Below are 72,089 nucleotides of genomic sequence, written 5' to 3'. Positions count from 1 at the left end.
GGAGGTTGCACTTGCTGCCTGGAGGAGCCGTCAACTCTGCAGACAGGGAGTGTTTCATGGCACCCCCTTTTCCACACCATCTGTCTGACCTGGACCCATTCCAAATACTTGGGCTCTGCCAGCGGAATGGCCTCTCTGCTACAGAAGCTTTGTAATCTGCTAATTGACAGGGTAAGGAAAATTTACATTTGGGTTACAGCTGAAAAGTTGGATGTTTCTTTGATGGGACTTTAAATGCCGACATATGCTGTGTTGGTGTTTGATTTTAGGCATCCCTGTTTGTGCACAATCCAGTGCCCTCCCCTGTGTTCTCTGCCTCATTGAGAACAGTGACATCCTCAGGAGAAGAGCACCAGTATGACCTACCAGGGAATTAGCCTCTACTTCGTTTACTCATTAGCAATGATTTTATTATTATAATCTCTCTGTAGCAGGAGACAGCTGGCAAAGACCTTTGCATTATTGAGCAAGATGCAGGATTGGGCATAGCCTGGCTCACTTAATGGCGAACATCCTCAGGACTCACGCAGCTTATAAGCATCTTTGCATCGATGCAGGGCTTGGTCCTACATTCAGCGCTCAATGCGTGTGCAAATCTGTTGACATTTCATTTTATTTTCCCAAAGGTGGCGGGCAGCGGAACCCTAAGGCAGCGTCGTTACGCTCATGCTGTTCGAGTTGACATGCGTGCTTGTTCTCGCTTTGAAATGCTGCTTGAGGACCCAGTGTGAACAACAGTGCGGTCACACCTACCGATCCAGACTCCTCCCGGAAGCCAGGAGCTCGAACGAGCACGGTACCATAGCGTGCCCCTGGACTCTGCAGGCGGCTCTCTCTGGCGCCCGCCTCCAGCAACCTGTACTTGAGCGGTGAAGGGAAGACGAGAATGGGAGACGATTTCTTCCCTACCTTTGAAAACTTCAAAGTTCTTCCCAATCTGGTTCTGATGATCCCTGTCTCAGCGCAAAGCACACATAAAGGTCTGAAATCCGCACACTGATCGGAAATAGTTTTTTTAGAAAGTCAGGTTTAATCCCATGAGCCAAATGATCACTACCAACGGCGATCAGGGAAAACCAAAGTCCACGGCAAACTCTAATTTGGCAAATGCATAAAAGGTTCAAAAGAGCAGAGGTCTCATTTACATTCCTCGCTCTTGTATGGGATTTTCTCCTGTATTAGTAATTAAAGGGTCCAGGCCACGGAGCGCAACTGTATCACATAATAGCCATCGGGAACACGCTAACAACTTCCTTGAAGTAACACACACTAGGGTGTTTATGGTTCGGTGTCTCATGGACTCTCTTTGATCTAAATTAGGATTCATTGGCAAACTCACAATAGGCTCCACATGTACCCCTCTCAACCTCTTTCTTTTAATCATGGAAATTAGAGATGGAAAATATCCATTAAGTCACTTAGTCCATTTCCCTGCCAGGGTGAAATTGTTGCCTGGGATTCGGGGGGTAATGCTCCGTCCAGCTTACGCGTACATGTCTCCTGGGACACGAGGGCTCTCCGTTTTATAATTTCTTCCCTTAAAATTCAGAGGGGAAAAAATATAAAATGGAGAAAAGCTTCCTCCGTCCTTACGGCTTGGAGGTAGTGATGCCATGGTGGGCGAGTGTGTTTGCATGGCGTGGGCTTTCTGAAGACCCTTCCTTTGCTGTCCCGGTTCCTCTACCCCATCACCTACACAGATGAGAGCAGCCTTCTCTCCAACTTGTTTTACTCTTCAGCCTGGTGGAATGGTCCAGGTTCCTGAACCTCCCTGTCAGCTTGAGCTAGCAAGTTCTCTACTCCAACAGCTGGAGCTAGCGAATTCTCTACTCTGTCAGCTGGAGCTAGCAAATTCTCTTCTCTGTCAGCTTGAGCTAGCAAGCCCTCTAGGGGCATGAGGCTGGGAGAGGAGAGGCTGCTTATTTTAAGCTCCACAGGGAACCTTTCAAGCTGCACAGCCCTAACCAAAGCACAAGGTCACTGACGCAGCGTGAGCTAATGACTGGACCGCTGCCTGGCTTGTGAGTGGCCTGTTGCAATATTTTTATACTTTGGACATTTGGCATCGGAATGATACGAAGTGTGTGTCATTGCACACTTCTCTGACTCAGGTTCAGCAAACGAAGGAAGAAGCTTGTCATTCAGCAGCTGCCTGCAGCATCTCCAGCTGCAGAGGTCAGCTTTATGGGGAAGCCACAGAACCCATTGACCACACCTGCAGTGGGCTTTCTGTAGTGCCTGAGATGAGATGACAGAAGAGGTAACACCCACTGTGAGATTTGCGTTTTGGGTTTGTTTGAGAGGTTCTATTAAAATTTGATAAGCTAGCATTTTAGATTCTGATCCAGATGTGTAGAGTGTGATCATTCGAATTATAAGATGGAAGTCTTCCCCCGCCCCAAATTCACCATGGGATTCAGTAAATAACTAATTTCCCACAAGCATTTGAAGAGGGATTCAGGATTGCAAAACCTGGTGTATTTATTACAGAAAGCCACAGCGTGTTTCCATTAGAGAATTATGTCTAAACACGTGGCTCCTGTAACATAGAATGTTTTCCTAAGATAATTCTTTTTTTTTTAAAGATTTATTTATTTCTTATGTATACAACATTCTGCCTCCATGTATGCCCACATGCCAGAAGAGGGCGCCAGATCTCATTACAGATGGTTGTGAGCCACCATGTGGTTGCTGGGAATTGAACTCAGGACCTCTGGAAGAGCAGCCAGTGCTCTTAACCACTGAGCCATCTCTCCAGCCCCCTAAGATAATTCTTATTGTAAGTACCCTAAAGGTGATGAGAAACAACGGGCCTTTGAATGTATTAAAAGCGACAACAACAATGAAGCAAGCAAGCAAATAAACAAAAAACAAAAAACAAACAAAACATCCAGAGCTGGGGAAGTGACTCAGTTGACAAGACCTGAATTTAGTCCCCAGCACCTATGTACAAAATAAATGCTGGGCTATACACTTGTAATCCCAGGGCTGGGAGCGGCGGAAGCAGGAGGATTCCTGGAGTTTGCTGGCCAGGTGAACTGGCTGTCTCCAGGCCCATGAGAGACTCTATCTCAGAAAGTAAAGTGGAGGGTTGACCAGATGCCCAGCACTTACTGCTATGCCTGCCTACCTCAGTTCCACCCATGGACCCCACATGATGGTAGGAGATTACTGACTCTCACAAACCCCCAGACCTCCACACGCATGTGGTGACATGCATCCCGCACTGGAACAGCTGTACTGGTTAGTTTTGTCAACTTGACTCAAATAGAGTCCACCTGGGAAGAACCTCGACCCAAGGATCGCCCAGCTCGCATTGACCTGTGGCCATGTCTGTGGGGCATTTTCTTGATGGCTAGTTGATGTGTGGGAACCCAGCCCATGGGGTGGTGCTCTTCCTAGGCAAGTAGGCCAGGATTGTCTAAGAGAGGGAACTGATTAAGTCAGGAAAAGGAAGCTAGCAAGCACCTCCATCCAGGGTCTGTGCTTCAGTTCCTGCCTCCAGGTTCCCGCTTGAATTCCTGCAGTGGCTTCCCTTTGTGATGGACTGTGAGGTGAAATAAAATAGCCCCACCCCAGGTTGCTCTTGGTCAGTGCTTATTATAGCAGTAGAGATGCTAACTGGAAGATCTCCCCTCAAAATGAATTAATAACTGCAATACATTTAAAAATATTGATGAGATGCTGAGCAGCTGAAGGAGACACCTGGCCTCAGTCTCCAGCCTCCACGTGCACATGAATTCGTGTGAACCCCACATGAACACATATGAACAGATACTGTGTGTGTGACACACACACACTCACACACACTCACACACTCTCACACACACACACACTCACACACTCTCACACACACTCACACACTCACACTCTCACACACACTCACACTCTCACACACACTCACACACTCTCACACACACTCACACACACTCACACACTCTCACACACACTCACACACACTCACACTCTCACACACACTCACACACTCACACACACTCACACACACACTCTCACACACACTCTCACACACACTCACACACACACTCACACACACACTCACACACACTCACACACACTCACACACACTCACACACCACACACACACACACACTCACACACACACTCTCACACACACTCACACTCTCACACACACCACACACACACTCACACACACACTCACACACTCTCACACACACTCACACACACTCACACACTCACACACACTCACACACTCACACACACTCACACACACACTCTCACACACACTCTCACACACACTCACACACACTCACGCACACACACACACACTCACACACGCCCACACACACACTCAGAATTGGTTAGACTTAGATTCTACTGACACGTTTCTGATTTGGGATCCACTCCTTGGCCAAAAAACTCAGTTGCAGAAGCTGAGTCGGCAGTGACCACTCCTTGTGTAGTTTAAATATCTGGGTTTTCCGTCTATCCAGTTGTGGAGCAGGACCACGCCTGTGGGATAGTGGTCTGGTGTGAGGTCATGAGGCTGAAGGTCACACGCATCCTAGGAGTGGCTTGAAAGATGCTTCTGTCCCAGGTAATTTCTTTGAGCTCCCAGACTAAGGCCAGAGGCCTTTCCTCCACATCTCATCTCTACACGATGTGAAGTCACTGTCGCGAGTCACCAAGACTAACCCTGATTTAGTAGATGCCTAATGTCTTGTTAAAGTCAAAGTATTTTGTTTTTGATTAATGCCCAGGGCTGGCTCACACTTATTCTTCTGGATGTGATCTTTAAATGTTGAGCAACGTGGTGCCTGGAAGGACGGCTAAGTCCCCAGATTACTAAGTTAGTGATTGGCTAACATCAGAAGACGGCTGGAGAAAGAAAGATGCCCTGCTTAGCTCCGCGGGCCCTGTTTGCAGCAGGTAGGAACTTGCACTTTCATCCTGGGCTTTCCTCAGCCAAAAGCTTATGATTAGTAGTCAGCAAAATAAACGCGAGGTGGGGGGGGGGGGGGAGCCATGAGTCAGAAGATTCAGGAAGAGAAGCACATAGACCCAGGTACCGGGAGCTGAATCCCAGAGCGGTGTGTTCAGCAAGAAATGAGGTGTATGAGAAAAACACAAGCATTTATATGAAACCTTCAGTCATGTTTACCTGAGCAGAGATAGCCTGTTGTCATACTTAGTCACATGGCTCTTGCTGCAGGCCCACATGCTTGTAGAAGCTACAGGGCCCCAGGCACACAGCACATGTGCTCTATAGCATGGAGAGCTGCAAGGCACCCAGCTGCTCAGCCTGCTTTTAAGGCATCTCCCGTTCCCTGTGGGTCCAGTTACAGGAACCCCTGGCTCCAATCCTTCAATCCATACCCTCAGGAAAGGAAGGTAGCAGCTGAGTGACATTCTTGCCAAAAGGTTGCTGCGTTTGCTTATCATAATATTAAGCCAATCCTACTCAGGGGGACTCTGTACCTATGTCTATACCTCTACCTGGACCTTCCGACTCATGGTTTTCCCCAGCCTTCGTGTTTATTTTGATAAAGTAACTGTTAACTTTTGGCTGTAGTCTCGGTAAGTAAAGGTCTATTTTGTGGCTCAGTGCTGGCCTGCTTGCCTGACACTTGTTAGTGAAGTCCTTGGTTGGATCTATAGCACTGAATAAAAAAAAAACAAAAACCAAAAAAACCAAAGAGTGCCAGCAAAAAATACCAAATAAAACAACAAAATTATGAGATAAATATGATAATCTAATACTGTCTAAATGTAGATATGAAAAATGACTAGGAGATACTTTGGAAACTGTACCCTTATGTGTTGAGGCAGAATCTTGGTCTCTGTGGGTGTTACACTTTAAAACAAGTGATAATTGAGAAACATAGATACAAGCAATAAATAAACCAATAAATCATTGTATGTCACTAGGGGATTGTTTTTAAAATGAAGAAATGATTTTTATTAAGTTTGCAGATCCCTGATAAGAGTATAAAGACGTATACTGTATTTAAATTCCAATTTTGATTTCAAGACTCCTAACAGGTTAAGTCTTAAAATTACATTAAAAAAATTTAGTGTCTGTATATGAGTATGTGTGTGTATTTGTCTGTGTGTGAGTGTGTGTCTCTATGTCTGTGTGTATGTGTGTGAGTTTGTATCTATCTGTATATGTGAGTGTACGTGTGTGTGTGTGTTGGAGTGGCGGGGATAGAATGTAGGGGTTAGGGAATGACATTCAGGAGCTGGTTCTTTGCTTCCATCATCTGGGTCATAGGGATTGAACTCAGGACTCAGGTCATCAGTTTTGGCAGCAAATATCCTTACTACTGAGCCATCTTCCCAACCCCTCCAAACAGTTTTTTAAAGATGAAATGGAGGAGAGCCTGGCGATGTTGGTACTCGCCTTTAATCCCAGCACTTGGGAGGCAGAAGCAGGTGGATCTCAGTGAGTTTGAGGCCAGGCTGGTCTACAAAGCGAGTTCCAGGACAGCCAGAGCTATTACACAGAGAAACGGCCGAAAAAAAAAAAAATTAAAGGGAGGGAGGGAAGAAGGGAGAAACGGATGCGAGACTTGACTCTCATGTTCAGAAATTACAAACACACTGTGCTTTCAAGGAAAGGGAAGCGTTTCTGTCTTATGGGATCTGTTCATGTGGACCAGGGCCTTGGGTGGGATCGTATCCCCTGGTTTCTCTCTGTAGTGTGTACTGCAGGAATGTGGTGTGGTTGCTTCACAAGGATTCTGGAGAACTGGCCAGTGTGGGCTGTCATTACTTTAAGTGCTTTGCCGATAATTAGCGTCTTTGCTTCTAGGTAAATTTAACATCCACATGGCTGAGTTTTCACTGTTACCCCATAATGGGGGACAGATGTGAGGTACTTGGCTTAAAATTCCAACCGGGGTCCCTTATCCTTTTGCCTGATACAGATGCTGTCACTGCAATCTACCCTTCCCCTTTACTCTGATTTCTCTAAATCTGTGACAAATTATTACCATATATTGCATGTGTGTGTGTGTATCTATATATATTCACTATATTTATATGCGTCCATATATTTCCTTGTAACTTCAGGTTTTTTCCTTCTTTTTGGATATTGATGCTTGCCATGTAGCTCAAGCTGGCTTCAGATTTGCTTGGTAGCCCAGGATGGCCCTGAACTTAAGGTCTTTCTGCTTCTGCCTCTGAAGTGCTGGGATTCCATGCCTGCACCACCACCATCAGTCTTTGTACAATTTCTTGATTTAGGCCTTGGAAGTGGCAGATAAATGAGACATGCTTTTACTGTGTTTTTGTGCCTTCCCTGTCAGTCCCGTCCACTTGCCTTCCTGTGAGCATCCCTTCCCCCTCCTTCCCCCCTCCCTCCCTCTCTCCCTCCCTCCCTCCTTCCCTCCCTCCCCACTTGGTGGCCTTTGCCCTGAAGCTATGGAAAACAAGACTTTCTTGCCTGGCACTTACTTACTCCTGTCGGTTAGATTTTGGCTCAGTTTTTCCATATAAGGGCAATTAGAGATAAATTTGGGTGTTGCTTTAGGAATTTCTCCCCACCAGCACCACTGTACCCCCTCAGCTTCCTTCCGGGAAGGGCTGGTTTGCCCAGTCTCCACCCAGGGCCTCAGATGGGCTCTGGTGGAGGAGAGGGAAGCTGTGTCTTCGTTGGATGAGCTTGTACCTATGGTCTGGTAGAGGCTTCTGGAACTTCGTTAATGATGGGTTAAGAAAGGTGCCAACGAGCTTTTTAAAAACATTTAAGCCTCCTAAACCACAAAAACCTTCTGCTCTGTATCCACAGCAGGTTAAACCAATGTTGTTCGGGTGCACACCGAAAGCGCTACCCTGGCTGGATGAATGGAAATCTCTATGTGGTCTTGGTACATGGCCACTGCCCAAAGACCCTTACCATGTGCGTTTGGTCCCTGCTTCTCTGGACTCTGTGGGAGCATCCATCTCTTCTTTATCACTGGAAGTGTGGCTCCTACATCAATCTAGATGGGGATGGTTGATGTTTGACGTGTGCCATCCTGCTGTTGGATCCTCTAAAGGAGGATCTCCTTTAGTCTTGCCTCTTGGAGGCTCTTTTCTGCCCCCTGGTACCCTAGACCCATCTAGAGCCTTTGAATCCTGAATTGATAAGTATTTATCTGCCACCCACAGAAGTGATCTAGGGTCAGTTAACTCACCCTTACCCTAGATCGCACACTGCAAAACAGGGTTGCTATATAAAATTAAGCAAGAAAAGGAGCAATCTTTTCTAGATGGTACATTAGCATCATCTCCCTCTCTTCCCACTCCTCCTCCCCTCTCAGCCCTCTCTCCCTTACACTGTAGCCAGGGACCCCGTTCTGTTTGCGCTCCGTCTAAATATGTGCCAAGTTCCTTAAGGATGACAATTTTTTTCCCCCAGAAAATAATTTTATTTTAGAAAAAGATTTTTTTGTAATTGTGTATGAAGTCACTGTGGATTAACACGATGTAGCATATTTATTGAAATATGTAATCTTTGAAAAAAGATAATGGCTCATATGCAAGATAATGTGGCCTGGGGGGTAGGGGCAGGGAGAAGCCAGTTGACAGAGAAAGACTGGAAGCTCTTCCTTACCTGGGGCTACCTATGACAAACAGCATTCTTAGGAAAAGCGCGTGTGTCTACGTGACTTGGGAAGGGTCATGAGTCTTGTGGCCAGCACTGCTGGACTGCGTACTTTTCCTGCAATTCACCAGCCACACCTACTGAACACCAGGGTGCTGCCCCACCCCCAGCTTTTCTGGTACAGGGCAGGGCAGAGCCTGAGACTTTCATCACACAGGATATTGCTACTGCTGGTCCGAGGACCATGGACTGAGAGCCACTGTCGTAAAACATGGCTACTTCCTCCGGCCTCCCAACTCTCCCCCAGACTCACTTGTTAAAAAATAGTTCGTTGAGTACAGCCGGAGTCACTCTCTTGGGTGACCAGCTGTGTCAGCTCTTCTAGAGCGGGGAACTGGACGCGGCTTTGTCACTGGCGTTTCCTGATGGATCTTTTAATTCAGCTCCCTGGAACTCACAAGAATTATTTGGGTTTGTGAAGACCTAAGTTTTTAAACAGCAGCGTATTTATATCAGAATGACGGTGACAGGTATTTTCGCATAATGAAAAGTATCTTTAAGACTACGAAAGGTGGCGTGAGAGAGAAATTTGAGAACTTGTATTTGTCCTCACACCTTTAGAACTTGCAGTTATACATTTTTAATAACTTGCATTTGCATTTTACTGAACTTTGTTTGGTAAGGGTGTCCTTTTAAACAACAAAACCTCTCAGCTGTCAAACTGTACCAGAGATCTTGGAGAAGGATAAAATTTTACTTGAGTTATTGATTTAAAAACAACAGAGAATTTACTTGGTTGGCACCTAGAGGTGCTCCTCATGGTCCTCCATGGTTGCTGAGGGTCATATTTGCCTTTGTTGTCCAGCGCAGGACCTGCCAGGCTCCAGAAGACCCTGTATGTTTTAAAAGAGGGCCATTTGGAAAGGGTCTCAGAATAATACATGTGAAAACAGCCCTCTAAGCTTGTGTTAGAGTAACAAATACTTTTGTCTGTGAGTTTATACGTACCTCAATCATGTTGGTTTAGAGGGCCTTTTTTTTTTTTTTTTTTTTTTTGGTGTCCTTCCTGCCCTCTGGCTTTTGAACTCTTTCTACCTTCTCTTCCACGGGTTTCCTGAGTCCTTCCCTGAGGAAAGAAGTTTGATGGAGAAATCCCTGTTCTGATGTCTTTCACTCTCTGTATGTCTGGCTATGGCTTTAGTTTTTGTTGTTTTGTGTTTGTTTTGTTTTATTTGTTCAGAACAGTAGCATTTGGTTTTATCCTAGATCCCTGAGCTAAATAGTCTCAGGTTCTTGGTCACCCAAGCAATGTTGGGTGTGGATTTCATCTCATGAAGTGTGTCTTAAGTTAAATCAGGTATTGATTGGTTATTCCCATAAGCTTTATGTCACTTTTGTGTTAGCATAGCTCACAAGCAAGACACCATTGTAGATCAAAGGGTTTATGACTGGGTTGGTATAGACAGAAGTTTTAGTCACGCTTCGTCCCACAGCCCTTCGGTCCCAAGTAAACACACAGAGGCTTATGTTAATTATAAACTGTTTGGCCAATTGCTCAGGTTTATTACTAACTAGCTCTTACAACTTAAATTAACCCATAATTCTTATTTATGTTTAGCAACAGTAAGGCATTTTTATCTTGCTTCCTCTGCATCTGGCTGGTGACTGGGTCTCTGCCTTTCCTCTTCCCAGAATTCTCCTAGTTTGGTTCCTTGCCTATACTTCTTGCCTGACTACTGACCAATCAGCATTTTATTAAACCAATACAAGTGACAAACCTTTACAGTGTGCAAGAGCATTGTCCCACAGCAGGTTGGTGTTTACGTTTTTCCTCTGGTAGCATGCAGAGAACCTTCCTGTGCCAAAGACACTAGTATGTAGGGGTGAAAGTTTTACATAAGCACCAGCTCGACTTCTCCATGTTCAATGAGTTGTATAGGTATTGTCTTCAGCAATAGGACTTTACCATCAGTTGTGGTAAGCAACCTATGGTCTTGACAACAGCCTGGGTTGTTTGGGGGCTCCAATGGGACCCTTTTGGCCATCAATTCAATTAGATGTAACCCAGTGTTGGTACTGGAACCTTCATTTGGTGACAGGAGATGTCCAGTTGGGGCTCTGTCTCCCTCATTATTTCATGATTTTATATAAATAACCTTAATACACACACACACACACACACACACACACATTAGGAAGTGTCTACTGTATTAGGTTTCCATATTACCCCTTAAATGTCCCTTAATTTTAGCTGTATCTCCCCATATTCCCTACCTTGTTTCCCCTCTTCCTTTTCCTTTCCCTCTTGATCCTCTCAGTTCTATCTCTCCATCTATCCATATCTATTTCCCATTCCTAGGTCTATCTATTCCACTTAGTTCCATACTCTATACATAACCTTTGTGTTTATATGGATTATAGTTTGGTTATCATTGACTTAATATCCATATATAAGCAAATACATACCATATTTACCTTTCTGTGTCTGGATTACCTCACTCGGGATGATTTTTTTTTTTTGTTCCACCCATTTACCTGCAATTTTTATGATTTCATTTTGTTTTCTTTTTTATATAATTTGTTTCAGTTTTATTTCATGTACATTGGTGTTTTGCCTGCATACATGCCTGTGTGAGGGCATCAGGTCTGGAGTTACAGTTATAAGCTCCCATGTAGGTGCTGGGAATTGGGCAGTCAGTGCTTTTAATTGCCAAACTGTCTCTCCAGTCCCTCATTTTGTTTTCTAACAGCTGAGTATACACCATTGTATACATGTACCACATTTTTTTTTTTATCTCTTCTTCTGTTGAGGGACATCTAGGTTGTTTCCAGTTTCTGGCTGTTACAAATAAAGCCCAAGAGAAGTAGAGCTGGATCTTGCTGTAGATGGATTCCCATCTTCCTGAGGAACCAGAGTTCCACAGAGTTTGTAGCAGTTCACACTTCCACAGGCAATTAATGAGTTTAATGATGCAAAGATGTGCTGCATTCTTTTGTGTTGCATTTGGCTAACTCTGTGAAGCTGAGTTACTTTACCTACCTAAAACACCTGATTGGTTAAATAAAGAGCTGAAGGGCCAATAACTAGGCAGGAGAAAGGGCAGGCAGGGCAGGCAGGCAGAGAGAATAAATAAAAGAAGAATTGTTGGAAGAGAGTGTTGAGAAATGGGAAAGAAAGGAGAGAGGACATCAGGGGTCAGTCACCCAGCTACACAGCAAGCCACAGAGGAAGAAGTAAAGAAAAGTATATAGAATAGAAAAAGGTAAAAGTCTAGAGGCATAAGAATAATTTAAGAAAAGCTGGCTATAAGTGAGAAAAGCAGGAAGAATAAGTTTCCATGTGATTATTTGGGAGGTGGGTGGTGGCACCCATCTAAAGAGCAAAGAGAAAAAACAAACAAACAAACAAAAAAACCAACCAACAAATAAAAAACAGCTATAAACCTACTCTTGTTTCTTTGGTCATTTTTATTATTTTTATTTTTGTTTCTATTTTATTGATTTTAGTCTTGAATTTGATTATTTCTTGCTGTCTACACTTTTAAGTGTGATCTTTTTCTTTTTCTTCTAGAGCATTCAGGTGTGCTGTATAAGTTGCTAGTTAAGTAAGATCTCTCCAATTTTTGAAATGTAGGTTCTTAGTGCTGTGAGTTTGCATCATAGACCAGCCTTCATTTTGTCCCATAAATGCAGGTACATTGCATATTCATTTTCATTCAGTTCTAGAAAGTCTTTAATTTCTGTCTTGGCCCCTTTCTTTTGTTGTTGCTGAGTAGAGAGTTTTTTAGTTTCCATGAGTTTGTAAGTTTTCCATTGTTTCTGTTGTTGATATTGAGTTTTACTATGTGGTGGTCAGCTAGGATGCAGGATATTTCAATTTCCTTGTATCTGTTGAGACTTCCTTTGTGTCCGAGTGTGTGATCAGCTTTGGAGAAAGTTCCATGAGGTTCTGAGAAGAAGGTATGTTCTTTTGTGTTTAGGTGAAATGATCTTTAAATATGTTAGAGCCATTTGATTTATAACCTCAGTGAGCACCAACATTTTGCTGTTTAGCTTTTGTCTGGATGACCTGTCTATTGGCAAGAGCTGGGTAGTGAAGTCTCCCACGGCCAGTGTGTGGGGGTCAATATGTGATCTAAGCTGTTGAAGTGTTTCTTTTACAAACTTCAGTTCCCTTGCGCCTGGTGCACAGATGTAAAGAATTGCCATGTCCCCTTGGTAGATTTTTCCTTTGATGAGTATGGAGTGGCCTTCCCATTCTCTTCTGATCACTTTTGGTTTGAAGTCTATTTTGTCAGATATTAAAATGGCATCACCAGCTTGTTTCATTCATTTGCTTGTAATATCTTTTCCCAACCCTTTACCCTGAGTGCCGTCTAGCCTTGATGTTAAGGTGTGTTTCTTGGATGCAGCAGAAGGATGGATCCTGGTTTTGTATTCATTCTGTTAGTCTGTATCTTTTTTTTGGGGGGGGGGGGGATTGAGACCTTTGATATTGGGAGATACCCATGAACTGTGTTTGCTGATTCCTGTTATTTTGTTGTTGTAGTGGTGTGTGTGTGTGTGTGTGTGTGTGTGTGTGTGTATTTCTCCTCTTTTGATTTGCTGGTATGGGATTATTTATTCCTTATGTTTCCTCGGGTGTGGCTACCTCTTTTGGTTGGAGTTTTCCTTGAAGTACCTTCTGAAGAACTGGATACTGCTTACCTTTGGTTTTATCGTGCAATGTCCTACTTTCTCCATCTATTGTGATTGACAGTTTTGCTGGTTATAGTAGTCTGGGCTGGTATCTGTGGTCTCGTAGCATCTGTAGAACATCTATCCAGGACTTTCTGTCTTTCAGAGTCTGCTTATTATGCTTATTATGCTTTCATAGATTTCTTTTTTTTTTTTTTTTTTTTTTTTTTTTGGTTTTTCGAGACAGGGTTTCCCTGTGGTTTTGGAGCCTGTCCTGGAACTAGCTCTTGTAGACCAGGCTGGTCTCGAACTCCCAGAGATCCGCCTGCCTCTGCCTCCTGAGTGCTGGGATTAAAGGCGTGCGCCACCACCGCCCGGCTTGCTTTCATAGATTTCTTTACGGGATTTATTCATTTCCTCTTTAAGGTCTGTCATAGTTTGAGTGTAATTGGCCCCCATAATCTCTAGGGAGCGGCACTACTGGGAATTGTGGCTTTGCTGGAGTGGGTGTGGCCTTCTTGGAGGACGCGTGGGGCTGTGGGTGCAGACTCAGATTTCCTACGCTCAGGATACCGCCTAGTGTTTCAGTTAACTTTCTGTTGCCTGCAAGATGCAGGATTCTCAGCTCTTCCAGCACTAAGAAGTCTGCCCACATGCCGCCATGCTCCCACCCTCTGGAACTGTAAGAGAGCCTCCCCAATTCAATGTTTTCTTTGTAAGAGTTGCTGTGGTCATGATGTCCCGTCACAGCAATAACAAATCCTCACTCAGGTAAGGACCACTATTATATTCATAAAGGCTGTTTTATGGTCTTTGTTTTGTGCGTCAAATATGTTGCAATACTCAGGGCCTGCTGTGGTACGTTGCTGGGCTTTCGCGGAAGCATATTGTCTTGACTGTTATTGACTGTGTTTTCACACTGGTGTCTAGGCATCTGGATTTGGAAACATAATGGTCAGTGCTGGTATCTGGTCTTGTCTTTGTTGGGTGGGTGTTTTGTTTCTTGTTTTCTATTGCCCTCTCTGCTTCTTAGGAGAGTGTTGTAGCTGTGTGTTGCCTGGTAGAGAATTATTTTAGGATCCCGATAGGTGTACTCACTGGGGTCCTGGGTATTATTGGGGGCTGACAGAAGGGTCTGAGGGAGTCCATAGAAGGGGGTAATCAGGGTATTCCACCAGGATCTTCTTAACCCCCTGGGAATGGGGGCAGAGAGTGAGAAAAAGTCTGGTATAGAGCTGGATATGGGACTGGGAATTGGATTTGGAGGAGAGACGGAGAGGGAAGATCTGAGGCTTGCCTACCTGCTTTGCTGGCCTACTTGCTCCCCTGTCAGGCAAGTTGGAGGAGAAGAACTTTAGGATCTGCCAGAGACAGAGACAGAGGGGCAGGTGGGCAGAGGCCACCCCGGGGGGTCTGACACACAGATGGGGGTGAGGTTGGGGGATCCGAATTGAAGCAGAGGAAGGCAAGGTGAGAGTCTGCGGTGAGGCTACCACTTCTCTGGCCAGAGAGGCCTGCAGGTTCCCGGGGAAGGCCTGCTGAGGTTGGGGGCGGGGATAAAATGGTGAGCAGGTTGAAGGATGGTTAGCACATTTCCTGGCGATCCGATCCGTTGGAGATGGGGACAGAGAGGAAGTGGAGACCGAGGAGGTGGCTTGTTAGAGGAGGCGGGGATTGGCCTCTGAGGAGCGGAGGGAGAGGTGAAGATCTGCAGTTAGCACACCTCTTTCTCTCCGTAGTTGATTTTTTGGTTTTTCAAGACAGGGTTTCCATTGCGCTCTGGCTGTCCTGGAACTCACTTTGTAGACCAGGCTGGCCTTGAACTCACAGAAATCTGTCTGCCTCTGCCTCCCAAGTGCTGGGAATACAAGAGTGTGCCATCATCCCCCTCCCCCCCATAGCCATTTCTTAACCAAAACTGTTAATTAAAGCAGAAAGAGAGGGGGACGCAGTCTGCTGAGAAACAGTTTTACTTGGCAGAGGGAGTCACAGCTTTTGGGTGATGGTTTTATTTGTGAATGCTAAAGACGTTCGTAACTGGAAGTTGTCTTGTGAACACAAGCCTGACGTTTTCCCAGGAAGGATCCTGGTTGGCCCATTCTGTACTGCGGTGCAGTGATGGCTCAGCAGCTACTGGAACTTTGAAGTGCTGGGTGTCAAGGATCCCTTGGCGTCACTGCAGCAACCGGTCTGTCTACTCTGTGAACGTCAGTGATTTCTCTTGGTGCCAAGGTCACAGGTGCTATGATACTGGGGTGGTTTGTTGTCCATATTTCTGGTGGAAGGAGTTACTAAGTTTCAGTTGGAGGTTGGTGAGAATCGGCTTTTTCAGAAACCTGTGGGGCAGAAGGTGATGTTTGTTTTGGTCAAGGCCAGGACTTTTTGAAGTTTTCTGCTTCCAACCCCTTACCCTGGGAAATGTTTGTGTGACCTTGGGCTTATAAATACATAAAATAGGTTTGCAAATAAAACATGAATTGTTAGTAAGCCATATGGAAACATTTTAAAACAATTCTTTGCTATCACATAATTTACTATTTATGAGAGATGAAAGAAAATCTGTATACTAAAGAGATGATATACTTTGCTTGTTTTTTGGTAGAGAAGTAAGTCTTGGCTGAATATTTGTTACTGTAGGATGCTGAATGCCTTCTGTATATTCCAGAGTTGATCTGTATTTTGATTTTAAAATCATCAATGCCAAGGAAGCCACTTCAAATATATATAAAGTACAGAATGACAAAACTGTGTTTAGAGCCATTTCAGAAATTGCTGGAAAGTCTGTGTTAATCCTGAGTAAAATTAATTCAATGCTTTAAATTTTTTTTTGTTTGTTTTACAAAACTTAAGTCAGGTACTCAAATGTCAACATTTAAAATTAAACGGTCTCCCACAATCCAATCAAAGATACTGAAGATCCACAAACCGAGGCTTGAAAGCGGGAAATGGTAAAAGTCTTTGTTTTCTGTAATTGACCCGCTGCGTTTTTATAAGGGCAGACCGCTTTGTGTGTTCGGGGAAATGGGCTTCTCAGTGTGCAGTAGTTTGGAATCGGAGCTGAGGTGTTTCAGGCAGGGTTTGCTAGCATAGTGTGTGGATGCAGCATGGGCCATGCACAGCAAACCCTCGAGTTGTGTGTTTGGAACCCAGGTGGCTATGAAGAGGTAACAGGGCCAAGTGCTACCAGAAACACCGTGGATTCATTGCAAGTTTGAGATGGAGTCCATTTTTGGTTGTTGCAGGCTCAGAAATGTTTCACTGTTGCCATTTTTTTTTCCAACTTCAATTATGTGACCCCCATTCAAGAGGCAGGGATCTAGGTTGACCTATTCTCTCACTTTTCTGCACGGCCCACTACATCCCCATCGGATGTGTGTACTTGTTCTGGTCCAAATCGCCATCCACTCTGTAACCAGCATGTCAGCATCTGCAGAATGTACGTTTCCTGTCGCCCACCCTGCTAGTCGCTCGCTCCTCAGCTGTCTGCCACGGCTGTTAGCATAGAGACCAAAGGCCTGGGTCTCAGCCGCGTGGGCGCCTTCTTGTGTTGTGACCTCCCCCTTCTTCACCGGGCTTTTGCATGTTTGCATGTGTGCTCTCTTCACCATCTTCACGGGCTATTTGGGAAGTCTTCCAGGTCCTTTCCGATCAGGGCCACTCCTCAGAAGTGCGGTTGTGCTACTTTGTGTCATTCATTGGTTGAGTAAAGTCTGTCAACTCAATAGCTGAAGCATCCAGAAGGAAGGGTTCCATGCCACACGCAGGACAGCGCTTGACAGAGAGTAAAGGCTCGTTAAATATTTGAGTGAAGAAACAAACTAGTTACTAATCCTAACAGGCATTTTAGGAACAGAAAGTCCTCTGATGGAGTAGGAGTTAGGAGAAAGATTGTTAGAGGCTGGGAGGTTAATCTGGGTTGTCAATGTTACTGGATTGGGGACCGGGTAGAAAACGGGTAAACCGTGTTCCTACATAGATCAGAGAGGAGGTTTCCTGAGACAATTGGAATGTAGGTAGGTGAGCTGAGCAGAGAAGACCTACCCTGAACGGGGTGGAACCGTCTAGCAGTCTGGGGATCTGGCGGAAGGACAGCCGAGAAGAAGGGGGTCCAGAGTGCAGGCCTGCTCCCGTTGCACGGCACCGCATGGCACTCTGCGTTCTCCAGCCTTTGAAAAGCACCGCACCAGCGCCTCACAGGGTCGCCCACACCTTCGGCCTCCAACTGAGGCTGTATCTTTGTTTTTTTCTTGTTCTGGGGCTTCTGGCTTTTCCCACTGAGTAGTTCCTGGCTTTCCTGGCTCCCCTCCAGCCTACAGACAGCCACTGTGGTACACCCTCAGCTTCTGAATATGTGAGCCAACCTGGTAACCCCATCTTATTTGGTGGATGCTATTGGTTCTGTTCCTCTGCAGAATCCTGACTCACATATGACAGCAGGGCCAGCGATCGGCCTTCCTTTAGGGCAGAGGCTAAGCAAATCAGGAAGTAGGAAAAAGGGTTTACCCTGAATTGATGTCTTTTAGTGTAACAGCAAAAGGGAACTCTTCCGGCATTAAAGAGCCCCAAGAACACCGCTGTGTTGCATGAGAGAGTGACTTACATGACTAAGGTCATCTCCAAATATGAAGAAAAGGTTAAGCTACATTACTGATAGTCACATACTTAAAAGCTATAAAAAATGACTTGAAAAGGGTATTTGGAAAATAAATATTTAAGTTCTTATCATGATACTGTACATGTGCTTATGTGTATACATATGCTTATTTCCTGGAAATACATTATTTGATGTCAACATGTAGATATTTGTCATTATATTTAAAGCGTCCTTTTAACAATATAGCTGGGAGGGCTGGAGAGATGGCTCAGAGGTTAAGAGCATTGCCTGCTCTTCCAAAGGTCCTGAGTTCAATTCCCGGCAACCACATGGTGGCTCACAACCATCTGTAATGAGGTCTGGTGCCCTCTTCTGGCCTGCAGACATACACACAGACAGAATATTGTATACATAACAAATAAATAAAAAAATATTTAAAAAAATTAAAAAAAAAAACAAAATAATATAGCTGGGAGATGAAATTTTCCATGGGGTGATGATATCGGGAAAGAATGATATTAATCAGGCCACATTATGGGTAATTTCCTCCTGACTAGTTCTTCTGTTCTGTGATGAGGTCTGCTCAGCACCGTGGTGGTGATTCCCACCTCCAGCCAGAGCGATGCAGATGTAGCCTCCCGGGGAGAAGGCAATTGCAAGGCTGGGTGGTAGAGGTCCAACCTCCATAGCTAAGAAATGCCCCACTGTCATACTGGCTTGGGTAACATTGTGGTGAGCACCTGTCACATTCAGGGCTTAGCAGCAGACGCCAGGTGGAAGTCAAGCCATCACCGCGGCGACAGCATCCGTCCTCCTGTCCTCCGTAAATAAATAATTACTAACACTAGACTGTTATATGAGGACTCTTTTTGGGGGGTGGGGGGGAATCTATAGTTATTAGTGCTGGGTTGGCACAAAATAGAGTGCCTTTTCCCTGATCCCTATAGGAAAAACTGAGTCACTGAGCAGCTGTTCTACGCTTCAAATATGAGGCAAAGCTTGGAGCATTAATTCCCAAGAAACTGTTGCCACGTGATATTCCAGGTTTGCGAGCACCCCAGAACCTTGTCCAGGGCTTAGACTGAGCACCAAGTTAGCTGGTTGGTTTCTTTCCGCCTTGGCTGAGTTTCAGCCTCTTAAAGCCAAAGCACACAAAAACCCTCCCTTGCATGGGTCCAGTTGACGAGCCCAGTGTGGAAAAGCCATTGCTGCGCCAGCTGGGGCGAAGGGCTTGGTCCGCAGCCATCGGTGACTCATCGGGGCATTTTCGTTCCCTCTTCTTCACTGGGCATGGACCCAGCGGCCTAAAGCAGGGCCTATGAAGCTGTCACAGCCTGTCGTATCAAAGTGACTTGAGGTCCTCTGGCCTGGGACCATTGAGATGATAGACTGTGGCTGTCTTCCCTGGGAACGCCCATGTAATGCCTGTTCAGGGAGCACTTCAGTCACATGCTAGACTCCTGCAGTTGTGGCTGGGAATTATGTATTGCTCTTACAGAGGAGTTCAGCTCCTGTTGGAATGAGTCCCTTGTACTTTACAGACGGGTCCGCACGCCCATATCTAAACTGTGTGCGATATGACTGGCCATGGACTCACAGTACAAAATGTTTAATGAAAAGCTACTCAGATTTCAAAAAAAAAAAAAAAAGAAGTTGCCATTTTGCTTATAGTATTTTTTTTAATGAAGAACTGAGAAGAATTAGTGTGTGAAACGAGCTTTAGACTGGAGATTTATTACAGTACCTGTATCTTAGGTCTGTTAGGGAGAATAGTAATGTCAGATGGAGACCAAAGATGGAGCTATCAATCAGGTTATTATGCTTCATTTTTATTGGGTAATTTCAGAGATTATCTATAAATAATCTTTCTTATTTCTGTGTCATTAAGCTAAAACAGAAGCTGGTGATATATATAAAATTTAAGACAAAAACTTAAAACAAAAATCCAGAAAAGACTAGAAGACTAGCATTGACCTAGGAGATCTCATTCTAATCAAATATAAAACACAGGAAAATTCTTTATAAAATTAAAGTTCTCGCTGGGCATGGAAGCATATGCCTTTAATCTCAGCAGAGACAGGCAAAATCCTGAATTTGAGACCAACTTGGTCTACAAAGCAAGTTCCAGGACAATCAGGGCTGCCCGGAGTAACTCTGTCTCCAAAAACCAAGCAAGCAATAACAAAAAACAAAATCAAAAAACAAAGTAAAACAAAACACGCCCCTCCCCCCCCCCAAAAAAAAAAACAAGAAAGAAAAGTGAAATTCAAGTTCTAACGTGTTGAAGAACTGGCTGGGGATTAAGGAAGTGCTTCTGTTCTAGGTACACAGTCCACTCAAGCTCATCACAAATGGCCAGAGTGAGAACTTTAAAATCACCGTGACAAGGATAAAATTAAACTTTAGTCCCCTTTTCTTCTTTAGATATGGTCTCATATTGCTCAGGGTGGCCTTGAACTCTTGGTCCTCCTGCCCGTACCTTCTAGGGTGTTGGAATTCCATAAAAGTGCCATTACATACATAGGCCTTTCTATACCCTAGGGTGTGTGTAAAGTAACAGAGCCTGTGTTTTAGACTGTTTATCTTTTAGTTGGAATAAGAAATTAAAGAGTTGTTTAGGGAGCATTTCTTGGAAGGAAGAATACAGATGTTTCAAGTTGCGGGATGAATTGAGTCTCCAAAAATTGGAAGAAAGATCTTTCCTCCAACTACACAGACATTTTAAAAGAATAACGACATCATTTCAAGAGTCAGTAAGACATTCGTGGGTTGGAGAGATGGCTCAGCGGTTAAGAGCACTTCTTATTCTTGTTAGCATGTGGGTTCGATGTTAGTAGCACCCACATGTTGGGTTACAACTGCCAAAACCTCAGTTACAGCATGCACATGCTACAGAAATCTACTCGAGCCAACAGTCATACATAAAACACAAAACCTAAACAAAACGTTTTCGGGAGATTTTGCTGAGCAGAAGTATTTTCATTTAAAAAGCTGCGTTTTCATTTAAAAAGTTGGCTTATCTGTGGTTTGAAATACACAAAATAGAAATGGGTGGGTTCTGAACTGGAGTTCATATCACTAATTTATGAGAGTGGTGTGGTTGGCAACGATTTAGTATGTCTTGTAGGGCCTCTGTCAAAAGCCAGCCTTAGTTCCACACCTCTGGTTTTGAAATGCATTTCCCCTCAGTAATTGTGAAGCCAGCAATGACTCTCTGCACCTGGTTCATGGTGCCTTTTACTGCTCACAGTGTTCCGTGAATGTAACACCCGGGGGTTTGGATGAGTTGGGTGAGTGCTTTATTTCTGCTCCACGCATCCCGAGATAGCGCGTGTAAATGGGTCTCCATTTTCCAAAGCTGACTGAGCACTATGAAGGGATTTGTGGTCCCTGTAGAAAAGGTATTATAAAGCAGAGGGGAAGAAAAATGGAAAATACAAAAAGCTCAGAGAAAATTCCCCAAACAGCACAACAAAAAGATTTCCTGTAGCCATGGAGAGCCCTTTAGCACCCCAAATCCCATTTGAATGGCAGTCCCCACCTCATGAATAACAAGAAGAGAGCTGGCTACAGAGAAGATGCCAATGCACAAGGTCCCATCTGTTGTTTGCTTGTTTAACTTCTCAGGTAGGTTCTGGATTTTTGCAGGAGCTTTGCACCTTCTCTTCCAGCCCTCCGGGAGCTCAGCATCCCATCTGTTGTTTTTCTCCTCAGTTAGTGATGTCTGGACCTCACACTCATCTGAGGCCAGAGTCTAGAAGGTTAGACTGGGCAGGGGAGGCTGCGGACTGCACCATTTGTTCAGACTCCATGAAATCACCTAACACTCTCCCTCCGGACTTTGCTCATTAGACTTCAGACTCTTTATTTTTCCTGCCCTCCTCCCTCTACCTCATAAAGAGTTTTAGATTTATCATAGGACGACACTAGGCTTTGCTGATTTTCTTTACCTTGTTTTTCTGTTTCTTTCCATTCTGTGCTTATACTTTTATCATTCTTGTTTTTTATTCAGTGGCCAAATGAGATGCTTCCTAATCCCTCCCCCCCCCCCCCAAAAAAAAAGAAAAATAGGGTTTCTCTGTGTAGCTTTTTGGAGCCTGTCCTGGAGCTTATTTTGTAGACTGCGCTGGCCTCGAACTCACAGAGATCCACCCACCTGCCTCTGCCTCCCAAGTGCTGGGATTAAAGGTGTGTGCCACCACTACATAGTTGGTTTTAAAAACCTCCCAATACAGTCAGTGATGGATATATACCTCTCTGTGTGTTGCAACATTGATGAGGTTTGATACACTGGATTTTCATTGCTTTCTGCAGAAATCCATTCTTTTTGAGTTGTGGGGTTGGGAATGGAATCTAGTGCCTTGTGTACAAGTATGTTCCAGTGAGCTATGACCCCATCCCTTAGCTTTCTGTCACTGACATCTGATCTCATACCATCCAACTGCCCTATGATCAAAAGCATGTTCTTTTTGATACTGGGTTTTGAATGTTTGTCCATGTGCTTGTTGGCTTAGAATTGCGGTCAGTTTTTTCATATGTTCTCTGTATGTGCTTGGGAAGAAATATGTGTCCCTTAATTGTTGGATCTGGGGTTCTAGTCTCATTTGTCAGCATCCTACCAATCTGTTAACTCATCCTTATATGTTTGGGGTCTTCTGAGCCATCTTCATATTGTCTCACTTACAAGGTGCTTTGGAAAGTTGTGTGCACGTATGCGTGGGCTCTCACAGGGGTTTCCTGGCTTCTTTGGACTTGACCAGTGGGGGATGCTGGAATGAGACCTGGAATCCTTAGTCCTCAGCTCCTTCCTAGTGGCCTTTTGCCAAGGTCTGCAATCCTTTAAGGTCTGGGAACTCAGAGCTGGTCTCATGGATACATCACTGCTCACAGTTATGTGGTCATGTCTGGGGGTCACCTGTCACGTCTGGAGGTCACCTGTTAGGGTCCTTTTCCATTCTTGGTTGGGATCCCTTGTAAAGCCCAATCTGCTGTGGGACAATGGTCTGTACCCTGTCACTTGTATTTTAATAAAGCACTGATTGACCAGTAGCTAGGCAGGAAGTATAGGTGAGGTGACCAGGCAGAAAGTAGAGGCAGGGCGATAAGAACAGGAGAATTCTGGGAAGAGGAAAGACACAGTCTACAATCCTCACCCAGACAAAGAGGAAAGAAGATGAGAATGCCTCACTGATAAAAGGTACCAAGACGTGTGGCTAACACAGACGAGAATTACAGGTTACTGTAAGATGTAAGGATTAGTTAATAAGAAGCCTGAGCTAATAGACCTACCAGTTTATAAATAATGTAGACCTCTGTGTGTTTCTTTGGAACTGAATGGCTGTGGGACTGGGCTGGACAGAAACTTCTGTCAACACCAATCTTTTGAGTGTTTTCACAAAGTCATTGTACAACCCAACCGTGACAATCTCCCAAGTCTCAGTAGTTTACCCTGAGGCAATACCTGGCTCTGATAATAGACCACAAACTGAGACTACCCAGGCTTGATCCAAGAACAGACCACCCGAAGGAAATTCCTAACGTTCCAACCATTGTAGATAGGATCACCTGCCAGCACACACCCATCGCTTTTCACCAGAACACCCCTAGACAAATGTCAGCCAATCAGGAGTCCTGAGCCTTAGAAATCCCTCATCCCCCACCTTTGCTGCTACAAAAACCCAACTCTAACTGAGCTCAGGGTTTTCCAACCACTCCAGATACAATGGACACATGGAGAGTCGGAATTTGCAAACTTGTGTAAGAATAAAGGCTCTTTGCTTTTACATATAGGACTCAGTCTCCTAGTTGGTTTGGGGGGGGACTCCGTGATCTGGGCATAACACTCAGGTGTGGCACCTTTAACTGCTGAGGGTTTTCCTACCTTTCTCACAGGCCTCTTACTTAAGTAGGAACTTTGAGCTCTTCTTGAGTAATGAGAGGGAATTACCTTGAAATTCCCTTATCTAACTCCAGGGAGATCTCTTCCCAGAAAGAGAGTTAACAGCTGATCACCCAGGATTAGTCTGCTGGAGAACCTGCTGAAAGTCAGACATTAGCCTAGAGGGACTGTTACAAGACAGTGTCTGGCCACTAATTTCTAGATAGATACATCTTTATCATTACTGTTAGAAATTAAAATTTGTAAAGATTAAAATGTTAATTAATGTTAGTCCATTTATTTAAATAAGTTATTTAGGAATAAGCATAAACTCTTTAACATAGCATTTTAAAATGCTTTAGAAATTTATGAAACCAATGTAAAATGTATTATTGTTTGGTGATTCATGTCTTAGTTTGTTCTACCATACCTGAATACATGGATTCTCACATCTGTTTCTGTGTGGGCAGATTTTTCTTTGGGCCACCAGATCACCAAAAAAGACACAGAGACTTATCATTACACGAAAGTTTGGCCTTATCTTATACTTGTTCTTAACTAGCTTTTATAACTTAAATTAACCCATATTTTTAAATCTATGTTCTTCCATGTGCCCCTTAGCTCAACTCCATTTTGCCTATCCTGCTTCTTCTGCATCTGATTGACAATTTCCCTTTCTTCTTCCCTGAGCTTTCTCTGTCCAGAAGTCCTGCTGGTATCTACTGTCTAGCTGTTGGCCATTTAGTTTTTTTATTAAATCAATCACAGTGACACAACTTCACACAGTATAAAAGAATATTCCATAACATTTCCCCCTTTTTGTCCAAATAAAAGAAGAAAGATTTTGACTCTAACATAATAAAAATATAAGCAATAAGAGCTTTATTATTCTAAATAGTTTGTAATAATAACTTTCAAGGACTAAAAATTTACATTACATTGTTAAATGAACGGAATAGGTACAATGCCTTAAATAAGAGTAGAAACATACATACACTATGTTCTAACAAAAATAACCTTAAATTTGCATCAATATACAAAATTCTATACCAATGTAAAATATTTGAGACTAGTGTGGTTGATCAAAACTAGACTCACCAATTTTTACCCCTTTATTCCATCATTTTTATACTATATTCCCCCTTTTCCCCTTTAGAAAGAGATCCTTGAATCTAATCTTTTTTTAGCTTTCTCCCTGACCATTGGCAATAACAATTTGTAACCAACCCCCTAAATGATGACAAACATCCATAGCCCACTGAATGACCAAAAACCACCCACCCCACCTCTTGGGAATGTAGGTGTTGTGTTCTCTAGACTGCTTCTTGTTGCCTGGGGCAATGGCATCTTTGGGAACTCTGAGAAAATGAGGATAATGGTTAAGTCCTGGGAGAGCTTAGCTGTAACATTTGCTGTCTAGTCTCTGTACAATGGGAAAGAGCAAGGCTTCTCTGCAGTCCTGGCTGGAATAGTCTGTGAGGCTGGACCTTCTCAGCCAATGGCCTTGAAGCTGTACTGGATGCAGAACTCTGAGGAAGCTACAACAGAGGCACTCTGAGGCTGGATCACCTGGTCCCCTCCCTCTGAAAACACAAACTTTCAAAGGTAACATACATATCTGCATTAGTACAAGTATGGAGTGATTTTTTTTTGTATTATGTTTGAGCAGGTAAAAAAAAAAATATATATATATATATATATATATATAACCTGTCTTGTAGTTTTTTAGGATTATTTCTTTTTGTCTGTAGCCAGGATTTGCAGGGGTTCTCTATCAACTTAGAATAAATCCACAGCCTTTTGGAAACAACAGCATAACTTCTTCCCCAATGTAATATATTTTTGATTTCCATTTTAAAGAAAATTTAAAAATATATTGATTGGTTTAATTTAGCAGCTATTATAATCCAGTGTCTCTCAGCAGCTACTTCTCTTATCAACAATCAAAAAATTTAAAGTCAATAAGATACTTTATAGGATCCAGACTCTATGTGTATTTTCCATCTTTATGTGGATTATATCCTTTTTATATTGTTTTATTCTTTCCTTAAAGACTATATCTTACTATTTATAAACTAACTTTTTCATGGCTGTTTATACCCATTTCCTTTTCTTTTTTAAGCCTACGCACATTTTTTTTTTTTTTTTTTCCGAGACAGGGTTTCTCCGTAGCTTTTGGTTCCTGTCCTGGAACTAGCTCTTGTAGATCAGGCTGGCCTCAAACTCACAGAGATCCGCCTGCCTCTGCCTCCTGAGTGCTGGGATTAAAGGTGTGCGCCACCACTGCCTGGCTACCTACGCACATTTTTAAAAACACACTGTAACGTGTTTAGAGATTTTTTTTTCCATCTGCATCTGTCTTTACTGAGCATTTGTAGCATTCTCTGATCTTGTGGGACAAATCTCACACTGCTTCGTCGGCCATCATGCGGTTCATTCAGCTTAGGGTATGAAGCTGGCGGCTGGCTCCAGCCCACAGGCAGCAGCTGGTAGCCACACCTCTGTATGCCTCTGAGCACCAGCCCACCTGAGAGACTGAAGGACTAAGAAGCTACATCAGGCTCCTTGTCTAGAACTTTCCCTAACTTCCTTAGGCCCTATGTTTGGATATTCAAGCTTCATGTTGGATGCCATATGTAGGTGGATTTTTCTTTGGGCCGCCAGCTCACAAAAAAATGATGCAGAGACTGATTATTAATTAATGGAAGCTCGGCCTTAGCTTAGGCCTGTTTCTAACTAGCTCTTATGACTTAAATTAAGCCATATTTTTAAATCTATACTCTTCCATGTGCCTGCTACCTCATCTCTGTTTTGCCTGCTTTCTTCGCATTTGACATTTGACGGGCAACTCCCCTTTCTTCTTCCCAGAGCAGCCCCGCCTATACCTCCTGCCTAGCTATAGGCTGTTTAGCTCTTTATTAAACCAATCCCAGTGATGCATTCCACACAGTGTAAAGGAATATTCTGCAACATTTCTGCATCTGTTTTGGGTAAAGAATCTGGAAAAAATTCTCCTTCACAGACTGATGTGGGTAGGAAGGAGATCGGCAGAGTTTTCAGATAGATGATCATGGATATTCCTCTTGGATGCTTCATTAACAGCAAGTGGGCTTTAAAAAAAACTCACTTATCTTGTTTTACTTATATGAACATATACTTGTATGTGTGTGAGGTACAGGAGGCCAGAAGGAGGTGTCAGATCCCTTGAGATGGAGTCATAGGCAACATTCGTGGGCCATCTGATGTAGATGCTGGGATCTGAGTTCTGGTCCTCTGACAGAGCAGTAAGTGCTCACAAACACTGAGCCATCCCTCCAGCCCCGGCTGTAGATTTTGTTTTGTTTTTAAGATTCATTTATTTATTTATTTATTTATTTATTTATTTATTTTAATGTATGTATGTTGGAGGGAGGCTGCTAGTTTGTTCCTGGCTGCTTAGCCCCGAAATAATCACATAAAAACTGTATTAATTAAATCACTGCTTGGCCCATTAGCTCTAGCTTCTTATTGGCTAACTATTATATCTGAATATAACCCATCTCCATTAATCTGTGTATCACCACGTGGCAGTGGCTTACCCGGTAAAGTTCTGGTGTCTGTCTCCAGTAGGGCTACATGGCTTCTCTCTGACTCTGCCTCCTTTCTCCCAGCATGCCATTTAGTTTTCCCTGCCTACCTAAGTTCTGCCCTATCAACAGGCCAAGGCAGTTTCTTTATTCATTAATGGTAATCACAGTACACAGCAGGAAATCCCACATCATATGTACGTGTGTGTGCAGCTGTCTATGGAGAAGAGGGTGTTATGTCCCCTGGAGTTGTAGTTACAGACAGTTGTAAACCTACAGGTGTGGGTGCTGGGAAACCAACAAGAGCAGCTAAATCTCATTATAACAGGGAATCATGAATGATTTCAGTGAGCTTTTTTTCCTTTTCTTCGCAGGGGTGTGGGTGGACTCCACGGCCTCACACCAGCGAGGCAAGTAATCTACGATTGAGTCACATCCCCAGGCTTATCAAATGTGTCACAGGTGGTTATATCAGCCTGTTGATACCTCTTGCCCTTAGAATGGGTTCAAGGTTCACAAGGGTACATTCGCACCCAGAAGAGAATGAGTAGGGTGTGGGCCACTGCCGTAGTAACAGCGTTGTGGATATCAGACCTTGCCTCATGTCTTGGAAAGGCTTCGTTCTGGACTCTGTGGGGGTTTTTTTCAGCCTTATCGCTGAGATGACCAGGAGAGGCCTGTGCTACCTCTCTGTGAAGTGGGTTTTAGGATGATTTTGTCCTTTTTATGTGCGCCACTGATCAGCCTCTCATCTGCTCCTGAGGCACATTCACTCTGGAGGCACAGTTCAGAGGAAGGGACACCAGGATCCAAGCTGCTCTCTCCTTTTCTAAGCCTCAGCATCCCCAACCCTTTTCCGTTTCTCCTCTGGCCGCTTCTGAGCTACAGCTTGGCACTGTAAGCACCTGACTTTTGCCTGGAGTTTCCCAGTGCTCCTCTCTAGTGAGGAGACCCTAACTTCCAGAGCAGAGCAGGCCAAAGGCTGTTGCTGGAGGACGCGGACTTGATGACTCATTTCAAGCGCTAGTGTATTTATGGCCATATTGAAACCTGCATATCAGTTCCAGTGAAACACTGTCCGTGCAACGGCTTGGATTAGTCACCTTCGATGACCCATGTATTAAAGGCATGTCTCCCAGCCCACACGTAGGTAGGAGAACCCTTAAGGGATGGAGCCTAGCCGGAAGTCTTTCAGTCATATGGAGGTGTGTCTTGAAGAGGATTAGTGGGACCCTGGTCACCTTCTCTTCTTCCTTATTTCCCACTATCATGAGGTGAATTGCTTCCTCCACCATGACTCCCTGTCATGATGCCACAGACCCAGAAACAACCATCTTCTATCCAACCTCATGGATGGAAGCCTCCAAATCTATGAGACAAAATTCACCATCCTTTTTTTCCAAGTTCTCATCCTAGGTATGTTGTTAGAGTGATGAAAATCTGAGTAGTAAAATTCTGATGTTTTAAAATCATTCCCAGAAACACAATACGCATGGAGTCTTGCTCTTTAAGGATAGAATGAATTTAACTTGACAGTCAAGGGCACATTCTAGACCTTAGCCCAAAGACTGTGTCCGACAGTAACACTCCTTTCCCCTCTCAGAATCACACGACAGCAAGCCCAAACAGACAAGCGAAATCAGCAAAATAGACTCACAAAGAACAAAACGGGCAGGGCAGACTCTCTCTGCAGCAAATGATTCACGTCTCAGCCGAGTCTGATGGCCACTGAAGCCACCCACAGCGATGTCGGAGATCATCAACAGACTGAGAGAAACTTTAGATCAAATCATCACCAAATTATTTGGAGGGGAAATGAGCCCAAATGCCCAGCCAAACATAAAAAAATATATGGATGGAAAAGAAATGGCTGAACACACTGAGTTACGTAAGAGTTTCAGAAAGAATTCATGGGGTTTCTGGAAGCACAATTTCATCACGAGCTGAAGGGAAATGAAAAGGGAGACAGCAGGCGTAATTGCTATGAGCAACAGCTTCCCGCTGAGAGAGAAGGGCTTTACCATCAGCTCGCTGAGAATACATCCAGGCAAATACCGAAAACATGGAAATAAACACTTCTCATAAAATCAGAACACGAGGACAAAGGGGCACCCAGAGACATGCCACGTGTAGCAGAAAAGAGAGCGAGCAAAGGCCAGGTGAGGTGGTAATAGAAAAAGAGAAGCGAGAAAATTACATCTCCGTGGGCATCATTAGGGTGAGGGGAAGCAGGCAAATGGAAGGCGCTTAAAACGTAAGGGAGCAAAACATCAGAAAATGCCGCGGGTCAAATCCCGGAAGAGCAAACGGTGCCACAAAGAACAATTCTTTATAACAACAGCAGCAGCAAAAGGAACAGGGTGGAAGGGCAGGAGGGAAAATGGCAGCTAGGACTCAGGGAAATTGGGTCATACTGACTGTCTTATCTCTGACTATGTCTCCTTGGGCACCCATTCTGAGCTTCCGGGTCAGGCTCTAAGGTCGATGGCATCAAAGGCTTAACCCAAAACTGGTCTGTAGCATTTTGATAGCCTGACCCCTTTGACCCCCTGACAGACTTACAAATCCTCGTCCCAAAGAAGTTCACACGTGTTTTCGCTGGGTGGTTTTTTCTGTTTCCAGACTCATGCGTAGTTTGAAAGGAGACGATGGACTTTTAGGGTGGGAATTATAACTTCGAGTCCTCCCAATGGGCAAAATCCTTCGACAACTTCCGGTTGGCTAAGCGTTTCCATTCTCTAAGCCATGTTGAGCTGAACCAAGCTCCTGTCTCTGGAGGTTCTGTTGGAGCTGTTGGAGGCCATGTGGAAAGGAGCCCTCTGGTTAGCAGCATAAGGACGGGGAAAGGAAGCAGGGCTTGCTAAACTGTTTTGCAAGCGTTTGCTTTTTTTGTTTCCCCCAGCATCACTGTGTTTTTCATTTATTCCTCATTCCAGAAGCAATTAACCTGCATCCTATTGGGGTTTAGTCATCTCGGCTGGGCACTTTCTACCCTTTATGATCTCGGATTCTTGGCCTCATCTTATCTTCTCATCTGCTTTGAAATGGAGTGATTGGGAATCGAGCCTTGGAAGTGGACACATTTAGAGAGAACAGTCCGCTCACCTTATGTGGTGCCAGGATAGATAGAATGAGAAATACGAGGGAGGCGCAGGCTCTGCTCAGCGAGTTTGTAGCAAGGCGGAGAAGAGAAGACACAAACCTGCCAAATGTGATGTCAACATCAAGGGTTGGGTGGGTTACAAGAGAGAAGATTATAGTCCCGTGTCTTCAGAGAGCATGTTCTGCCATCAGGGGAGCCACACTTGCCATTGAAGCTGAGGCTTGAAGAGAAATGAGAAGCAGGCCTCGGAATACTTAGTGGAAAAAATGTGTCTTGGTGCTGGGCAGGGCCAGGCCCGGAAGGGTGTGCAGGCGAGGTGTGACTTCCGGCAACAGTTCTGTTTAGAAATTGGTGAGAAGATATGTAAAAAATTTTACAAATACGTTTACTTATCCATCAGTTTGTGTGGGTGTGCGGTGGCATGTGTGTGGGTCCCCACATGTGTGTGGAGGCTAGAGGACACTCACAAGAGTCAGACCTCTCTCTCTCCACCTTTGGAGCTGGGTCCTTTGCCAGGCTGAGGGACAGGCGTTACTTATTGCCAAGCCATCCAACTGGTTCAAAAGGGGGATGTTGTCATTAAAACTCTTTTTGTGTCTCCTCCCTTCTTTGCTGGGGCCCCTACTCCAAGTGCTGCCTGGAGATTTCACAGATTAACATCATTATAAGATAGATCCATCTTTAGATTGTAGATGAACATCTGCCAAGAGCCAGGAATGCTGCCTTTAATCTCAGCATTCAGAAGCCAGAGTTGTTACATAGTGAACACCCCCGCCCCCAACCCATTTATCCACTCAGTGTTTACTGAGTACCTACTATGTGTCAGTCATTGTGTTACATTATGAAAATACAATACATTGTAAACAATATCTAAGCGCCCCCCTCAGGCCAATGGACACTGTGTCCGAGAGACTCCATCCAGACAGAAGGGTGGATGAGTCTGTTCTCCATTTGCCCTGGTCTGTTGGTTCCTGAAGGTTGGCTTGTAGGACCGACATGAAGCAGCCAGGGACAGAATCTCCAATTCTAGAAGAGGATTAATGTGCTCTGAAAACATTGAAGTCAATGCTCGGAACAGAGTTTCAGCATTCGGCTCCAGCCTAAGGAAGCCGGCAGGGCGACAGGAAGTCTGGAGAGGGGCATTGCAGTCATCATGGGTTTTACCATGAATAAAAACAGCAATAGGAACAAGTAAAGCATTTGAAAAAAAAAAGGCTCCAAAACTAGGCAGCACAAACAGAGATAAATAAAACACACAGTAAAGAGACAAAATAATAAAATACTATAATTTGGCCTCCCAGCATGAAGAAGAAAGCGGAGACCAGAAGAACGGATTAGAATTCATGAGCCATTTGTTCAGCTTCGAATTGATGGAGCCCCGGCTGACTGGAGAGGCCGGAGTGAAAACTGGCTGAGGTCCCTGCAGATACGGACCGGCTCACTCATTCTTCCTCTGACAAGGTTAGTGTTATTAGTATTTTTTAAAGTCACAACTTTGGGGCTGGCAGTGTGCCTCGTCTGTGTTATTTCACACAGTCCTGTAGGAAACGCGGGCAGGGGCTCAGAGCTGCCAAGCAGCTTCTGAGCTGGCCCACAGGCCTCTCACGTGCCCTTCGTTCCCTCTGTGCTTCGCTGCACCTTCCCAGGTCTCCAGGGTTTTGATCCCAACTGTTGCTGGGTTCTGTGGGAGCAGCCCAGTTTGTCTCCCCTAACCACCTCCTCTCTGCCTTTCTCCTGCCTGGTTACCGGGCTTCCAACCACTTCCGGTCTTCCTATGTCACGTCGCTGCTGCTCTGTTATTGTCTCTTCTCATCCCCCTGAATGTATTTCTTTTAGAAGGGAAATGCGACGCGCATGCTCAATCTGGAAACCTCTAAATGCCAGTCCCGAGAAGGCCGCTGGCTTCTCATTGCAGTTCTTTGCGGTGAAAGAATTCAGGGAAAAGAAAAGAAGTCGTCCAAGGTCTCACACGTGTGAGAATGAGGACGCACAGGCAGGGTTTTCTTCTGGCTTCAAAGTCTAGACTTTGCATTTTATGTTAAATCTCCTTCTGCTACAATGGAGTTCATCGGCTTTCGGCTGAGCTTCGGATCTTACGTTATGACAAAGAAAATAATATGCTTCTCAGGCAGGAGCGGTCATGAGATTTTGTTCATCTCTGGGAGAAAAATACAACCAATCCTGAAAATTATACATGTAAAATTTTTATATTAGTTTCTTCATTTGAACTGTGTTATTAATGAGTAAACTGTTGTGAAAATACATGTCATTAAGGGAATTTTCTGGGTACAGTTACCATGGCCTTTTCTCCAAGACAGCAGTCATTGCAGGCAGGGCTTTGTGCTCAGCCCGAGCAAACATCCATCTTTGTTCGTGTGCTGCTTTGGCTTGTTCTGTGTGCACATCATGATGTTTGAACACTGGGTTTTCTTTTTCTGTTGTTTTGAGACACAGGGTTTCTCTGTATAGCCCTGCCTGTCCTGGAACTCATTCTGTAGACCAGGCTGGCCTCGAACTCAGAGACTGGCCTGCTCTGCCTGCCGAGTGCTGGGATTTAAGGTGTGTGCTGAATTCTGAGTTTTCTAGATCAATCTTCGTTTGGCTTCTAAAAAGCCATATGAAACTGTCACCTAAACCTACACTTATAATTCTGTCATTATTTGATCAAGGGCTGTGCGATGGCTCAGCAGGTGAAGGCAGCTGCTGCAAAGGCTGACAGCCTGGTTTTGACCCCGGAACCCATGTTAGGGTAGAGGTTGCGAGTCAGCTCCGTCAAGCTGCCCTCTGACCTCTATAAGCTGGCCCTGGCATGCACAGCCCCCGACACCTCACACATGCACCGATAATAAAACAAACGTAAATATTAAAAATGTCTTGATACGGAAGTTGAAACCCTTGAGTCACTGTTTCAGCCGTCATCCACGGACATGAGCGGTTCCTAGACCAAGGCCAGGAACGACACACGTCCAATGAATACAAACACAAATGTTTAGGAGGAGGCTGCCTGTATATCAGTTTAGCAGAGCATCAGTAGTAGATTTCCTAAGGAGGTTGTGACCTCCCTCAACATAGGCATTTTTTTTGTTTGTTTTTTTTTTGAGACAGGGTTTCTCTGTAGCTTTGGAGCCTGTCCTAGAACTCACTCTGTAGACGAGGATGGCCTCGAACTCACAGAGATCCGCCTGCCTCTGCCTCCTGAGTGCTGGGATTAAAGGTGTGCACCACCACCGCTCAACTTCAATTTAGGCTTTTGACCAGGTTTATGGTACCAGGCTAGGACTCTTTCTCATAGAGGACCAATCAGAAGGCAGTTGGTTTCTCCCAGAACAGTCATGCCACTATTGCTCCGTGGGTGCCACCTTGTTTGGAAGGTTCGTAGAAGAGCAGGTAAGATAGACAGTTGGTGAGATTGTTGATGCCTTTTCTCCCCTAGCAGTCGGCATAGTACCTTCTGGCACTGGTAAAGCTAACCATCTGGGAGGTCTTGGTTTCTTTCTATGTAGTGTCTTTAGCAATTGGGTGTTACCATCAAGTTCTGTTGGACAACCAAGAGATGTAGCCACAGCCTGTGTTGTTTAGGGAACTCCCTAGCCAATAACCTACAGGGAGGCAGGCATCGCATATCAGGTACTGGAATTTCAGTTTAAAAAAACCTGTGACATCTGGGAGCAGCATTAACCATGCACACAAAGTTCAAGATCCATTTGATTTTTAAAGTATATGTATATATAATTATACATATGTTTATTATATATACAAAACATATAAATGGAAAATATATAATATAAACTAGATAAGATCATTACATTTATAAAATGTAAATATAACAAAAAATATAATAAAATATATAAAATATAAAATAAATTTGTGTAAATATTATTCATAATAAAAATATCTATTTAGTTAGCTTATAAAGTAGTAGGCTTCTGCATGACTTCTTAAATACATTTTTAGTGTTGGTCATACACACACACACACACACACACACACACACACAGTTTCACAGCCTAGGTATATGGTAGGCTGGCATCCAGGATTACATAAACTCCTGTGATGTTTACACAGTTATAAAATTGCCTAATATGTCCCTTTGCTTAAGGGCCATATGACTCTAATTGCCATTCTTTGTACAACACAGTAAGCATACAGCAATAAAAAAAAAACTGGGGCTGCAACGCATGGTTTAATGAGTCTACAGAGTTTTGTTTTCTCCCTGGTCTGGCGTCTTCCTTACCTGTCGGAAGCAGTCTTCTAGTGACAGGGACCTCATCTCAGCGGCGAATGGGTGAGAGTTTGAGCTATAGCTCCACACGACAAGACTGCCAGTCTTCCGCCTTGCTGCTAAGTGTCCCCAGGAGGCCTCTTGCTGCCAGCACAGAAATCTTCAACTAGTTTCCAAGTGCTCCCCGGGGGCAGTCTTCTCTCTTCCTTTCCTCCCACCTCCAGTTACCCTGCTATATTCCTGCAGACAGGCAGATGGACCTGAACAAACTTGGGCACCGAATCTCTCCTGGTGAGGGGACTAAGAGTGTGGGCTGATTTAGAGCCTGCTCCCTGGATACTGGCAGCAGAATCAGCTGAAGTGAGTTCCAGATGTCCAAGGGAGTCAGGGTGGAGCGACCCACCCTCTTCTAGATGTCCAAGGGAGTCAGGGTGGAGCGACCCACTCCCTGACGAACCTTTCTCAGCTTGCTCTCTCCTCGTGGCGAGCTTTGCCAGGGCCAGCTCCTTCCCCTCATGGGCCTCCAGTTCCACCATCTTTGTTTCAAAGCAATCCAGAGGCTCTTCCCTTTCCTTCTTCTCTCTCCCGGAGGAAACAGAAAGAGGAAGGAGGCAGGCCTTTAGAGGTCCACTCCTCATGGACTGAAGGGTGATTGGCGGTGGTGGGGGAGGTCCTTGGATTTCATGTGGTCAGCAACTTTGTGTGGTGAGCCTAGAGCCTTCTTTAAGTGGAGCGTCTAGGCAGGCCCAGTCCTGTGGGGTCTCCCAGAGAGTCTGAGCACACAGACCTTTTTCCAGCTCCTCCTTGGTGGATCTCTGAAGCCTCAACAAGCTCCCATTTATTTCTTTATCCTACACACGCTGGGGGTTCAACCCACCGTCTCTCATTTCTGAGGCCTGATTGAGGAACTACATTCAAAGCAGGCCGCATTTCTTCACACCGACTCCCCTTCAAGGGGGTCTACAATGTCTGCTGTTTTATAAGGTTTGTGTTGTTAACCTCTGTAGATGACAACATAAATCACAAACACAAAACACATCAAGAAACAGCCACCTGGCCAGGTGTGGTGTCGCACCCCTGGGGACCCAGCTGAAGGGTTTGGAGTTCAAGGCCAGCCAGGGCAGAAGGACAAAACTCTTTCAAAACTTAAAACTAACAACAAAAAGAAATAGCGGCTAACATTGTCCTGAATTTTATCCCAAGATGCAAGTAGGTAGAGGCTTCTTTTAATCCTCCTTTCTTTAATGCCTCCTCCTGTGCAGAGTATTGGCCACTCCTCTGGCCTTTGTTCTGTGAAGGTCCCTCTAAGGGACGTAGACAACAAAACACAAAGGTAATTTTACCCTTTTTCCTCCTTTGCACAATCAGCCAACGTAACTGGCACCACACAAGTGTACTTTTTCTCACACTGGGGAATTCTCCCTCAGACATCAGTATAGTTGAATTTTCGCGTCGGCAGCCGAGACTTATTACTAATTATGGAAGCTTGGCCTTAGTTTAGGCTTGTCCCATTAGCTCTAATATCTTAAACTAACCTGCTTCTATTAATCTGTGTTTTTGCCACATGGTTTTATACCTTTCTTTCATTCTGCACGTCCGACTCCCTCCGTGTCTCGTTGGCCTGTCTTTCACACACCTGAATTCATCCTGAGTTTCTCTCTTTTCCCAATTCTCTCCTGTCTAGCTGCTGGCCATTCAGCGTTTTATTAAACCAACCACAAGGACACATCTTCACACAGCGTAAACAAACACATCAGCAGGATATCTTCTCACGCAATCCAATCCTGACACTATCTGCCTGGAGAAGCTGTCCAACCCCACTAGACAAGGGCTCAGTACTCAAGACTTCCTACCTTCCAAATGTCTGTGCTGCAGAAGATTATGGCATGGACTGACTGGCAATACTCAGGTTTCTATGACCCAATTTGCAGCATTTGAAGGGACACCAGCCCACTTGAGCATGGCTCTGGCAGGCCTTACTGTGGCGGACCTCTCGACCGGCAACGAAGAACGACCACCACATCAGGATTCCACTCAGAACACGCTTTTACTGGAGTGCCCTTGATTGATGGGGAGCAGGGAACGAGAGGGCAGGAAAACGAGGGACAGGGAGCGGAGGGGCAGGGAGCGAAGGGGAGAGGCAGCAGGAAGCGAAGGGGCGAGGCAGCAGGAAGCGAAGGGGGGGGGCGCTTAGGCAGCCGCTTAAATAGGGAATTGGTACATGGGTCGCCCTGTGATTGGCTGCCACCAACAGCTGACACCAGACCGCATCGGGATAGGCTCAAGGATCCTCATCCACCGCGCATGCGGGAAGCGGGGACGCGCAGCTCTCAAAGCCATAGCCAAATATGGAGTTGTTTATTTCCAACAAGACAGGATGTCGGCGCCATCTTGTAATGGAGATCCTGTCCGGCTCACTACACCTTACCCTTCTCCTCCATTCCCCCTACCTTGCTAAAAACCTTCAGATTACATCCCCAAAGCTAGCCACAAAGGTTGGTCCCCTTGTTTGGCCACTCCCTCCTCCTCCTCCTGAGGCTGACTACCAAGGCCCAGCTATCAAAGTAATGAATGACATTCAGCAATCAACAGCCCCCTTTGGCTCACCTAATTAACATGCCCAATTAAAGTTAAATACCTCATCCTAACCAGGGTTTTCCCTTTTCCCTTTATAAACTGCCGTTTGCCTGTTTGCCTGTCTGTCTCCTCTATCTTTGCCTGTTTGCCAGTCTGTCTCCTCTATCCAGGGGCAGTCTGGTACCCCCTGGGACAAATACCCTTGCCCCCTCCTCCTCCAGGTCCTTTACCACCATATCCTAGACCATTCTAACAGTCTTCCCCTTTTCCTCCTCTTAAAAGAGACACCTGCAAGGTCATTTGCTGCTGTTTTCTTCCTAAGTCAGAAAGCAGCCGCTTTAACTTTTCTTCCCTGTTTAATAAAGAATCTCTCTGTGAAAACAGGTGTTTGGGGGTGGTTTGTACTTAACTGGGGTGTAGGAGGGAGCCCCCACTGTACAGGGGTCTCCTTCAGAGTTCAAATAATTTGATAGAGCAGTAGTCTCATTAGGATTTCTGCTGAAATGATAAAACACCGTGACCAAAAGCAACTTGGGAGAAGAAAGGGTTTATTTCGTCTCATGGTTTATAGCCCATCATGAAGAAAGTGAAAACTTGGAGGCAGGAAATGAAGCAAAGACCATGGAGGAATATCGCTTCCTGGCCTGTTCTCTAGGACTTGCTCAGTTGCTACTTTTTATACAACCCGGGGCCACCTGCCTAGGGGTGGCACTGGGGACAGTGGGCTGGGCTCTCCCACAGTAATCATTAATTTAAAAACTGCCATACAGGTTTGCCCACAGGCAATCTGATTGGGGGCATTTTCTCAGCTGAGGTTCTTCCTCCCAGATAACTCTGGCTGGTGTCAAATCGACAAAACAAAGCAAACTGAAAAACCCCCACCCCAAACTCAACTAGGGCAAGTGTCCAGAAGAATTCACTTTAGTTAATCAGTTATTACAAGGACTTTTGTAGCTGGGCATGGTGGGATATATATACCTGTAGTACTAGCGCTCAGAAGACAGAGACAGGAGGATCACTGCAAGTTTGGGGCCAGCCAGGGAGGCATGGTGTGACCCTCTTTCAAAACACAGAAACAGAACTAACTGGTCATGGTTGTCAACGCTTTTAATCCTTGCGGCCAGGAGGTGGAGACAGGTGGATCTCTGTGAGTTTGAATTCATATAGTAAGTTTCAGGATAGTCAGGGCTGTGTAGTGAAGAGACCCCCCCCCCCTTTTTTTAAAGGGCCCAAAACAAACAAATAAACAAACAAAAACAAAACAAAAACCAACCACCAATAACAAAAACGTTACCATAGCAACAGAAAATGGACTTAGATACTTAAATCTGGGCTAGGAGGAAAGAGGGTATAGTAGCCATGTAAGCAGGGTCTGAACTGTTACCGGCTTGTGACTGGTCTCCGCCACCCAAAGAGCCGTGTGACAATAAGACACTGACTTTTCCGGGGCCACCCCTGGGTGAAGTAGAGGAGGTGAGCTGCGGAACCAAAGGGGCTCTGAAGTCCACCCATGTACAGCTTAGTCTGGAACCAGCTGCTGAGCTGCTCCTTCATCACCTGTGGGTCACACTACAGCCACCCGTCACCCTTCCGACAGCCCTCTTGGGTTGTTCTTGCCTTTCACGTGTCCATGGTTTTAGGGAGGCGGGCGCCTGCTCATCACTCCGACTATCCAGTGCCTGTGATCCATGAGGTCCTAGCTCAGCTCTGCTTCCTTTGTTCTCAGTGACCTATTACCCAGGCGCAGCTCTTGCCCTTGGGTGCTCGTCAATAATAAAGCCGCAAGGCTTACAGCTCACAGAACAGTAACACTGCTTCTGCAGGGGGAAAGGTGGCTCTCTCGTACAGTGTGGGCAAAGGTGCTGGTACCGAGAGCCATTTGGGCTTGCTTCCAAAATTCAAACCAAACACACAGGCGTTAATTTATTTTTAGATTTGGAATTGTTTGGGAGCAACGCTCTGTTTTCCATAGCCTCTATTGTTCAGGTTTTTACAGAAGTTCATAAGGAAATGTTTTGAAATACCACAAGAAAGTCTGGGTTGGGGGGGGGGCAGACGACAAGAACAGCGAGGAATATTGCAGAGGGAGCCTTTCTTTTTGATGGCCGTGGGGAGATGAAGATCTTGGAAGGGAGCCGGGGCTGTCATATTTCTGGCCCATTGTAAAGCCTGAGGCAATTTGGCTAAACATCAAAATGTGGGGGCGTTCCTTTGAATTAAGCTTTGCTGCACAGAGAACATATAGGAGACATTCGATTTTCATGAAATTTGCAAGTGTTATCTCGTTTTTTTTTTTTTTAGTGTGCGTGTGTGTGCGTGATGGCACGTGTCTGGAGGTCAGAGGACAACTTTGCTGGAGTCAGTCACTTCTTCCACTTTTATGTTAGGCTGGGCATGCGCAGTAAGCGCTTTTACGCACACAAACCCACCTCTCTGGCCCTCCTCTCTCTCTCTCTCTTTTTTTTTTTTTGACTCAAGAGGAGCGGCGTCTTGGATACAGAGAACTTGGTTACACACAGGGGGCATCTCTGAGCTGTGGAGGGCTTTTTTCCCCCTTTAGTGATGACTTGAGGAAGGGGGCCGGGAGAACATACTCGCCACAGAGAGCAGTAGATTTCTTGGTATCTCGACACAGAGCACCCGGTCAGAAGCCGGTATCATGCGCGACTGGTGGCTTACAGATTTGTGGATGCTTCCCTCCGAGAAAGGTTTTCAGAACGGGAACTAAATCACCATCATTTTAGGCATAGCTTTCGTTAAATAAATTTGATAAGATCACAGTAGTTCTATTTTGTAATCGCCTCGGCGGGTTACTCAGTCTAGGGGTGTAACCTGCCTGGCTGATCAGTTATTCCAGGGTCCCGGAGAGGCACTATCTGGAAGATAATGGGAGAGAGAGAGGAAGGAGGCCATGCTAGGTTTGTCAGAGCCTCCGTTTATTAGAGACAGGGTTACAGCTTATATAGGATAAGGAATTGGGGGGGCGGGCACAGGGGCCTGGACTCTTGCCGGTCACATAGGCCAGGAGGTTACGTTCGGTCAGGTCACGTAGGTCAGGAAGTCACGAGTTGACACACCTAGTTCTCTAGATAGTTTGGAATGTGGGGCGGGTTCCACTAACAGACAGCTCTCTATTAACAGCTAATTGGGTGTGGGGTAGGCTCTGTCAATAGAACGGTTCTTAATACAATTGGGGGTGTGGGGTTCTCTGCAGACTCCCCAGGGCGATGGTTCCTGTAATAATTTTGGGGGGGAAAATGGCTCCTGACATATCCCCCTTCCTTTTATAAAGGCAGGCAGCTATCAAGTGGAGGGCACCAGGTCAGAGTCCAACCATGGTGTCAGATCTAAAGGAGAAGGGACTGGGACAAGGAGAGACCCTCCTTTCGATTTGATACAGGGTCTCACTCCGCCTCCCCCCCCCCCACCTGAGAGCAGGGATTACATGTGTGTACTACCATGTCTGGCTACTTCAACTTTTTTTTTTTAAGATTTATTAATTTCGTGTGTATGACTGTTTGCCTGCAGGTAGTATATGCCCACGTACCTGCCTGGGGCCTATGGAGTTCAGAAGATGGCTTTGGATCCCCTGGAACTAGAGTCACACAGGGTTGTGAGCCACTATGTGGGTGCTGGGAATTGAACCCAGGTCCTTTTGCAGGAACAAGTGCTCTTAACCTCTGAGCCATCTCTCCCCTACTCCACTTAAGTGGGGTTTCATTACTACAGAGAACAAAAGGAGAAAATTTAGTGCTTATTCATTAAAAAAAATACCTTTCCAACATATTTAATCATAGTTGCATAATAGCAATTAGGGGAGATCTTTCAAAAAGCATAGCTAATGCAGTATTTTTTACTTTTTAAAATTCATTTCCAGCTTTTGGGTTTCTGTGGAAATGTAAACATACCCACAGCAATGGAACAGTAAAATGAACCCTCATGTACCTGTCACCACCTTCAATAACTGTAAACTCTTGGTCAATCTTATCTGTCCTCTCCCCCTTCCCCCCCGCCAGGCTTGTACTCTTCCCATTATTTTGAAGCAGATCCTGGTCACTGTACAATTTTACCCATAAGTATTTCAATATGCATCTCTAAAAGATAAGGATCCTCCCCCCCCAACATTTTATTAGGAAAAAATTGGAAGCATACAGCAAAGTTGGAAGCCATACGCCTAACCAGTTATATTGCTTTGTTGTATAGACATCCATCTGTTCCTTCATCCGTCAGCCCTCCTGGCTTTAAAAAATGCATTTCAAAGTAACTTGCAGACATCTGTAGACTCCCCTTTAAACACTTCAACATGCACATTATGAGCTAGAGTTTAATAACTGTTTATGACTTTCTTCCCATTGAATATAACATTTACATCACTGAAATATATATCTGAAGTACACACTGACTGCATTCGACAGATGTAACTCACACTTCTGTTAAGACACAGAATATTGCCCTCAGTCCAGAAAGTTCCTCTTTTGCCTCTTCCTCCTCAGTTTTCACCAACACTCACACCCAACTTCATTTTCTACCATATGGTTTGGTAAACAGTACTTTAGAGGTTTTACCTTGTCTGTTATGACCAGGGAGACTCAAGAGTGTGTATAATATAAACTTTCGTTTAAAATTTTTTCATGCAGGGGACTGAAGTCTGGTCCCCTGTATATTAAGCACGTGCTCTACCCTCCCAGTCCCTAAACTTTCTCTTTGATTCGCTCCCTCCTTTCTCCCTTGTTCTGGGCTTGTACAGTGTCTCCCAGTTTTAATAGGGTACTTCATATTTCTAGCCCCATGTTTCCCCCCAGAGTGGACTCCTGTGTGCTGTTAGAATTTTGGTCGGTGTATCTATGAAGAATGGATACATCATGGAGAGACGGAGCAGTGCGTGCTATGCGGGGAGAAGCAGACTGGAGACTTGATACTGGTGACAGTGGGAGAGAGGGGTTGTCACAGAGTCTCCCATGTCCCTCCTTCTCAACTATGTGTCTGTTGTCACTGGTATCACTGTCAAAGTAGCTCCCTTGTTCTTTACAGTCAACGAGATCAACTCCAGGCTGCTGCACACGACCCCCTCTGACCCCACCAGGCAACATGCCTCACCACTGACCTCAGTCCTCTCCCACTGTCACCAGCATCAAGTCTCCAGTCTGCTTCTCCCCGCATAGCACGCACTGCTCCGTCTCTCCATGATGTATCCATTCTTCATAGATACACCAACCAAAATTCTAAAAGCACACAGGAGTCCACTCTGGGGTCTTTGATGAAGTTGAAGACAGATAGTTATAGTTGTCCTTAGTTATGATAAAAGATAAATTAAATATGAAACTTTAGACTCACAAAGAATATTGTAACAGTAATTCTTGCTTGATACCTGTTTGGTTATATGTAATTTTACTATGTTAAAGTTAAAACCTTCATTTTTATTTAAACAGAAAAGGGGAAATGATTTGGGATTCCTCTCCGTATGCTACCATTGGTTAATAAAGAAGCTGCTTAGGACTATGGCAGGGCAGAACAGAGCTACGTGAGGAAACTGAATGCAGAGAGAAAGAAGGCCGAGTCAGGGAGACGTCATGTAGTTGCTGAAGGAGAAAGACGCTGGAACCTTCCCAGTAAGCCACAATTTCATGGTGATACACAGATTGATAGAAATGAATTAATTTAAGATGTAAGAGCTAGCTAGGAATACGTCTAAGCTATTGGCCAAACAGTGTTGTAATTAATATAGTTTCTGTATGATTAGTCAAGTCTTGGTGGCCAGGAAACGAATGAGCAGTTTTCATTACAGAAGGAGAGGCAGGAGAATGAAGGGTAGACAAAAAGGACCTGGTAACAAAAGGCTGGATTATATATGGAAGGGCAGCCCATCCCCTGGCCTGGAGCAGTTAACAGTAGGGAGGGTGATACACCAGACATACTTTGCAACAGGTAGGGACTAAGGAATGCTGGGAGAACCTGGCAGCCAGGTCCACTTTGATATATTAAATAGTCACTTCAGTTAGTCATTTGTCCCAGGTTTGATACCTAACAGGCAGGTTTATTTGCATTTAAAGTTGTGTTGGTTTTTTTTGTAGCTCTCTGAGCATGTCAGAAAATGACAGGCTTGGTCAACACTGGCCTGACCTTTCCCAGGAAAGATCCTTTGGGAGTATAGGCAGGAGTTACTCTGTCCACAAGATTTCTTACTCCATCTCTAGCCAATAAAACAGCCAGACTGAAAAGTGTTCCCAAACAACATTTTAAAAAGGCAATTTAGCATTAAAGCACTTGCCTAGCATATGCGAAGTCCTGGCTTCAATCCCTTGCACCTCAAAGAGGAGACAAAAGTTATTTGTACCTTCTTTTCAGAATGCAGACTACCCGGTCCTTTGTAGTATATGTGTCAGAGAATCCCTGTCCCCTGAAACTCCAGCGACCGCTTGACTGGATTGGCCCCTCTTCTTCCCCTGACCCTGTCCCTGGGTTTCTAGTACATGGCTTCTTTCCTGTTCATGTCTGGCTGAGGTCCTGCAGCGTGCTGAGCTGTTTGTGTGTGAGCCCCCTCCCTCCTCTGTGTATTCCTCTTTTCAGGCTCCCTCTCCACCTGGAAGTTGTGCTTCCTCTCTCTAGGTTATGCTGAAACCCACACTCCTAAGGATTTGAGGGTAGACAACAGATGCTTCTAAAGGTCTAGGAATTTGCAAGTTTGCATCAAAGACATGCAAAAGATATTTTATATTTTTAATTCCAGAAATTCCTATATTTAAAGAACCTTGTACTTGCTTGCTCATAGTCTCTCATTGCCCAGCTATCTTATCTTTTCCACTCATCCTAAAATGCCTACTTTTATTACAAATCAATTTTGTTTTTGCTTTTCCTGTTTCTTTTCTAAGTTGCCCTTACTCTAGAAAGCATCTTAAGATAATTTTTCTGGCTACAGGCAAAAAAGAAATTATAGTACCAGTATGAAGATTGTGGTGGGTATGAAGAATTTAGTATATATCTATATCTATATATATGATAAAATATTTTATAGAATATAGGCACATAGTTACATAAATATGTTTATTAAGTTGCATGTAGTACAGCACTAATATTTTCTATATCAAAGGTTTATGTATGTATAAAATTGTGACTTTAATTTTAGGTGAGACAATATTTTGAACTCTATATTCTTCCTTGCAAAACAGAGAGAATTCCAGCTTTTGGAAGAGTCAGTGTTAATATATATATATATATATATTCATCAGGGCTTTCTAGAGCAACAGAACTAGTAGAATGAATATCTATACTCATTCTATATTATATAGAATGAATAAAAACCCAATCTATGTTGCATATTATACATAATTATGTTAAGTATTATTATTACATTCTGTATTTCTATAACATAAAACAAATATATCATATATTATATATACAATAGCATGAATATATATTCATTCTATATATAGAGAATATATTATATATATATATATAAATACTCATATTATGTATGGGATTTATTGGCATGGCAGACTGGCTTCCAGGTTATGGCCCTACTATTCCAACAATGGCTGTCTCCTGCGGAAAGTCCAAGAATCCAGTACTTGTCCCATCCACAAGGCTGGACGTCTCAGCTGGTCTTCTGGATATATTAGAATCCTTAAGAAGTAGACCCCATTACTAGGAATGGACTTGCACAGAGAGAGTGAGGACAAACAGGCAAAGAATAGAAGCTTCTTTCTTGATTTAATCTGGGATGCCATGAGAGGTGGTGGCCAGATTAAAGGTGGGTTCTTCCAACCTCAAATGATTTGTTTTTAACTAAATATTCCTCACAGGTATGGCCAGCAGCTCCGGTTCTTAGTTAATTTCAGATGCAGTCAAGTTGACAACCAAGAATAGCCATCACATGTCCACCCCTTGGCAACTTGACATCTCCATATCATGCTAATTTTCAAATGCAAGCAAGAACCAGATCATAATCGTGCCTAACATGACATAACTATTTCATGAACAACTGCAAATGCTTTATATATTTTAGACTATGTATAAGTTAACTCAATTCAGGAAATAACCAGGCTAGCTAAAAGATAAACAATTATATTTTTATTTATTATAAGAGGAAAACTCATGAAACTGAAACAAGAAGTCCAAGCTCAGCTGTGCCGTGAGGGAATGAGAGAGAAAGAGAGAGAGAGAGAGAGAGAGAGAGAGAGAGAGAGAACACCTGGGTAACACCCTGACTTGGTCCCACCTCTTAAAGATAATTGGTTAACAAGGCTTCCCCATCAAGACTAGGCAGCAATATCCTTTGAGGGACATTCTTTTAATATCTCAAAACTCAATTATGGCAAGCACTGATAGTTTCTCAACTATCTTATTTACTGTTCTGTTGCTGTGAGCAGACACCAGGACCAAGGCAACTTATAAAAGAAAGCATTCAATTGCTTATAGTTTAGGGGGTTAGTACATGATCACATGGTGGGAAGCAGACAGGCTTGACGCTGGGGCAGTAGCTGAAGCTTTACCTTCTGATCCACAGGCAGCAGATTGGGGGTGTTTTACAGGGAGATAGAGAGAGAAAGAGATAGAGACAGAGATAGAGACTGAACTGATAAGGGCTTTTGAAACCCAGTGATGCATCTCCAGTGAGGTCAAACCTCCTAATCCTTCCCCAAACAGTTCCGCTCCCCACGACTAAGAATTCAAATATATGAGCCTAGCAGGCCTTTCTTATTTAGAACACCACAATACATGTGGAAACATTTTGTATACTAAAGATATAAAAATTAACTTAAATATATATCAACAGCTAAGTGCTTAAGAGAATGAATACACACACACACAGATACATAAATATTATTCGCTCAGAGAAAAAGAACTGGAGCTGGACATGGCATATTTATAATTCCAGGAGTTGGGAAGCTGAGACAGGATAATTTTCATGAGTTCAAAGCCAGCCTGGGCTACAGTGTGAGACTTACATTAAAAACACACACACACACACATATATGTATGTATACACACACACACACACACACATATATAGATATATATATATATATATATGCTTCATCAATCAATACTTTAAAATATGCCAGGTAATATGGTAAATACTTAATAATTATTTGCCCAATCGGAACTATTATTTTGGTTTAATAGGCTGATAAATGTATCATATTTGCTTATAGGCTAACAAGTATTTATTGACTTATAAATCTGGCCATTGGATTTCTTGTTCAAATTAGTTGATAGTTTCGTTCTTTGTGCAGCGATAGGAAGTCTAAACCGTGGGGCAGAGCCATGGCAGGACAAGACTGTGAAACATTTCCTCTACTCTTTGACAGAGTATTGGTTCAAAGGAGTGGTGTAGCCAAAACTGTAACCAAAGGTGGTTTATTGACTGTCTATGTCAACTTGACACAAACTACAGTCATCCGAGAGCGGGGAACTTCAACTGAGAAAATACCTCCATAAGATCTAGCTGTAGGCAAGCCTGTAGAGCATTTCCTTAATTGGTGAGCAGTAGGGGCAGGCCCAGCCCTTTGTAGGCGAGGTCATTCCAGGGCTGGTGGTCCTGGGTTCTATAAGAAAGCAGGCTGAGGAAGCCATGGGAACAAGCCAGTCACCAGCACCCCCCATGGCCTCTGCATCAGCTCCTGCCTCCAGGTCTCTGCCTTGGTTGAGTTTCTGTTCCGACTTCCTTCAGTGATGAGCTACAATGGGGAAGTACAAGTTCAATAAACCCTTGCCTCCTCAATTTGCATTTTGGTCATGATGCTTCCAAAAAATTCTGAAGGAAAAATATTATTACAGTAGTTTTGGATGGACTCCCACCTTAATGTAGACTTTGGGCCCTCTCTCCCATTGCCCTGGTAACACTAGAAATGTAAGCATCAGCTTTGCCCAGTCTTAGGCATTAAAACCCCATACAAAAAGGTGGAGCTGTCAGGGCTTTGCCGAAATCAATAAAAGAAAACCACTTCCTCCTGATCCAAAGAATGAAGTTTACCTTTGACCCTGGGTGGAGACATGACATTCTGACCTACTCCCAAGATTACTGCATTGTATATTATTGCCTCTTCCCTTGAGAATTAATCCAGCTGAGACAGTCAATCATAGGCCTAGGAGACAAGCCCCGCCCCTTCTGCCCAGGAAGGCTGATTCTGCTGAAGACAAGCCAAGGAGAGGGGAGGAATAATTATCCCCAAGGAGATAAAGTGCTTACTCTTTCCAAATACTCCATGCAATTGCTTGCAGATCTTCCATAAAGCAGCATTGCAGAGCTGACCTGCTTTTCTCAGGAAAACATAACTCTCCCTCTCTTCTGTTTCTAACCAAAGCCTCTTCCATTGCCATCTCTTGACTATTCAAATAGTAAAATTCAAAACTAAACAAGGGATTTTTGCATTTCCCTTTCTTACTTCACCGGGTCCTGCATGGGAAGCAAGGGAAACTGGGTCAGAATAATAAGGACATAGCTTGCCAAAGCACAAATCATTGGGTAGGAAGAGTAATTGTGTAAGGTGGCCGATTGATAAACCGTAAACAGGGAGGAGGTGGTAGAACTCTTCTCTGAAGCCAAAACAAACAAAAACCAACCAACCAAACAAACAAACAAAAAGTTAGTACAGAGCCTCGTACTTCTGAAACCTGGTCTCACAGGAAATCAGGGATGGGGCACCATCCTGGGGTAGCTGCCTGGCTGTCCACGAATCCTTTGTGCCCACAGAACACTTAAAGGAGGCTCAGTATTTCCGGGTGGTGGTAGATTTCACCTTTCCTGTTCATCCCACGCTTTCAGAAGAAACCATTCCCCCCATGTTTAAAGAGTGAAGTGAACGGCAGACTCTTGTCAGTGAGAACCTGCCACGGTCCCTGGAGACACAAGCATCGTCTCTACCTTAGCACACGCGGCCCGCTAGTTTAGGGATGATAGAACCAAGGCTGTTGGGACGGTAGCTTTTCTGAAGAAGGGCTCATAGCTTACTCAAGAAAATGTTCACAATGAGATGGCTTTTGCTATTTTCAAAGTGTCTAGGTGTGTGTGTTTCAACCTGGTTTTCTGTAAATATTTCAAGATGGTTGCTCTCAACGGGGAGGAAAGAGGCGGCGCATTCCTTCAAGAACGAGGCCCCCCCCCCCAAAAAAAAGAACGAGGCCCAGCTGCTGTCTAGATTTCATTTCAAGTGACTGGTTCCTGAATGATAAGTGCGTCTTTGCTGATGTTGATTTTAATCCAGGCCTAAGAAATGAAAGAACAATTTTGTTCTTAGTATTCTGGAAATTTCCTGTTTCTGTCGAGCAGGACCGAGGACCCTGAGGAGTGAAGAGACCCTTGTGAGGGTGGGGCTCCTCCTGGACTTGTGAGGGTGGGGCTCCTCCTGGACTTGTGAGGGTGGGGCTCCTCCTGGACTTGGATGTTTTGGCGGCTGATGGAAGAGTTGGGGCAGAATCCTCAGCTATGAGGTGCCTCTCCCATGTGTCCTAGTGTGAAGGGAGCATTTTATTTCTCAGACTATTTATTTTTCTGTTAGTGTTTCACTGGGGAAGGGGTGGTATTTTTATTTCTCATTATCTAGTTGATTTGAAATCCATACCACGAAGGAAGGAAAATTACTAGTAGAGGCTTCGGAGGAGCGGTTACAATTACAGAAATTATGTTAGGAAAAAGAACGCCATCCTCGAGAAACTATTACTTCTCTGGTGGAGACACAATTAGGGAACAATAGAAGGCAGTTCACAATCAAGAGCTGGCTGTGTAGGGTGGGCAGAGAGCAGCTCCACATGGATTCGGGGAAGGGCTGAAGATAAGGATACAGCTCAGCATCTCTGGCAGCCATTGGCTTCCAGAGAGGAACGTCTGCATTTTCCTCAAGACTTAGCCCACTTTGCGAATCTATCCTTAATGGACGGGATCAGAGCTTTTTCTGCTCGGTGGCATACCGGTGACAGTAGAGCCTGGCTAAATGGGATGCGGAGATAAGTCACCTACAGCAGGTCTCCCTGGCATCCAAGTGAGCATGCAGCAAGATGGCCTCCGAATGACAAGCACTCGCTTCCGTCTCCCTGACAACAGTTTCTGCAGAGCGGAAAACCATTAAGAGGTGGATCACTGCAGTGATAGCCTGCATTTTCCAAGGGATAAATCTTTTCTGCAGCAGAGGGTGGCAGCTACATTTCAGTTCCCTGGCTCCCCTCCTGTATGCCGTGCCCAGAGTGGCTCAAAGGCCAGCAGTGGCTGATGGTAACTATTTCTCACAGGGTGTGAGGCAGCGGGGAGAAATTGCTCCTGATTTACAGAGACACCACCTTCCTCGCACTCAGGGTGAACATCCGCTAGGCCATGGGTGTGAGCGGTTTTCAGCTGTTCCCTAGAGAGCGGGATGCCTATAGCTATCAAAAGATTCTGATACATCCCAAGTTTTGACCTGCATACACCCTGAAAGAGAAATTCTTCTTGGGGGGAAAATAAAAACCATTTTCTCTGGCAGATATGGTGAGCATGACAAGAAGCTCCAGCAATCAGGACTATATTCAAGTTCTAATCAAAGGCGGTAATTAATTGAGACCTGGCTCACCTGTCTGCCAGCAGGGCCCGAAACCTGCCTCAATTGCTTCTTTCAGTCACAGGCTCGGTAGAAGACGTGCCGTTCACGGCGTGGGCTGTCTTGACTCCTTTTCCTGTTGTTATAAAACACCTTGAAAACAACTGAGGGGACAGTTCACCACCGTTCAAGGGCTTGGTCCGCCATGGCAGCCAGTCAAGGCATAGGAACTTGAAGCAACTGGCCACCTCACATCCACAATCAGGAAGTAGACAGATACAGATGCCTCTGCTTGTTAGCTTTTCCCTTTTTGTAGTCTAGATGCCAAGCTCAGGGTGGTGCCCTCCACTCTTAGGGTCAGTCTGCCCAGGTCAGTTGACCTTCAAAGCAAGCCCTCCCAGGCGTGCCCAGAGCTAAGTAATTCCTCACAAGTGAGCCCAGGCTCGTCTTCTAGGCCACTCAAGATCCTGTCAGGTTGACAGCGCTAACGCTCGCAGTAGCCGCGACCTCAGAAGAATACTTTGCTTGGCTATGGTTTTGTTCTTTTCTTTACTAAGTGTGAAGATATGAGCAAGCACATGGGTTATTATGGTGACCAGATTATATCTACTGTTATAGATGCTTGGTGCCAGGGGGCAAACCCAGGGTTTCATGCACGCTGGGGAAGCACCCCCAATGAGCTGCATCCCTGTCCCATGACCGGATTTTAGTGTGCATTTAAAAAAAAGTTAAGTTCCTTTTGTGAGAAATGTCTTTCTACATCAATGAGTAAAGGCATGAATAGTAAAAGAACACTTTGTTTACTAACCATAAAAACATTTTTGCTTTTTTAATCTCATGATCTGGATTGAGTGGCTGAGTTGAATCAGGCTGTGAAAGAACAGCTTGTGTTCAAGATCCCCGAGTCCCAGTAATTTCAGAAATCTAAATGGAGACTATTACCTGCCAATTGAGATAATAGTAACGACAGCTCATAGTTCTCAAGGCTTTTTCACGTGCAGACACTATGAGTTTACGTGTTATTTCCTCATAACCCTCATAACTTTCATGTTCCTTTGTGTTACTTTTCTATGGCTGTGACCAAACACCAGGACCTAGACGACTTATAAAAGAAAGCATCTAATTAGACGTGCAGTTTCAGAGGCTAAGAGTCCATGGTGGTGGCCCAAGGGCATGGGGACAAGTTCACAGCTTGAGTCACCAGTAGGAGGCAGAGAGGGAACACTGGGATTGGCAGGAGTCTTCTGAGGCCTCAAAGCCCACCCCCACCCCCAGTGACACACCTCCTCCGACAGGGCTAAACCTTCTAATCCTTCCCAAAGAAGTCCATCAATGGGGCTTGAATGAACATGAAATGAAATTTAAACCCTGGCAATCCTGAAGCATGCATGGGCAGCCCGTATGGCGGTTCTGTTGAACTTGTCCATACTGGGTTTCATTCATGGTCAAAGTTGATGAGGATGACTGACCAGGTCTCTCTTTCTCAAGAGGGCACCAGATCTCATTACAGAGGGTTGTGAGATCTCATTACAGAGGGTTGTGTTGCTGGGAACTGAACTCAGGACCTTTGGGAGAACAGGCAGTGCTCTTAACTGCTATTAAGCCATATGAGCCCATGGAGGTAATTCTCATCTAAACAGTTGCATCCTTGCTTGGCAGACAAGGAGAAAGACATGAAAGATATAAACTTGGCCAGAGTTATAAGACCAAGGGAGGGGCGGAGCTGGGCCCACGCTCATGCAATTTAATGTCAAATCCACGTCCATAACCGTTGAACTCTTCCGCACAGCATACTTTAAAGAAAATCCGTGTAAGCTGGGACATGGTTCAGCTGTTCAAGCAGGGTTTACCTTTTCTTCAAGGCAGAACATGTTTGTCTTGGTGCCCAAGAAGGCATGGTCTAGGTTCTTCAAGATCTGAGCAGCTCTCAGCTGGTTCAGGTAACTGCCTCTTAAATTCTATGTCCCTGCCACAGAGACAGGGATTAGAAAGAGGAAATCTCAGAGAGAGAGAGAGAGAGAGAGAGAGAGAGAGAGAGAGAGAGAGAGAGAGATTTTATTTCCCCCAAGAAGTTGTTCAAATCTAAGTGTGGGTGGGATAACTACTTTCAATCGCTCATTCATTCAGGCTGGCGTTGTCACTTGTTTGACCTTGTTTACACAGTCTAAGAAGGTCATTCCCGGGTCAACTAATCAAGGCCTGCCACCTACTCAGAAAACAAGACCCTGACTGTAAAAGTCAGATTAACCCGGTTATTATCTGGCTTGCTGTATTTGCACTGGCCCTGCCCACATGTGCCCACAGCACCTCATCGTTCCTGTAAATGTAGGCAACTCTGTATGTTTTTCCTACTTGCTAAACAAAAACCATTAAGTATTGATTTTTCTTCAGAGAGTGCGCCAGAGAAATTTCCCTTAAGGATTCGAGCGAAAACAGTGAAAGTATTGTTCAATACATCATATTTCTGGAAAGGTTGCCACTGGTTTTTATTAGACACATGGGCTGAATTCCTTTAAGCATGCTTTTATTCCTCTTACAGGACTGGATTTGTTTAGTGTTTGGTTTTCACTGTCGGCTTTAAGGAATCCGCGCTTGGTAGCCCAGGGGAGAGGCCTGAGGCCTGCGCACAGGTTGCGTCTCCATTCCGCACGGTACCATTTAGCCACACCTGGGATTACGATTATCTGGCTGGGCTAAACAGAGTCTTGTAACAGCTAAAGTAAAAAAAAAAAAAAAAAAAAAAAAAAAAAAATCGTGAAAAAGGAAACCAAACCTCTCTTTAAAAAAACGAAGTGCCTAGCTATCTCTCCTCTCTTGAAAACTGCCTTTGCCCCATCTCTCACTGTTTGCCTGACCTCTGTGGGTATCCCAAAGGCAATAATACACTTGCTGGAAGATTCAAAGCTAAAATCCACAAATGAGAGAAAGCGTGGGATCTTTATCTTTCTGAGCCTGTGTTCCTTCATTCAGAATGATTGTTTCCAGCTCGATCCGTTACCTGTGAGTTTCATGATTTCATCTTTCTTAATAGCTAAATAATATTCTGTCGTGTGGATATGTCACGTTTTCGCTGTCCGCTCATCAAGGATGTCAAAGCCAGAGGCCGTGGGTGTTTGAAGGCAGCAGTGTGGGCAGCTGCACGTAGGAACTCTCGGCGACGGTGCCGTCGGCTGCTTCTGTTGTGTCTGGAAGACCGTTCCCTTGGAGTCACCCTCCACCTCTGGCTCTTGCAAGCCTTCTGCTCCTTTTCTTCGTAGATCTCTGAGTATCTTGGTTGGACAAGCATGCAAAAACCAGTAATTGCGGTGACAATTCCCATCCTGCCATGTGAGACTCGAGTCCTGCCTGTCCCCATAACGACTTGAAAATGAGGAGTTACTGAACAAAGCGCTTGGGAAGGCTTGTAATTTCAGCTAATTAGCTACTGCATTTTAAAATTAGTTTGAGAAGTTTTGTACAGTGTGTTTCTGTCATGCCTACCCCTCCCCAGCCCCTCCCAAGTCACCCCGATGCCTATCCGGCCAACTCTGTGTCCCCTGCCACATCCATCTAGTCCAGTTTGCGCTGCCCATCTTTCTTGGATGTGTGGCCTTCCACCAAAGCGTGGTTGACTTACCAGAAGCAGCGTCTTTTTTCTTTTATTCACTGCTGAATTTTTCCGTATTTTTTTATTTGAAATTTTTTTCTCATACAATATATTTTGATCATGGTTTCCTCTTTTGCAACTTCTCCCGCATCTCCCCGACCTCCTTACCTATCCACCCAACTTCATGCCCTTAAAACAAAACAAAAACAAAGCAAAAGGTGAAAATCAAAAGAAGTAAAAAAAAAACAACCCAATAGAACAAAAACTGCCAAATCAAAAAGAAAAGTCTGCAAAATAAAACAATATTTTATTTTTAAAAAATACGTTTATTGATTGATCAATTTATTGATTTATTTGAGACAGAGTCTCTCTACGTATAGCCCTGGCTTGTCCTGTAATTCACTATGCAGACCAAGCTGACCTCAGACTCAGAGATCCACCTCTCTCTGTCTGCCACAGCACACTGTACTGTGGAGGGTGCTATTGAGGCTTGACCCATGAGGTGACTTACACTGGACTTGGATGGATGAGAAGCTGTTGAAAGACACCGAGTGGGGGAAAGGGAAGGAATTCCAGGACGGGAGAAGATGAGCGGAAGTGACCGGTATGGCAGGCTTCTGAGGATGTGACCTAGCATGTAGGAGGCTAACTTGAGGGTCTCACTGTGAACAGCACTGGACTTGGACTCTGCTTTTGTCTGCTGCCCACTTATGCATGTGTCTGTTCTTTCCTCTTTCAACCAGGCATGGTCCACACCTTTAGCCCCAGTAGTGGGGAAGCAGAGACAGGCAGATCTTTGCGAGTTCCAGGCCAGTGAGGTTTATACAGTGAGTTCCAGGTCAACGAGGGCTACATAGTGAGACCCCCAACTACAACAAAACAAAGCAACAATCTGCGTTTATTTCTCTCTGTGTGTGTTCATGTGTGTGCACGTGCCATGATGTGTAGAGCAGAGTTGGTTCTCTCTTTCCACCATGTGGGCCCTGGGCGTGGCTCTCAGATCATCAGGCTTGTTGTCTGTGGGCTCCTACACCTGCTCAGCAATCTTTCTGGCCCCGCTTTGGTGTTCTTGTGTGTCTTCTTCCCTCTGGGAGCCTCTCTTCCTCGTATGTAGGTTAACTCCTTGCATCAGGCATGGTATTGATGCTAGGTTCTTCCAACAAACTTCTCTTAAGTCCTGTGGAGAGACCCCATGGCCATGGCAACTCTTGTAAATGAAAACATCTATTTGGGCTGGCTTACAGTTTCAGAGGTTTAGTTAAGTTATCATGGTGGGACAAGGCGTTGTGTAGGCAGACATGGTACTAGAGAAAGAGCTGCGAGTCCTACATCTTGATCCACAGGCAGCAGGAGTCTGTGTCTACACTGGTAGTAGCTTGAGCATAGGAGATGTCAAAGCCTGCCGGTGTTATCCACAGTGACACACTTCTTCCAACAAGGCCTCACCTCCTTAGGGGCTGATGGGGGCCAATTACATTCAAACTGCCGTGTATGTGTATGTGTGCATGTGTGTGTTTTGTCTACGTGCATGTCTGTATAGCATCCTTGGTGGCCAGAAGCAGGTACTGGATCCCCAGAGACTAGAGTTATAGACAGTTGTGAGTCACCGGGGAATTGAACCCAAGTCCTCTGGAAGAACATCCAGTGCTCTGAACTGCTGATCCATCTCTCCAACTCATAACTCAGTGTCCTTGAAACCTTTCCTTTAGGCCTGTTTTGAGGCCTCCTTGCCTGCTCTCTGCGATTGTTTGAGCCGAGTCGGTTGATCTAAGTAACAAGGGTATAGGGAGATTGTTGTTCTTTTTAAAAAATGCTGCAAGATCCCCGGTGGCAGTAGGCAGCAGAAATACTGTAGGTCCCAAATGGTGGCGGCGGGCCATGTGGTGGCAGGCAGCAGGCTCTGGGAGCAGCCAGTCCCAGGCAGAAATGGCTGCCAGTCCCAGAGCTGTGGCCCGAGCGGTGGTGGTGGTGGTGGCGGGCCATGTGGCGGCAGACAGCGGGCCCTGGGAGCAGCCAGTCCCAGGCAGAGACAGCTGCTGGTCCCAGAGCAGTGGTGGCGGGCCATGTGGCAGCAGGCAGTGGGCCCCAGGCAGAGTAGGCTGCTGGTCCCCGAGCAATGGCTGGTTCCAGGCAGGGAGACACATGGCGGGCGGGCAGAAGACAGAAACATGGATAGACACGACATGCAGGGTGAGGTTGAATGTTTATTCAGGGGGTTATGGAGGAGGAAGGGTGAAGGGGGGACAGAGAGAGGGAGAGAGAGGGAGAGAGGGAGAGAGAGAGAGAGAGAGAAGAGGAGAAAGAGACAGAGAAGGGGGGAAGCAGAGAAGTGGGGAGAGAGGCAGAAGCAAAGCTCCCTCTCTGAGAGGAAGATGGAAAAGAGAGCGAGCTCAGGTCGGAAGCTGAAGATCAGCCTGCCTCAGCGGATGGGGAGGGGAATGGGTGTGGCTTGTCTCTTAAAGGGACCAAAACCATAACATTCCCAGGTCTTCCTTATAATAAAAAGCACGCACATCAAGGAAGCAGAAAAGGAAGGGCCCAAGATGACGGCAGGCAGGTCAGAGGTAATGGGAGTGGGCATGGCTTGTCCCTTAAAGTGACAGGAAAGCACAACATTGACACGGCCTTTGGTGGCCAGGCCTGAATCTAGGACTCCAGTAGTCATTAACCTGGCTCAACCCAGCTATGTGGGAGAAGAACACGAAATTCAGAGCATCTAGCCAGTTTTGGCTTAACGGTGGGAGCCTTTTAGGATATAAGATGTCTGAAGCACTGGAACAACTCTTTCGAGCCATGTGGCCAAACACCAACCATTTTCAGGGGGAGCCTCTCCCTGAAGCCATCTCTTGTTCCTTCTCCTTACCTCTTCCCATCGCAAACCATACTTCCTGAGCTTTTCGAGTCTGCTTTATCTAGCTCTTATACTTACAGAACTGGTCACAGCCCCGCATGTGGAGCATACAGAAGTAGAGTAAATGGCTAATACAGTGGTTAGTTTTAATGTCCACTCACCACAGATTAAAATGGCCTGAGTAGGGAGCCTCAGATGAAAGTGGGGAGACCCACTCCCAGTGTGGGTAGTGCCTTCTGGTGGGACGAGTGAGGCAGCTAGCCTTGAGGACTGAGGTTCTTAGCCTCTCAGATGTAAGACAAATATTATTATTTTAACATAAATTAATTTAAATATATGTATTATATACTACTATATGTTATATACTAAATCGTGATATATATTCTTTTCCTTGAAACAACCCAGAGTGATACAATTGGGATAAAAAGAGAAATGAAAAATATCTTCATCTCTAGATAAGATGGACTGTTCCCCTCATCAGTTTTTTTCTCTTACCTTACTCCATAATTGTGATATAATGTTGAATCAAGCAGGAGAATGGAAAGCACAGCTATATAAACTGAGAGACCCTTGTTAACCCCTGCTTTCTCTAACCAACACAGAGGATAAGGTTAGGAAGACATGACAGTCACCATCATGGAAGGTGATTGCCCCCTGGGGTTTCAGGAATGCGGCTGCTGGTGTCTGAGGAAGGCCTGAGGTGATCGCAGCAGACAGCAGACAAACCCTTGGAGATTCGCCTCTGAGTTCTTCCACCAGCTTGAGCTCCTTCAGCGGGAAGGAGACGATGCGGAAGGGAAACCTCCACCTTTTCTAGACTGCTAGTGTCTAATTTTGGTGGCTCATGGGTGTTCACGGGGCGAAAATCTACCGTTTTCCCAGACTCAAGAAAACCAAGTTCTAGTGAATTCGTGGTATGTTGTTTCTCCTATGTTCATGTGAAAGATAAATTCTCTGAGTGATGCAGGGTTCAGTACCAAGAGAAAGAAAGAAACAAAAGCCAGGCAAATAACAATCTACAACAAAGACACCAAAGAAATCAACCAGGGGCCAAGTTTACCCTTTCCAGAAGAATTCTCTACCGATGGTCAATTTACAAAATGTTCTCTTAACTAACAGGACCCTCTGTGGTGCTTGGTGTGTCTTCCTTTTGCAGAGACCCAGTTAACATGTGGTGTTTTGAAGGCTCTTGAATATTACAAACTCTTGTACTTAGCAAGGGTACAGGCGGGGCACACAGGCTACCTCTATTTTTCCTTGAGGTTTTAAATGAAATCAGTGGCCTCACTTACTTGTCTCAATTTTATTTTCCCATTAGGAAAGAACACGGCTCAGACGGATGTGCTGGAGGAAACGCACCAGGAAATCCCAAGCAGGGCGCAATCAGTCACCATTAATGCCCAGAAGGATCAAAGCTACTTGAAGAAATACAGCCACTTACGGATGGACGGGAAAATTGAATTCATGAAGCCGTGCCTTCTCCGTGGGCGATTTCCCGGAGCTGAAGCACTGGAATTGCACGCTGACCGTGAGTGCCAGGCTTTCCCCACTGCAGTTAGCACACTTTAAAGAACAGGTATTGAATTTTAGCTGATTCCAGCATCATCTTTTTCAACGCTATAGACAGCTGTTAAACCATAAAACATTTTGAGATTTAAAGCTCTTGCCTTGCGAGATTTTTTTTCCCCTCTGGGTCTATGAAATATTGTGTGAACAAATTGATTACTTTAAGATGGGAAGGTATTTAGTAGACATCTTCAAGTCGGTATTAAACCTTTTAAAAATCAATAAAAAGTTTGAACATTTGCTTAACCTATGTAACCTAGAGGTAGAGTAATTTGAATCTGATGAAAGGGAATTAGAACAGCACAAACCATTTGATGAGGGCATTCTCATAGAATTCTAATGGAACTCAAATAATAAGCGTTTTCATGGTTTTCTTGCATGCTTATTTTTAGTCTTGGATTCTGCAAGTTACTAGGGAGTTGCTCGCATGCATGGGAAATGCAATTCTCCTCTTGTGCAAACTTGACACAGTGCTTACCCCTCTGCTTTGATTGCATTTGCGTGTTCATTAATGTAATCGAAACTTGTAGCTTCCCCCGAGTTTTCACAGGCGTGTTCCTAATCAGCTGCTGGTGTTTTCCCACATGTCACATCAGGATAGCCAGGCAGGGCTAGTTATTGATGAAGAGGGACAAAGTTATGCAGAGGAAGGGAGGAGGAGAGGGCTTTCGGCTTACTCCGAGCCCATGCGGGTGGGGTCCGGTCAGTTCCCAGAGGGATGATTGGAGAGCCAGGCAGCAGTCATTCTAAGCCCTCAGCTTGAACTACTGAAGTGGGGTGTCCGAAGAGACGTGATGTGGACATCAGCGACATTCACTCCAGAAAGAGGGTTCATCTCCAAGAGACGATAGCTATCTTTCTTCCCCAGCTGGTCTCCAAACTGCAAATCCAAGGGACTCCTGGTCACCTAAGTGTAATCTGGGTTATTTCCAGTGTGTTTTTAAGGCTTGACAGTGATGTTGCAATGGAAAGGCATAGAAGAAAACAAGGCTTCTGATTTTTCTCAGCCTCTGGGTGAGTTAGTCTGAGGGCACTTCCTCACAGGGTATATGTATGATAATTACACAGTCTGTCTTTGCAGCCAATCAGGATATGCTTACACAGCTTAAACAAACTGATCAGAAGTTAGAAATTAAACCCAATGGATATAGTAAAATAAAATTAGAGAAAATTTTCCAAGTTAAACGAAATGTTCGAAAACTCTTTTTTTGATCTTTTATAGATTAATAGAGGCAGAATGGAAAGAATTATGGAATTCCTACTCTTACCTGCTCTCACGTTTGCTTGTGCTAGCCTCTTTGTATGTATGTCCAATGAGATAAGGTCATGGGAATCCACAAGCTTTTCATTTAAAACCTTTTTTTAATGAGTACCAGGCTAGCTTTGAACTCATGACCTTCCTGCCTCAGCTTTTCTAAGTGCTGAGAATACAGGTGTATGCCACCAGTCCCAGCTAAAACTCTACCAAAATTGCTCTTAGTGGAATTAAATGAAAATGATTTGGTTGGCCAATTTGGTTGGCATCCTTCTTTCCAGTGATACCTTTTATTATAATTATTGCTATCATTATTATTAAAATTTTGTGTTTATGAGTGCTTTGCCTGCATGTATGTTTGTGCACCATGTGCATGTAGTACCCATGGAGACCAGAAGAGGGCATCAGATGCCTTGGAACTGAAGTCACAGATGGTTGTGAGTAACCACATGAGTGCTGGGAATTGAACTCAGGTCCTCTAGAAGAGCAGCCAGTGCTCTGAACCTCTGAGCCATCTTTCTGTTCCCATCCCTTCTAAATGCATTACTTTCTTTTAGAAGTGACCAGTAAGTGAACTGAGGTTACAAAAAAATTAGACCCCAAAAGGTACAAATTAGGAGAGACTGATTTCAGACTCTTAATGACTTCCAAAGATTGCTAGGAGATCTTTCCCATCTATGGCACATGACTGGGATAGGTCCTGATGACCTGACTAATATAAACAAAACCTTAGATGATGACAAGGACTTAAATAGTCCCAGGAAATTATCAGCTGAAGGAGAAAGTGAACCCTGGCTAAGAGCTTATAGTAATTTTTTTGGAGAGATTAACAACAACTATCCAAAAAGCAAGGTAATTCAATTTATAAAGATAATTAATTGGATTATTCCTCACATAGTATGGGACACACCAATAACTGGAGCCCCTACATTCTATACTGGTGCAAATCAATCAGGAAAGGCAGGTTACAAATCAGAAAATTTAAGTTGAAAAAAGCCCTTATAATTCTGTCCAAAAGTCAGAATTATATGCTATTTTCATGGTACTTAGGGATTTTAAAGAACCTCTCAACATAGCTACTGATTTGCAATATGCAGAAAGAGTTAGTCTGCATATTGAAACAGCTGAATTTATACCAGATGATACTGAATTGACTTTATTATTTATTCAGTTATAAGATACAATCAGGAAACATCACCTATACATAGCACAGTCTGATCCTAGATGGGTCTGCCAGGTCCTTTAGCACAAGATAATGCAGAAATTAATAAATTATTGATTGAAAATGTGCTGAGGCCCTCAGAATTTCACAATAAGCATAATTTCAATAGTAAAGATTTAAAAAAAAAAAAGATTTTTCCATCATGTGGCAACAAGCCAAGGGAATTATAAGGAAAGTCCTACTTATTCTTTATACAACCAAATGCTACTACCTGCAGGAAGTACCCCAGTAAGTATTCAAAGGAATGGAATCTGGCAGATGGATGTGTTCCATTTTTTAGAGTTTGGAACACCACACCCTTGATACCTATTTACGTTTTCAATGGACAACTGCTTTGAGTTCGGAAAAGGTTGATTCAGTAATCACACATTTGCTAGAAATTGTGGCCATCATGGGTATACCTGCACAAATATAGACATACAATACTCAAGCTTTATGTCTCTAAGAAAATGAAACAGATTTTTTTTTGTTTATTATAAGGTATATTACAGGTATACCACATAATCCTACAGGGCAGACAGTTATAGAAAGACCAAATTGAATTCTAAAGGATATGTTAAATAAACTGAAAGGAATAATAAAGACCCCCAAAGTGGATTGCATAATGATTAATTAACTTTGAATTTTCTAAGTGCTAATGAGGAAGGAACATCAGCTACAGAGAGACATTGGATAGTAGAATAAAAAAAAACTATGGAATTAAATCAGCTGATATACTTAAAGATGTACTGACTTTAGAATGGAAACCAGGATATTTATTACGTTGAGGAAGGAATTTTGCTTTTGTTTTTACAGGAGAAGAAAAGCTACAGATACTATCAAAAAAAGAATAATGGCATTTAAGCATTTTTAATAACATAAGTTCTTTTGTATGACAATGAGGAATGTCTGCTACTGGTAGCACCAATCTACTTCGGAGAAGATAATGGACATCAAAGAAACTCCACATTGAGTTTGCTTTCTTTGTGACCAAGTAAGCCACTGGGCAAGAAAATGCCCTTGTCTCAATGGTTGACTGTATCTGTCCTTACTGGACAAGAAGGACACAAAAGAAAGTGATTGCCAAACTTGTCAAGACAAAGAGGGTCAGCCTTTCAGAATATCCTGCTTCACACATCTGTAGGATATGCTAGGCCTATAGGCCAAAGATGGATGCCCTAACATTGGGATCACATGCTTTTAATGCCAGCACGAGGGAGGTGGAGACAGGAGCAATATGGCTGGGCAGGGAGAGGAACATAAAGGGGGAAGAGACAGGAACTCAATGGAGTCTGAGGTTGGTGGAGAGCATTGCAGGATCACCCCTATGTTTGTCTGAGCTTTGGTTGAGGTAAGATCTCTCTAGTGGCTTAGCTGCTTTGCTTTTCTGATCTTTAGGCAAGCTTTATTTATTAAAACACAGATAATATACCACTATAGCAGTAACTGTTGCCCACGACGGAGAGAAGCACCACTGTCTAGGGCGGCGATTGGTACTCATCTATGGGTATAAGCATTACTATGTAGGAGGCAGCTCAACAACATGTTCATTTAGTAAGACAGCTTACAGTAGGAGGCATGAATTCCCTCCTACAGAGCAGAAAGCAGTTGGTTACTCCAATAGTAGTCATGCCATTATTGTACCATAGACACATCTTGCCTGGCAGGTTAATTATAGAACGCAGGGTTTGAGTCTAGTTAACACCATTGGTGCCTTTTGTTCTCTGGTGACTTTATAGCATGTTCTAGTTCTATGAAGGCTAGCAAGAAGGGAGGACGTTCTCAGGTCAGTTTCAGCTTGATTCCTCTTTGTCCTGTAACCAAAGTATATTGTGTCTTCTGCAATAAGGACTTACCGTATAGTTCTTACCATCCAAGTGGGAAAACAAGGCCAATGGCAATAGCCTGTGTTATTTTGAGGAAGTCTTGGGCTACCCTGACCAGTAATTTATATTGACATATCTTACTGGCACTGAGATTTTCATTTAGTAACCCATGTCTTCTGAGGGAACATTGTCCACCCATGTGGACAACCCTGTTCAAACTCCTTTTAAAAATGATTATGTTTTTACCCTAGCTTAAAGAAGTAGTGGATTTCCATATACGTTTCTCGTAACAGCTTTATTTTGGTTAACTCGCTTCCTATCTATTGTCTCCCCTGTCCACTTACTCCCATCCCTGTTTAATCAAACCTTAAGTCCCCAGTGTCTCCCCTCCCCCTTCGTATCCTGTGTACCAACTGCTTGCTTTTGATGGGCCTTGTGGTGCACATCTATAATCCCAGCATCCAGGAGACTGGGGCAGGAGGATGCCTTGACTACCAGTCTGGCTAGAATTTGAGTGAGACTTTGTCTGAAAAACAGACAGACAAGTACATGAGTTAAAAGGTATGGTTGTACTGTGTTTTAAGCTCACAGGTTGGCTGTTAAGTGTCTTGAAAGCCAACACTTGTTTGAAGCATTTGGTGCTCAACTGAAGCTCTTGGTTGATCCCACTATCTAGTAGCAGAACGAAGGCCTTGATCTAGTGCGCTATGCTGACTACCAGCTGCACAAGCTGAGGGGCTTGGTTTCCTCATAAGAAAAACAAACCAGGTTGTAGACCACGTTGACCTCTGGGTGTCCCAAGCTTGCACATTCCAGGGAATCACGTGAAGTTCTTATCCAGATGCAAGGGACTCAATCACTTGTGGATCTAGTTCAGAGACGGATTCTGGCTCAGAGGTGGGCAGTGGGGCCTGGGACTGAATGTTCACTGCCCTTGCTTTTTCAAAGGCCATAACTTTGTTTTCCCTGCTAGAACGCTACATGAAAAACAAGTTATTATAAGCTGGATACCATGACTCACACCTACAATTCCAGCACCCATGAAGCTGAGGCAGTGGATTACCCAAGTTTGAGGCCACATAGTGAGTACCAGGCCAGCCAGTGCTATAAATAGCAAGACACTGTCTCAAACAATAACAACAAACAAACAAAGCTACAACAACAAAACACTCATGTTTGATTCTGTGAGCTCTGAGAGAGTGAGATGGTATTTTTTTTCAGTGGAAACCAAGGCAGGGAGCATTGAGGATACTTGGGAAGTGGGGGGTGTAAGCCCAGGAAGATGGGCATGAAAGAATGATTCTTGTCAAAGGGAAAGGTTCTCGGTTTGAGTTGCGCTGGGAGTGGGGTCTGAGGTGAATTTGGGGATGGAGGTGGGATTGAACCCAAGAGAATTTGCAAGGAGAATGGCATCTAATTTCCTATTGTGTTTAGTCCTTAATTGGGACTCGGCAGAACAACATGAGCCCCATATCTCTTTGATACTTTCCAAGGAGAGCCACCGTAAAACTTCAGCATTTCTGAATTTAATCCATTACAGGCTCCTATACTTAATGAAATTACAACAATTCAACAAATGATATAATTGCCATAAATACTGCTTTAATATAATTATGTGTAGCTCACTGGAACATGCTATTGCATTCCACAATATAATTATGACATATGCTGTTATCAAATTCCTTATCGAAGGCATGCAATGAATGCAGCTAACATGTTAATCAGGTGTTAGGGTTTCCACCTGACAATGTCCCAATTTAACAAAATGATAGGATAGCAAACACATTTTTCAGACAGCTAGGTGTGAGGACTGAGACAAAAGTGAGGGTGATTACAGTTGTAGATTTGGAAGTGAGGCCTCTGGATGACCCCCAATGAATGCCTGAGGGTAGTTAAAATGCAGTTACCTTCCTACATTTGCTGCTTTTTATATTGTCTTTTGGATCATTTTCTTAGGATAAATGCTCTAAACCCAGATGGGCACAAGGCTCAGCATTATACAGTGTCAAAGAGCATTTTAAGAGAAATGTTTCAAAGAGAGCCTTCTGCTGGATTTGTCTGTCCTAGCCCCTATTGGGAGCACTGTAAATTTGGTTATACTCTGATTTCTAGCTTGTAGGAGTACTTCAGGGGCCTCCCATGAGTGGGTGATCTCATCCACAGCTGGTTTCTGAGCCCTTCAGAGAGCTGACTCTTCATTGTTTAGAGGCAGAGCCTCACATGTTACAGGACGGCTTTGAACTCAGCATGTAGTTGAGTATGACTCTGAACTTCGGATCTTCATGACTCTGTTTCTCAAATGCAGGGATTATGGGATTGTGTTACCATGCCCAGTTTATATGGCACTGGGAACTGAATCCAGGGCATGGCAAATGTGGAGCATGTCCTCCACCAGCTGAGCTGTATCACCAGCCCTCGAAAAGCTGAGGTTTTGAAGGAATAGCCCACTCTGGGGGGTAAGTATCACTTTCTTCTTTTCTGCTGCAAGAGTCATTCATTGATTGGTCATAGGTGATATCCGGATAGCCTAAATTGATGGCTGGCTCCATCTGATAGTGATGATGATGAGGCTTCCTCCAGCATCACTGAAATAAAAGCTTTTCTCTCTCACGTTTAGCCTGTGGCATAACCAGAAACGAGTCACACACTATGATAGTAACTGGCACCCAGGGGTACCTCTCATCTTCATGGAGACCCAGTTTCATGAATCCCACTTTCTAGATGGGGAAACTGAGTCTGGAGATATTCTTCTCCTACTGTGGGGGCACTCAGGGTGTCAGCAACAGTCCTACAGAGCTAGGATTCCAGCTAAGGGAGACCACGGAACGGAAGGCCTTTGGACCACAATTTCAGAATGCTGTTGACTCTGTTTTATCTGGGGCATCAAGATTGGCATCAAGAAGTTCTTAAGTAACATCTAATTACTGACTAGTTCTAAGATGTGGTAAAATGAAAAGTGAGGTCAGGGCTTTGTTGCCACCATGCAGGCTGGCAGACGGTGAGAAAGCTGTGGCATTTACAGCAGGAAGCTGTTGTTTAGCTTCAGAGAAACCTGCACACCCGAGAGAGGAAAACTAGGGACCTTACAAAGTATGATTGCTTACTTTTCAATTTCAGTCTTTCAAGTAGTCTAATACTTCCTGGGACAAATAGAGTTTACTATGGAAATGTTTTCTTTGAAGATGCAATTTAAAGACAGATTTCTTGTACTCTCATTTGTGAATATATTGTCAACAAATTGCACGTATTTATTCAACTTGTCCAAATAAAAGTCCAATAAGGCTCAGAAATAGATTTCTCAGCAATTTGAATTTCTGATGCAGGGAAGGCAGCGAAGAGCTTGCTGCTTCATTCCTTCTCTTTGGATTAAAATCCAGGCAAAATGAGAGGCACGAGGAAACATTTACGCAGTGGATTTGTTAGTAGCTTTCACTGTGGTAATGGTTCCCTATGTGTAGATACATGTATATAAATGAGAACCACTCATCTCACCAAGTGCAACTTTTTGCATGGCATGTCTCATTAAAGCAATAAAGTCAGTAGACAAAAAACAAAGTGGAATAAAACTAATGCAATATAAGAGAATCATTAAATAATTTGAGATAGGGTTTCCCCGTGAAGACCACACTGATCTCAAACTCCTGCCTCTGTCTCCTCCAGATTGTGGGAATATAGATGTGTATCACCATGCACACAAGCTTGTGATGTGTGTGTGTGTGTACACGCACATGTTTGTGTGCACAAGTGTGCGTATCCATGTTTGTGTGTTTGGAGGCTAGAAGTGGATGTTGTATCTCCCCTATTGTTCTCCACTCTATTTTTTTTTTGAAACAGAGTCTCCCATTGGCCTGGAGTTCTTTGATATGCTAGATTGGCTGACTCATAAATCCTTGGGATTCTGGGGGCTCAGACTGCTCTCAGAGGGGATCTTCCCCCTCCTTGTCTCTTTCCCCTTTGCTATGGGACAATGATCTTGTATCCTGTAAAGCTTTATCTCTTGTATTGGTTTAAGAAAATGCTGACTGCCAGTAGCCAGGCAGGAGGTATGGGTAGGGTGACCAGAATAGGAAAATTCTGGGAAGAGGAAAGGTTTAGTCTGTAGTTGTCACCTAGACACAGAGGAAGCAAGATGAGAATGCCTCGCTGATAAAAGGTACCAAGCCACAGGGCTAACACAGACGAGAATTATGGGTTAAGATGTAAGAGTTAGTTAATAAGAAGCCTGAGATAATAGGCCAACCAGTTTATAATTAACATAGGCTTCCTCGTGTTTCTTTGGGACTGAACGACTGCGGGATCAGGCAGGGCAGAAACTGCTGTCAACAAATGGCGACCAAGTGACTAGGCTGACATGCATGGCCTGCCACCCACCTCAGGTCCGGGTCCCTGTACACCTGCTCAGGGTTAGGAGAAAAGCAGCTGAGAGCATGCCAGCAGCTCAGCACTCTCTGCCTGGGTAACTGGCCAGACTGGGTCTGCTAGTTGTACACAGGCAGGAGAGCATGCTGGATCCCTGCCTCCACACACAGAGATTTCCAGGCCACTCAGTGTGCTGCATGGCAGGTTTAGCTTTTACTCAGATAAAAAGGGTTTATGTACTGCTCTCCCAGAGTTGAGGTGGTGAGGATGGCTCCCACCCAGCAGTCCCAGAGCAGGTGATAAACTACCTCAGCCATGTTGAAAGACTCAGAGAGGTGGAGCCAGCATCTAGGGCTACTGAGACCAAGCTTCTTACCATTTTAAAAGTGCTCCTGTCTCGAAAAACCAAAAAAAAAAAAAAAAAAGTGCTCCTGGTCAGAAGATTATTACAGATACACAATAAAGACAAATTCAGATGTAAAAGACCTCTAAATGGATCACAGTGTTGAATAAATGTACGTAGGCATGGGAGAGATAAGAAACAGTTAAAAGAAAAGTAAATGGTTTTAAAAAAATAAAACAAAATCTTTAAAGAGACAGAGTAGACAGTCATAGATTAAGAGAGTATAAAGAAAAATAAGCCACATAAAGATGGAATATATACAGAGAGTATGGATTATGTATATTATTGTGTTTTCTTTGAATTTTTTTGACTGTGAATGAGTTAAGACAGAGAGACATCTCATTGCATGAGCTGCTAAGCTAAACCAACATATATATATATATATATATATATATATATATATATATATATATATATAATCTTGACTTTAAAATTTGGGCCTAAGAATATGTTGCTTTGGAAAAGAGGTTCTGCAGTTCTGCTTTTGTTTTCACAGAAGATGAGAACCTATGGATTCCTTCCAGACTAATGTGGTTTGATCAACCAAAACCCCCCTGAAGAATCTCTGATAGGAGTGTATTTCCCATATGATACAACATTTCAGAAGATCTCTGTTGGAGTTTTCTCTGAGTTCCAAATTCAGAACAGTCTCAAGACTGTTGGATGAGATGATCCAGCCTCACAGAATATTCCATATTCTTGACCATAATTCTTAATTTTCTTTAGGTCCCCATAAGATTATCAGCACCCCCAATTAGTAGGAAGTATTCTAGAAAACTATGCCCAAATTCCCAAAAAAATGGATTATGGATGTTTGTCTTTGTTTAGAGTGTTGGTTACAAGTTGTTATGGATAATAATAATAAAAAAGCTAAACAAAGGAGATTAGATTCAGAGTCCTTGTTTTTTTTTTTTAAGGGGGCTAACGTGTGGTGGGATAATGGTCTTGTATCCTGTAAAGATTTGTCACTTGTATTGGTTTAATAAAATGCTGATTGGCCAGTGGCCAGGCAGAAAATATAGGTGGGGAGATCAGAATAGGAGAACTCTGGGAAGAGGAAAGGCTCAGTCTGCAGTCATCACCCAGACACAGAGAAAGCAAGAGGAGAATGGCTCACTGATAAAGGTACTAAGCCACGCAGCTAACACAGACAAGAATTATGGGTTAAGATATAAGAGTTAATCCTAGCATTCGGGAGGCAGAGGCAGGCGGATCTCTGTGAGTTCGAGACCAGCCTGGTCTACAGAGCTAGTTCCAGGACAGGCTCCAAAGCCACAGAGAAACCCTGTCTCGAAAAACAAACAAACAAACAAACAATATATATATATATATATATATATGTTAGTTAATAAGAAGCCTGAGTATTATAATAGGCCAACCAGTTTATAATTAATGTAGGCCTTTGCGTGTTTCTTTGAGACTGAACAGATGAGGGACCAGGTGGGACAGAAACTCCTGTCAACACCCCTTCCCCTCCTCTCTTGTCCTCCTTGCTCCCCCATCACACACACACACACACACACACACACACACACACACACTTTGAAATAATATTTGTTTTCATATATGAAGGTGAAATATGACACAAAGAAGATGCAGACCATTCCTATTTAACCCCCTGGAGTTGGCAGGCAATGAAATTCAGGAAGGCCACTTGGAATCTGAAATACCAGCGTTCACCTCCAAGTGTGCCTGTGAGATGAGTTAATGTTTGGCAGGAGTGAGGAAGGCTTCAATCTGCATGGTAACAAGAAAAGGGGACAGAACGGCCTGCAAAATGGAAAAACTTACTTGCATTTGCAAGTAATTAAACACACAAATCTGAAAGTCTAAAGAGCTAAATAACAGATTTGGCAAGCACATATGTATTTTTTCTGGGCTGAGGGAAGAGTCATTAAAATGCAGAGAAATTTTTGCTTTTTCTAGGAATGGAACTTTATGTAGCTTCAGCATCCATCCTGGCAGTAGGACATCAGGGACAACTGTGGGGACAGGGGAGGGAAATGAACCTTTGCTCTGGAGTCCGACTGGGATCTTACCAGCTGAGAGAAAAAAGCTCCAGTCCAATTAAGAAAATTCACTGTGGAGTTTGTCTACACAGAGACATTATTTCAAACTTATGAACAGGAGAGAGGAACCAGTGGGGGAGTTTAGGGACTGGGACCTTGAAAACAAGCCATTCTGTTTCTTGTCTTGGCTGGAAGCCGTGAGTGTCCTTGGTCCTGTTGGCAGTCATGTCCTGGCTGGAGGCCTGATAGACCAAAATATTTAGGGACACTGGTTTATGTGCTGGTTTATTGTTCTTAATCTTTCTTCCCCTTTACATAGCAGGTTTAATGAGCACAGCTGCCTGGAAGCATTGCATGATGGGACTTCTGGAGGATGTGTCTGGAACCCCAGTCAAGATGCTGAGCTGGCAAGTTGCATGGCAAAGGACCAACCAGCTCCCCCCAAGCCCATGCCTCAACCCAGTAAAGTCTTCTTAACTCCTTGGGGATTTTTCCTAACTGCTCACCTATAATAAAATGTTTTCCGCAACTCACTCTTCTGCTGTCTGGGAAATGCAGCCATGAGTTAAAGGAGGAGGAATTTTAATGGTCATTGATTACCAGCCATCTAGTTCCTGATACTACTCACCTGAGGAGAGAAGACTGTCACAGGACAGAAGCCCCTTCACCTTGCTTTCCCCCTTTATCAATAAGAGTGTTAAAAAACCAAAAGGTCATGCGTAAGGCCTCCATGTATATGATCTCCGGGTTCTTGTTCCTTTCCAGGTGTAATCCCTGTGAATTTTTCTGGGAATATTACAAACAAAACTACACACTTCATTTGCATCAAAAGAAAGTGCTGGTGCTGGCTGGTTTTGTGTCACGTTGATACAGGCTAGTCATTTGAAAGATGGGAATCTCAGTTGAGAAAATACCTCTGTAAGATCCGGCTGCAGGTGAGCCTATTAGATATTTGTAAATTAGTAATTGATGTGGGAGGGCTCGGTCTATTGTGGATGGTCCTATCCCTGGGATGGTGGTCCTGGGTTCTGTAAGGAAGCAGGATGAGCAAGCCATGGGAGTAAGACAGTAATTAGTGTGAAGGCCAAAGTTCTGTTTTAAGTTTAAATTGCTATGATTAATAGATCCATAAAACAAGAATACTTCAAATCTGTAAGCCCCACCTGCCCAAGGACAGATAACTTCCTGAAATGCTGGGGGCTGTTGTTCATGTAAGATAACAAGCTATGTGTTTTCACACCTGTACACAAGCCTGGTTGTCCCAACTGCTCAAGACGTGCCTGATCATACGTAGGCAGTAAATATGTCAGGATGAAGGCAGGAAGTATGGAGTCTTGTGGTGTTTGCCTTCATAAGACCCTGACTAATGTAATTCACAGCCATACTCTGGGAATCCCAGGTATGGATGTGACCAGCGTCCATCATCCTGTCCAGTATTTAATAAAGCTTGTTTCAAATCTGGTTAAAAAAAATTGTGGTGGGGGTCTTATTCTCACCTGGTAGAATTAACATTTTCTGGAGGCCCCAGTGAGATAAGATCACCCACCCAGGTTTTAAAGACAGACCTTTACTCTGGGACTCCATGGCTGAAGGGCCACCTCAGAAGGTTACACGCCTTGAGACTTTCCAAGGTTCCAAGGCATGCTTTTGGGTTGCAGACTGTTAGAGTGAACTTCCATGCTGAGAAAAGCTGTAAGTATCAATGGGGGGCTTCCTTGGTAAGTCAAAGTAATTTTCTGTGATATCTGGCCTTTGGGATCCCGATCTGGGATGGGAGAAATTCAACGAGACCCAGTCCTCTCCTGTCCAGGGCAAAAAGTATGTCGTCACCCACCCACCTTGTTCTGGTTATTTAGAAAGTTTTGTGGTTCTGTGTTTTCTGTTGTGTTCATAGTTTTTGCTGCAAGCATGTGACAGAAATGTGTCAGACTCGGTTGAATGTATGAATGATGGTGGCCACCGCATGTTTTGTTTCTGATTGGTCTCCTATGAGTGTGGATGAGCTTTCTGTGTTCTGCCAGCCACCACCACTAATAATGTTTGCCATGGCTGATTTGATGGCCAGGGCTCAGAATTGTAGAGAGGCTGCTTGCTTGTTCCTGGTGTGTCCAGACTCGAAAAAAACACACAGAAACTGTATTAATTGAATCACTGCTTGGTCGATTAGCTCTACCTTCTTATTAGCAAGTTCTTACATCTTAATTTAACCCATTTCTATTAATCTGTGTGTCGCCACATGGCTATGGCTGTGGCTTATCGGCAAGGTTCCATCTGGCATCTGTCTCTTACATAGTTTCTCCCGACTCTGCCTTCTTTCTCCCAGCATTCAGTTTAGTTTTCCCCACCTAGCTCTGTTCTGCCCTGCTATAGGTCCAAGGCAGTTTCTTTATTAATCAATATTAATTACAGCATACAGAGGGGAATCCCATATCATAGAATTTATCTCTGGGCTTCCTGGTCACTGAATTCAGTTTAGCAGGGATTCAGATGTCTTTTGGGTGTGCATGACATTAAAGTTGTTCTATGCTGTCCTACTTACCTGAAAAGCTGGCTCTGGAGTCAGGTTATGGCTCTTCCTCCTCTAGACCCAAGCATGCTTGTTTAACCTCCAACCATCCCATGTCAGGCAGGCCACCTGATTTTGTGACAGGGATCAGAGAGCAAAACAAAACAGCTAAAACATATTAGACAACTGGTTTCATTTAACTGCCTAAAACTTCTGCTAAGTTATAAACCTTATCTCAAGATTTGTAAGACTATTAGGTGAATTTCCTGTACTTCAAGATTTGTAAGTGTGTTGGGTATGGACAAAAATCTGTAAAATATGTAACAAAAAAGTTAACTTGAAACTTGTAACACAAAGGGTTGATAATTAAAAATCTATATGTAAGTAATCTTAAAGGAACCGTGTGGTGTGATGCCATCTTAGGATATAATAACATGTGTCTTGCTGTCATCTTAGCTGCTGTTTGCCATGGAGATGGAGGCAGCCACATAGCTGGCAGCATTGTTAGGTTTGGAGAGGTTGGATGTGATGTAACTTTATGAAGGTGACCATAAAGTATAATCTAACCAAGGAGGCAGCAACGGGTCTCCAAGATATTTTGGGTTAGGATAGATTTTTGTATGATAATCCTTGTCCTGAAAATAATTATAAAAACAAGGTTTTACGGGATTTAAAAACAATGCTTGTGTAGTAAGGTATTAAAGCGGAACATACCTTGTGCTGCCAATCAATCCTTGTGATGTTAGAGTCACAGTTGGTATTGGTTTTAAAGGCAAGACAGGGGTCATGCAGAGCAAACTGAGGGTGGCCCTGAGTGTCAGGGCTGAAGTTC

The 72,089-nt window shown here is 44.1% G+C and overlaps 1 long non-coding RNA gene across 2 annotated transcripts; it reads left to right on the top strand.

The window, feature by feature from the left end:
* Positions 1 to 13,775: 13,775 nt before the first annotated feature.
* LOC121433272 lies at positions 13,776 to 69,240 on the top strand. 2 transcript variants are annotated; one of them, XR_005972298.1, is made up of 5 exons: positions 13,776 to 14,017; positions 31,689 to 31,848; positions 57,451 to 57,708; positions 64,286 to 64,436; positions 69,071 to 69,240. It is a non-coding gene; the product is annotated as an uncharacterized LOC121433272 (long non-coding RNA). The 2 variants fall into 2 exon arrangements; XR_005972299.1 differs by lacking the exon at positions 13,776 to 14,017 and adding an exon at positions 15,413 to 15,453.
* Positions 69,241 to 72,089: the final 2,849 nt, after the last annotated feature.

This window comes from Microtus oregoni, unplaced genomic scaffold (genome assembly GCF_018167655.1).
Source record: "Microtus oregoni isolate MIOR12 unplaced genomic scaffold, Mior012 000037F_ref0000500, whole genome shotgun sequence".
In the NCBI taxonomy this organism is placed as follows: domain Eukaryota; kingdom Metazoa; phylum Chordata; class Mammalia; order Rodentia; family Cricetidae; genus Microtus; species Microtus oregoni.
The sequence above is the reverse complement of the archived record's forward strand: the minus strand, read 5'-3'. Positions and strand labels throughout refer to the sequence as shown.